Here is a 72089-nt window from a genome sequence, read left to right as displayed (position 1 = left end):
AAAAAAAAAATTCTCGAAATTTTATTTTGAAAGCACCTACAAGTGTATATGGTCTTTTTATACCAAATAACTTGGAATTATGAACTGTCAAATAAGTCTTATCTTCTCTGATGATAAAATCGCTGACTTTATTTGAAACTATGAAATGAAAAATGAGGTAATAATAAGAAATTCTTAAGAAAAGGAGTGGAAAAAACAAAATTATAAGAGTTATGTTAAAAAATATTTTGAAACAAACATAAAATCCCCATTACTGGTACAGAGCTTTTAAAACCTTATTTTGGTTTTAAGTTTTAATAAATATTTATATGTTTACATAATTACTGTCATAAGGAAGACACAATTTTAGGTCAGCTTTCTTCATTCTTTCGTTATTAAGCATTATTCTATTTTGCTCCATCATCTTGTGATTATAATATAGTAACTGTGTAATTTTCTACTAAGTGGATATAATTTCCTAAACTGTTTTCCTACTGTTAACAATTAAAGGTGTTTCTAATTTTTTGTTATTGCAAATGACATGACAATGAGCATCTTTATATAATAATTTTCTGGATTATAAATTATTTATTGGCATAAGCTTCCAGAATTAGAATTAATGTATAAAAAGCTATTAACATTTTTATCTTGCTAGACATTGCCAAATTACTGTCAAAAGATGGAACCAAATTATATTGCAAAAATCTTTGCCAACAGAAGACATTATATATAATTTTTGATTTTGCTAAATTAATAAGTTGGAAACCTATGGTCCATTTCTTTGAATTATTTGATAACAGAGTGCTGCTGGAGGCTGGGAGGGCAGCCATGTCCGTGAAGGCTCCCCAGAGTTGGAGCGGGGAAGTGGAAAAAGGTAAAAAAAATACTAATTGTATTTTCCCTCCATTGTTATCTCTCACTTTTTTCTGCCTCTGTGTAACTTATATCCAGGTAGCTGGAGAAAAATCATGTGGTAGGGCAAATTGGTATTCCAATAAATTAATAATCACCAACTTCAAATGGATTTTCAAGACTGGAAATATTGCTCTGGCTTACAGTAAGTTCTTTCTAATTCTCCTTAAGGACTATTTTCTGAGAAGCTTTACCTGCCCTCCTCAAACTTTCCTCCATCCTCTCTCTACTTCCTTCACTCTGAGCTGGTGAGGTGCTTCATAACTCATTAAGAACACAGAAGTCAGTAAATAGTCCACTGCCAAATCCATTAATTCATTAGCATTTGCGTTGATCTTTGTATTCCCTTTTACTACAGGAGTTAAAGTTAAAAGGCCATGTGCACTACAGATAGCATTTCATTTTCTCTCATCTTCTCAAGTACTTCACAGCACTGCATTTTCTACAACCCATCTACTCCTTATGAATGATACTTGCCAAAATTCAACCTCATTCTAGACTAGTAACTCCAACTTAAAATGTTACAAACTATACATGTAACATGAAAGCCTTCCTCCTCCCCTAATCCCTGCATATCTTCTTTAGCCAATTCATGTCTGAACTTTTCAAAATTGTTATCTTCATATATTGTTTCCATTTCCTCACGTCCCATTTACTCTATAATTTACATCCATCTGACTTCTCTCACAGTAATCTCTTTGCCCACTGTCCTGAAATTTTACTTATGAAGGTCACCAGTGATCCCCATGTCAGTATAGCCAATGAATAGTTTTTGTCCTATTTCTAGGCTCTTTCCTTCTTTAAAAAAGAAAAAGAATAAGAAAAACAAAAACCGTTCTTTTTCTTCTATGCTTTTACACTCTCATCATCTTCTGTCTTGGTATATTTTACTGGCTTTCTGTGTTTAATCTGATTTCTAATATTCTATTAGTTTCCTTTATCTTCAGTGGAATAAACCAGTATATGAAGGATTATTCTCAACAGTTATTTCTCATAATAACAGTACTAGTAGCAGCAGTCAATACTCTATAATGCTTATCATGTGCCAGACCCTATTCTAAGACACTGTTTAAATACATATTATATACACACATATATATATATGAGGTTTTCCTCCTCATAGGCCTATGAAATAAGCCTATTATTATACCCATGTTACAAATGAGAAAACTGAGGCAATGAGAGGCCAAGGTCACATGATCAGTACTTGGTGAAGCCCCGCCTGAGTTAATGCTGGACAAGTTAAATAATGTCTCACAGATTGGCCTTAAAAGTGAGCAACATTTAATTAACGACTTGTGAAGTATCAGAAAAAAATGGAACATTTTAAATTGAATGGGAACTACTAAGTCATGTATCAGTAACTAAGAATAACTCTTATTGAATGAAATTATTTTTCATTATTCTTTTGAAAGAAAAATATTCTTGTGTTAGTGTTTCACAGTTTTTTTTTCATTCACATATTTATTCATTTATTAGACACACATTTCCTACACACCTTCTATGTGCCAGTGTCTGCTGCAAGCCTTGGAAGATTCAGTGGTGAGCAAAAAATTACAAAGTCCTTGCTCTTAAGCAAATGTCCAGTGGTGGAGGAAGACAGAGTAAACATGTAAATAAATTTTGTACAGCGACAGAAATATGACTGGACAATGGGATGGAGAGGCAGTGAGGAGGCAGGTCTCTTTGGTCAAGATAGTAGTGGTGGCGTTTGAACCGAGACCTTAGTGATCAGAGGGAAATTGGTCTGGGTAGAAGGATTAGCCAATCTAAAGCTGGGAGAGCAAGAAGTAGAGCTTGTTGCATCTGAGGGACTGAAAAAGACAACTGTGCCTCAAACCCCATGAAGGTCAGGGAAAGATGTAGTAAGGGACCAGTGCACATGGTCCCTGTGAGCCTGGCTAAGTAGTTGAAAATTTAATCTCTTTACAATAGATAGCCTTTAGAAGTTAGAAGCAGTGCAATAATAGCATCTGATTTGTGCTTTTTAAAAGCCTACTTTGACTGTGGAGTGTCCTACAAAAGCAAAATACCTGTGTCTCTATGAAGTGCAGATAGTAAACTTTAAAAAGCCCAATGAGCTCATAAGCAGTTGGTTTACTAAGTGTAATCATTTATCTTAACTAGACTTCATTAATATAAGCTTGGTGACCTTGGGGTCATGGGACATATTAGATTAGGGAAACCCAACTATTTTCAAATAGTGTGATTTGAAAAATTCTCAAAATTGTTGGGGTTCAGGAAGATTATTTTATTGCTGGGGCTGGATGGGAAGTTTAGAATAAGAAAAGAAAGTATGATGGCTGGCTTCCATCTATTCTCCCTTTCTGTGGGAGAAATGATGGTGGGGTGACTACTTTGCTGTTGACCCAATGCTTAAATTTCACAGCTAGTTCAATCCAGTAAATATTTGCTGAACAACTATTATATGTTAGGCACCTAGCTGAAACTGGGAATATAAAGAGAGTAATTAATAATAAAAGCAGATATTACTAACAAGAGACAGGCACTGTGCTAATGCTTAACATGCACCATCTCAAGTTACATTAATTTACACACTAACCATATGGGGTAGATGCATTTATTATACCATTTTCTGGGTGAGAAATCTAATCCCTTTAAGGGGATTAAGTTACTTCTCCAAGGTTACACAGCTAGTTAGGGGCATAGGCAGTATTTGAACTCAGGTCTGGTATCAGCACCAATTCTCTTAGCCATTATGCTCTAAAGGACCTTACTTGAGAAGTTCAGGTTTATACATATATGGGTACAACCAACCCTAAGACCATCTGGCAAAACTGGCTGCTTGAGAAGTCCTGGATTTATGTAAGATGCTCTTGGAATGGAGAAGATCGTGAAGGAGGGTCCCCAAAACACACTCTCTATACTAAGGGGCAACAGAAGAGAAAAAGAATTAGCCTACAGCAGTATGATATTGAGGACCAAGAAACAGTGTTTCTCTCTTTTGTGAATAGTTATTAAATTATTTCTACTTCAAAATATCAGAAAGAAATCACAGTACTATGGACAGTTTGCGGAGCCACCCTATCTTGGCGTGAATCCTGGCAGGTGTAGAGTTCATAGTATGACCCTGGCACCTAAGTGTAGTTAAGTAAGCTTTCATTTTTCTTTAGCCTTAAAGCAAAGTAGCTTTCTGATAGGTATAATTTAGGAAAGTCTTCAAAGAAAATATTTAAAGTCCACTATCTCAGAGAAAAGCAATTTTGCAAAAGATCTATCAGCAAAAGCAAGGCCAAACACACCAATTATTTAGTGAGACTTGTATTGTTATATCATTGCTCATGTTGTTTCATTATGCATTTACCTGGAAGAAGGCTTTTTTTTTTTTTTTTTTTTTTTTTGTGGTACGCGGGCCTCTCACTGTTGTGGCCTCTCCCGTTGCGGAGCACAGGCTCCGGACGCGCAGGCTCAGCGGCCATGGCTCACGGGCCTAGCCGCTCCGCGGCATGTGGGATCTTCCCGGACCGGGGCACGAACCCGTATCCCCTGCATCGGCAGGCGGACTCCCAACCACTGCGCCATCAGGGAAGCCCTGGAAGAAGGCTTTTAATGTTCAACAATTCTCAAACAGATAAAGACCCACACTGATGTGTCAGAAAGAGCTTTGCCCTGGAATTAGATCGGTTTAGGTTTGGCTACTTACTAGAATTAGGTAACATTCTTAATCTTTCTGAGCCTGTTTCCTATCTGCAAATAGGGATAACACTATCTATTACAGAGGGATGTGGTTAAATTAAATGACACATGTAAATGAAATATATCCTTCCAGACTGAGAACATACCTAGTAAAAGTTAAGTGATCTGCAAATATTCTGCTTTCTTGAAATGGATGAAACCTGTTATCATGTTCTTAACCAATGGTCTAAATACCAAGACAATATTTAGTTAAAAGTTATATTTGTTCTTTCACCGTCCATCTGCATTTTAACATATTCTAACATATTCTCCTTGATCAATTGTGTCAATATTAGTAACATTTGTCATTTAAGCTATTATTGTTCATATGTTTAAAATATTTCAGTGTGATAAAAGTCATTACTCAAAGGGATGCCTAGCTGGCTTTGTCAAAGATTTATTTTAAGTAAAAATAAAAGACACATTTTTCATTTTCACCAAGTTTTATTGAACAGTGTATTCATTAACTGTATGAACTTTCTGGCCAACCCAATACAGTAGCCAAGACATGGAAAAAACCTCAGTGATTTTTGTGGATGAATGGATGAAGAAAATGGGGTGCATACAACCTACTATTATTCAGCCATGATAAAGAAGGAAATCTGGCTATTTGTGACCACATGGGTGGATTTGGGGGGCATTATGCTAAATGAAATGTCAGACAGAGAAAGATAAATACTTTAGGATCTCATATGTGAAATCTAAAATACTGAACTCATGATAGAAAGAATGGAATGATGGTTGCCAGAGCTGGGGGTTGGAGGTGAGGAAAATGAGAGAAGATGATCAAAAGATAAAAACTTCTAGTTATAAGTGAGTAATGGTGATGTCATGTACAGCTTGGTCACTACAGTTAACAATACCGTATTTTATGTTTGAAAGTTGCTAAGAGAGTAGATCTTGAAAGTTCTCATCACATAAATAAAATTTGTAATTATGTGAATTAAGGTTAACTAAACTTATTGTGGTAATCATTTCACACTATATATATATATATATATATATCAATCATCACATTGTACACCTTGGACAGATACAATATTATATATCAATTAAATCTCAATAAAACTGGAAAAATTTCATTTATATTTTAGCATAAATATATCAAATTGGGTTTCTTGACAGGATTAATAATAACTATAGATAAAAGGAAATAAGATATTGTTGTTGCTGTTGTTTGCTTTTCCAGAGTGCAAAACACTAAAAAGGAGGGAGGTGAGTATGGGCTTGCAAATGCTGCTCCATGGGCCCTAATGCTGTGATACAGACATTTAGTCCAGATCTGAAAGAGAACTTGAGTCATTTCAACAAATCTGCAAAACAGTCGTGTTCAAACGTGAAGAGATGAATAGATATCAGTAAATTCTTTTTCACACTGCAAGAAATCTGCCTTCAGCTTTCAGCAAAACCTCAGTTTTCGGGTTATGAGGGTAACAGTTCTTAAGCAAGCAGTACAATGCTTCCACCAGTGCTTTCTCCCTACGATGAGTAAGTTTTCAGTCTCCCCACCAGTGTTCATCCCTTCTCCCCTTAATGTCTTGGCCAAAATTCAACCATCAGCCCAGAAAACTCTTTTCCAGTTTCATTGCCTGTACATGACCACGTTATTTCAATCACCTTGGCACATTTATATTACCTACTTCCTAAGTTAGGTATTATATATATGAGATTTTATATAAAAGAATGCCTGTAAAGTACTTAATGCTCAACTCCTAGCACAATATGAATATTCCGTAACTGCTGACTAGCATTATTATTATATCATTTACATTAAAACTAATCTGTACTTTCTTTCATCCACCCATGTTCTTTGTCCCCAACTGGGGTAAAGGAAATAAATGAACATTTATTGATTATCTACAGTGAGAGTATAGAATGCAGTGTAGGCTATAGAATTAGTGGTGTTTGTAAGGTCGGATCTTAACAAAGGGCATCGCGAAACAGAGGAAAGCTTCAAATGAGCTTTATTAGGGGGTGCTCCCGGGCGAGGTTCAGCGGTCCGAGAGAAAGGGGCCAGAGAAGTCGCACCCGGGCGAGGGTTGGGCAAGATTTCATAGGGGAAGAAGGGAAAGCGGTGTGGTGAACCTGGGAGGGCGCAGGGTATTCCTTATTTGGTGGTCTCTTCGGGTATCGTGGCAATATCTGGTGCCGGTTACATCAGTCTTGGGACCGCCAGTCCCGCCCCTCGAAAGGCAGGAAGGCTGGGCCGGGTGGAAAGCCCCCTGGTCAGTTCCTGGAACTGGGTGGTCTGGAATGTCTCCAGGTCAGTTTCTGGAACTGGGTGGTCCGGAGAGTTTCGGTCTGATGCAACCTGTGAATCTGATTGCGTTCCCCTGCCTCGGGCCAGTTGGCCTTACAGTGTTCAAGACTGAAACTGACCTGGATTTGAATTCCAGACTTCTCACTTAACTTAGACTTTACTACGCCTCAGTTCCCTTACTAATAATTAGAGATAATAGACATTTCAGGGACCACAGTAAGGATTAAAAATATTATAATGTTTGGATCCAGAAAGGGCATTCATTACCTCATTTAATGTAAACTCTTAGATAATCTGATTGAGTTTTGAGTATCTGATAACGGCTCTGCATCCTTTTGCTAAAAATAATTAGATAGGTAGATAACTATTCATAGCATTTTGCATAGACTTCCAGGGCTTTGCTAATATGAAAATCAATCAAAGGCTTTAGTTGGCACAAAGAACTCAAAGAAATTGTTATGGGGCGAGAATTAGAATTCTTCTTGAAATACAGACTATCATCCTGGAGAAGAAAGAACAACATTTTAATGTGGTCAAATGTGGGTCAAAACTATGCACTTCCATAATGGTGTTTCTACCAGGTCTTGATTTGACTGAGATTGAAATTTCTGACATTACTGTCCCCATCACAGACTTGAAAACCTGGCAGACAATCAAGTGCAACCTACAGTTAAAGGTCGCTCATCTAAAAAAATGGGTATGTTACTACCATTCTGACAAGAGCGTTATGAAGATTAAGAAAAAGCACAAATAAACTCTCCTAACACCTGACAGCCAAGTAATACATCTTTCAGCTCTTTCAATTCTTTTTCCTTCTTACCTTACTTATTTCCTTCCCTGCTCTGAGTTCTCACTGTGTTTCATGTCCCACAATGCTGAAGTCATTGTAATGCTTTTACTCAGAAATCTCATTTAACATTTAGCATAGTAAATAAGAAAGCCTAAGAAGTGACTGAGGTAAACTGCCATTATTGCATCATTCTGATAACCTGATTTGTCCAGAAATGTAACTATGTGATTCTCCTTTACTTCTAGTTGCTCACCATTCATGGGCACAAATTGAGTGAATATCAGATATATTAAATTCCTGGAAAATTATCTGTGGTATGATTTGGGGTTCTATTTGTGTACTACAGCTTTCCTAAAACCAAACTATTATCATTTCTACCCCTCTTCTGTCTGAAAATCCTCAAAACATAATTTTTAACTAATAGTTATACTAATTGGCATTATAATCATTCTTTTTTGCTTTTTCTCTGATTATAAGTATCTTCTGACTCCTAAGTCAATCAAATGGGTTCTCTACATATGAGGAAGTTCAAAGGGGAAAATAGGATGAGTAGGGTAAGAAGACATTCACACATAGAATTAGTGGAAGACTTACCAGTAACAAAACTAGTGAAATTAGAGCTAATTAATTAGCAGTCAGGAAAATTTCATCATGTGTTGTCATTAATTGGTCAACTAGGGTAATTAGGCTTACAAACAATAGAAAGCAAAGAGTGGAAAATCTATTGTTTCTGCCAGCTTCTCCTGCTTGTTATCAGCACAATTTTCTCCTAGTTTATGAAACCATAGCAGTTTGGTATTAGGATTTAAATGCCATCAATATAAGATATGGAGATATGTGAAGCCTACTACACTTTCTTCATAAACTAGTACTATAGCATCATAAATGATGCTACAGTAGAATGATTCAGTTGAAAGATAAAATTCATGCAGAGTACACTATTTGTTTAAACTTCAAAAAAATCAAAAAGGATTGCTATATCTTGGCACACTCTTCTTTGTAGAATGTTAGAGCCAGCCTTTTTTTGATTAAGAGCTACTGTTCTGTAGAGAACACTTTTTTCTTATTCATAATCATCAGGTAAATCAAGGATCTGACTTCCTTAGAATCAGTGTTTTTTTCCTCACTTCTTAACAAAGAACAGAACAGCTGATAAGAAAACTAAAATACCTCTTTTTTATTGATGTATAGATGATTTATGATATTATATTAGTTTCAGGTGTACAACATAGTGAGTCAATATTTTTATAGATTATACTACATTTAATTATTATAAAATGATGGCTATATTTCCCTGTGCTGAACAATAAATCCCTCTTTTATTAAAAAAATAGCAAATGATGGAATGTTAGAAAATTAATTTATTTCCCATGAATAATGATCAATAACTATGGGACACTGGCCCATGTAAGTTAAGAAGCTTCTTTTTCCATGTGATTCTGAATACAAAATATATCCATATTCACGAATCGTTTTCAAAGTGAATTTTTTTTGGTACCTTAATAATCATAATGGGTAGTAAGATCAATTTGTTTTAACACTTATGTAGATAAGTGTTAAATATAAAATGATAAAATGTAGGGTCTTTTCACTTTTTAATTTTAAATCTGTATATGAGACAGAGAAAACTAACTGCTTTCTATCACACTGTAGTTTTTGCTCAACTCCTACGACCAAAATTCTTGAAAGAGAGAATTACCTGTTTGTGTCCTTTCAGAACAAACCCCTTGCATACCAGGGCCATAAAAAAATCAATAGCCTTGAGAGACCTTTCAAGGAAATCATTGTTATTGATTCATCCCTCAAATAGGACCCAATTTAGCAACAAAATGATGCTGAAGTTTATCGTTTTTTCTCAGTGAATTAATAACTCTGGAAGATTTAAACGTCTTTTCCTAGATGACAGAGGTGGCTTCTATACACATACACGATGGACACATACACACAAATAACATCCTGATATCCATTTTACATCTATAATTCCACTCTGAATTCTCCCTGCCATTAACCAACTCAAATGCCACATTATTCAACTCCTTTCCCTTGCTGGTTGGATTGGGTTCAGGAAACAGGGAGCAATTTTAATGTCCTCTTTAGTAAACCTACACCCTAGTTATGAACTAAGAAGAAATAGTTTTGGTTTCTATTTTCTGATATCTTGAGCCTTTCATATGATTGCATCTCTCCAACTATGTAGCTTGCAGAATTAGTATTATGACTAGAGATGCAGAAAAGTTTTGATGCCTAAAAATGTCTTCTCATCTACTAACTGATGGTTGGCACTCAACTCTCATCCCTTTATCTCGGAATCTCATCCCTTTAGCTTAAATCTTTTTTTCCCATTAAAATTCAAATACTGGTTGTGCTTTAAGGTCGTAGTCATTTTTACCTCAGCCTGAATGATCCAAAAGCAAGTTTTGATGATGTGCAAGAGGGAAGAGAACTTGAGGGCATAAGTGTTCTGCAGAGGGTATTAGGGAATAGAGAAGACAGAGCAATAAATTGACTCACAGGGGAAACTCAGAAAATGGAGCTTGATGAAACAAGCAAACACCACGGTTTTGCTAAGGTCTGTTCTAATTAGTTGTTATTCGTGTGTAAAAATTTGCCTAAAAAGCATAACCTATGAGTGATTTGTGCCCCTGCATATTACGGATGTATAATTCAAACAGTGCAAGGAACACACAGATTACCACATGGCCTCAGCCATGCTCCATTTTGTAGTCTGCCCACTTTGAGCAACAGAAAATGGATTGTAGAAATCTGGTTCATCTTATTTTAAACTTCTCATTCCCCAAATTTGAAATAGTATTTATTTAAAAACTAGGCTCTTTATAAAGATCGCAAAAACACTATAAAGTATTCATTGAAAAGAACCTAACATTTACTACTGTAGTACATTATGTACAATTTATTGACTATTTCTACTGAATATACATTTATGTATTACATAATCTAACATTTATATTAAGTATAACTATAATATGATTCTTGTGTCAACCTTGACAAAGCTGGTGAAATCCTTTGCTACAAAAATATGTCTCTGCCTTATATTTTTGTTTCAGTGTTAGTTTCCACATTTGCCAGCAAGATACTTTTCATCCTTCTAAACTAATAGGCCACTTAGTTGAATACTGGATAAAATACAAATTGCAGAGAATTCTCCATTTCTGTTTATAATTTTAAAAATTTCAACTAAAAGTGCAAAGCTTTTATCAATTTCTGTAGCTTGCTCTCTTCCTAAACCTACTTGCTTCTTCCATCAATATTTAAGTTTCTGGTTTTAAATAACTGTGACTCTCCTTTAATGTGTTCTCTGTTAAAGGCTTTCTCTCCCTTTAGAATTGTTAGTAGGAGAAGTGGTATTTTTGTGGGAAGAAAACTGCATCTTCTCTACTACTCAGCTGTCAGGACTATAGAGCTACATCCTCAGTTGTATAATCAAAAACCTGGCCTGGCATCAACTAGTGGGATTAAAAACCACTTTTTCAATTCCTTGCAATTAAAATATTTACATCAACTTCTCTTTGTTTTGACAATAGCATATAGAACCCAGTGTGGGTGTGGCTCATGATTCTGCTTCTCTGACTCATGATCTTAGACTTCTTGCTTCCAACTTCCTAATGAATGTGCCCTTTAGCAATTGCTGGGGGCCAGGTTTGTTCACTGCTACTCCTTTCCAACAGTTCAAGGCCATGAGGCATCTCTTGAATGTATTTCTTTGCTACAAAGTATTTCTCTCCCCTGCCCTCACCCCACTCTCAGGTTCTGTTGCTTATTTAAGATTTGCATCTGTAAAGAGTCCTTTCGGTTTGTTTCCTTGGTGGACTGGCTGTCTTCCAAGATTTTGTTGTTAATCTTGTCTGACATTTTAAAGATGACCTTTTGGTGTTGTTATAAAACTTCTCAAGAAAAGGAAAACAGAAGTGCTCATCTAACCCTCTTCTAAAGACTGCAAAAAAGCCAGTTGTTTTAAAACATTATGGCTGGTGATATAAATGGCTGCAGCATATTATATCTACACCTGCATGTTTTTAACTTCCAGAAACTAAAAATCAGCTCTGCGACATGCAATCAGCCGTGAAGAAAGAAAGAAAGAAACAAAAACCCAGCATTGAAAATTTTCTGCCTGATACGTGAATGTATTGGCAACAAGCCTGCTACTTCTAGTATTTACATAAAGACAGTAGTCAAATAACCACTGCACTAAAACAAACAATTCTTCTGTGAGAAAAAAGAATGATGCTACTTAGAGTTGATGGACATGAACTTTAGGAATTTTAGAGCTGAAAATAATCTTGGAGGCCTCCTTTTATAGATGAGGAATATGAGGTCTATGGCGGTTAAGTGAATTGTCCAAGCCAGAGATGGGACTAGGGTCAAAGTTGAGATCTTCTGCCAGGATGTTGAGCTTACTCTTTGAACTTGCTGGGTGTTTACATATTGCATCAACAGAGCCCATATGTACTGGATTTTCTTCCATTTACTAATAGAAGCAAGTTAGTGCCTTTACAGGTATTGTAGTATAAAATCAGCCCATTCAGTCAAACTAGTCAAAAATTAGTCAATCTAGGAGTCCCAAAGAGACAATGCTTTGCAGGCTTTTTCTTTTCTTTTCCACTGGAAATGGGAATTAGATAGATAATGCATGTTTGTGTGTATGTATGTATACATATATATATATATATATATATATATACTTATATCTTGTTCAATTTTAAAAGAATACAATTTTTTATAGTCTAATTATGTATGACATAAAAATAGAACATCATTAATCAAATACATTTGCAGTATTTATTTTTATAAGTAACTTCCTTTCTTTATATATCTATACAGTTTTAAAGATAATGGGACGACACAGAAATATTATTCATTTTCAAGCTAACGCTGATAAATAATGTTTTGTAAGTGCCCTAAATTATGTAAAGACTAAAAGTTCCATTGTTCTATCTATTCTATGGAAAGTGGTTGATGTTTAGCTATGAAATAATGTATCAATCTCAGGAAACAATTCTTAGGTTAAAAAACTCATTTTCCCCGTGATGTCTTTTCACAAAGATTTAATTCAAAGAATTTGCCTTTGTAAGATCTCCATCACTTTTCACCATTGTTCCCATGCATGTTCCTGTTAAGAGTGCTTGATTCTGTTGCTAAGCAACCTTGCAGTCTCGTTGGGTCATGATGATGAACTAATGATTATTTAAAATGTGTCTGTTTGGATAGGGTCTTTTAAAGAATATCGTGATACTTTTGTGTAAGAGGCTGGGTAAGAGGGTTCTTCATTTCAACTTACAGTTCTACAGGAATATAAGTGATAGAATGATGTTTTCCAGAAGAGTTGGAAGAATGCCAAGAGTACACTAAAAAGCACTAGGTCTTACTTCCTCCCGGTATGCTTTTTTTCTAGAAAAGGGTAAAAGTCAGATGACAAGTCAAGAAATTTACCAAAGGATTTCAAAGAAATATGAGGAACATCAATATTCCTTTTATTGACTAGATTAAATTATTATGTTTTTCCTTATCATCCCAAATTCTTAAGAAAAATTGTCAAGCCATATTATGTTGAAAAATAAGTCCCGGGCTTCCCTGGTGGCGCAGTGGTTGGGAGTCCGCCTGCCGATGCAGGGGACGCGGGTTCGTGTCCCGGTCCAGGAGGATCCCACATGCCGCAGAGCGGCTGGGCCCGTGGGCCATGGCCGTTGGGCCTGTGCGTCTGGAGCCTGTGCTCCGCAACGGGAGAGGCCACAGCAGTGAGAGGCCCGCGTGCCGGAAAAAAAAAAAAAAAAAAGAAAGAAAAATAAGTCCCATGTAAGCGAGACATGGGTATTTGAATTTTATCAGGCTTCCAGATAAAACTAAATTGTTGATTAAATCCTCTCCATCCTGCTTGCTCTTGTCCCAGACATCCCTCTCCAGTTCAGGAATATCCTCCTTTAAATAGCTTATTTAACCATATGGGACTATACCAGTAGCCTTAATATTTTCTGTACGGTATACTGGGATAGATAAGAGGACTACCATCGTATCTCTAGCATGTAGTGAGAGTTAGTAAATAGCCTTCCCAGTGTGTATCTGGAAAAACAAAAAGGTTGTTCCTTTAAACAATCTTTTTTGGTGATAAAGCAAAGAATCAAAGGTATTTCATTACTAAAGAATCAGAGAATGTCTTAACTCTAAGAGAAGAGCACTTCTAATGTCATCTCAATATCCATCCAATCCAGAAGCAGAGCTGATGGTGCTACCAAGAGACAGAGTTTCCTTGTGGTGACACCACCTTCAAAAGTTTTGGGAGGTACCCCCAAACATCACCAGTTTTCTTTACAACCTTGCTTGTCTCTAGTATTTAAAGATACATCTGATACTTATTGATTCTATTTATATTTTGAGGGTGATCCCTTCTTAGGGATATCATCTCATATGCAAAGTTAAAAGTATTGATCATTTTTCTCTCCTAAACTTAAACTATTATAATTTATGTTTAAGGCAGCCAAGTTTAATAGCTTTATGACTTGGGGCCATAAAGGTGAGTGTTTAAATCTTGGTTCACTGTTCTGTAGGTGGTATATGGCCACTCCAGGTATCAGTTTTCTTACTTATAAAATAGGGTTTGCAGTGCTTTCTTCACAGATAAAGGATTAATATTGATATGCTAACATAGTGTCTACCATATAGTGTACATTAAATGTGAGCCCTCTTTCCTATCTCCACTGGGTGTGGCCAACTTCTAGTTTTCTAGGATTTACTAGAAAATTTCATACCTTCTAGGAATATATGGCTTCTGATCATATTCCCTTACCATCTTCATTTTACTAAACTAAAGGCTCTTAATTTTTTTGTAATTCCCACATTCTTATTTCCTATCTCAGCTACTTTTCTGTTAATTTTTTAGAATTCAGTTTATTTTAGCAGGCATTAATTGAGGTAAGGGGAATTACAGTAGGTCCTGTGGTTACAAATGTAAACAGGATCCCTGTTCTCAGGTACCTTACAGTCTAGTGTCAAGAGTAGTAAACAGACAAAAAATTGCAATTTGACCTGATAAATTCTGTGATATTGGTAAGCCTGTGACAACACAAGTGAATTATCTAAATCAGATTAGGGAGGATGGGAGATTAAAGGTAAAGGAGCTTGCCGTACTTGTAGGCTTTTCTCTAGAGTTGGCAAACATCTGTACCTGTGTTCAAGGTTTAGATTGACCAAGACAGCCTTAACATTCCTTTCAACTTACTAAAACTTTAGACAGGTTTCTTCCTGACTTATAGGCCCTTGACCTCCCCTTATTTAGAACATTTACTCTAAAAAACATGCAAATTCTTTTTTCACCCCTTTGACACGTAAATCTTCTTCTAGTAATCTTGCCAGATTTACAACCCAGGAATGTCTTTCTCAAGGACATGGGAGCCATTTTTCGAAACGTAATCATCAAGAAAGATAGCACCACATTCTCTGTGGGAGAGCAAGAGTCTAACTTCAATAGGTGCTGATTAGCAAACACAGATGGCCTAATCACATTAACCAGTCTCCTCCTAATGTCCTCCAGTACCAGTCCACTAGCTCACTCCAGAATTGATAAACTGTCCCACCTTTTGTTTCAGCAGAGTTTAGTCTAATCTCTCTCTCCAATTGCAAGTTTTCAATAAACTTTCCCTTGCCTGTTTAAGTCTGTCCTTAGACAGGATGCATCCAGGTTTTGTACAAGGGGAAAAAACGGATTTTTGCCCAATAATCTACTCACTGATGCCTGGCACTTGGTCAACTTTTGTAATTGCTGATTAAAATAAGTCCATCATGTCAATGTCTAGGGGGAAATGTTTTCAATGGCTCTAAACACTTTGAGCAGTGATAAATGAAATCTCTGAGTTCACCATCTTCTAACTGGAACTAGAATTATTTTTCCAAAAATATATTTCTTTACACTTATGCACAAAATGAGCCTCTGCCTCAAAGAGACTCTGAGTAGGCTCAAGTATCCACTCGTCCTAATAGCTTTATACTCATTCTTTTGGTATTTCAATTATCTCAAGTGTTCAGAATCATGAATACAGTTGGGAGCAATTCATGATGATGTTAATCAATTATAAATTACTCAACAAGGGCTCCCCTTATTATACTCTCCCTGAAGCTCTCTAGAGGATCAGCTCAGGTACTGGCCTCATGCACAGTCTAGATTGAGAGAGGATTTCAAATAATTGATGGTTTTTGCCAAAATTTTGAATTCTAAAAATGGATGGAAATTTGGAAATTCTAAATCAATCATAGCAAATTACAAATTGTCATCAAGAAAGACTGCATAATAAAAATTTCTAAAGGTTACTGTAGAAATTAAGCTTAAATTCAAATTTAATTCTAAGGTAAATAAAAATATGTATTCCATTTTCTTTTTTTTTATTATAAAATTTATAAAACCAGAATTTTCCTTCTAATGTGCGCATTTGGTGTACTTGCTTTTTATTTCCAAAAAACATTTCACTAACTTAAGGACATATACAACATATGGCACCTTAGAATTAAGGAAATATGGGAGAATGATTTTGATTACCTCCTCATGCTACATGAAAATTCATTACTTCAAACTTTCTTGAACAGTTTTTTAAACGATGCCAGTTATCTAACTCATACAAACACCCATATACATATGTACATCTTTCTTGTTGGGGAACAGACTAATATTAGTGTAAATAAGTGGTCATTAAAGTTAATGTGTTCATTTTATATAGTCATAATTTAAGATATAGTAGAAATTGGTTTGAACATGATATATACCTTTTTAAAATATATTAGAGACTTATAGAACCACCTCACAGTGACTATATTTGTCCATTATGAGGTTTAGAATATACTTTACTACTTAAATGAGTTGAGTATGATATTTTATCGTTATACCTTTGCTTTTATCGTATAGTGTGGATGTAGAGTCTTTGGTCAGAAACATAACCTCTATATTATAAAAACATCATTATTGAAAAATGCAGTATTCTTTTAATATATAATTTAACATGAAACTAGGACAGATTTTCAGCAAAAGAAGGGAGCTGCATATATTTGGCTTTTACTGGCAGGCCTGTTTCTGCCCAGTAATTACCAGTCTTTACATACATGTTACAGTTCAGTGCTTTTAAGGAAATCCAGCTTTCTTTGCTCTCTGATCTTTTCTTCTCACAAAATACTTAGCAAACACATAGCTATTAGCTCCATAGGAAGTGGTTGTATACATCAGGTATTTTTCACAAGCCCACTTAACCAAGGTACCAAGTAATCTGACTAGAATCCAAACCAAATCAGTTGAAGAGCTAAGTGTGCAAAAAATCCTGTAACACACTAGATTCCAATGAGCCACAGTTTTATTAACACTGCATCACTTAGCAAACTCAGATGGGGTCTTTGGGTCTTTATGTTGAGTTTCTTTAATTGGCAAATGCTTAAGAGCACACTTTATTTATTGATTGATTTATTTATTAAAGAATCATCTTTTTTAAAATTTATTTATTTTTGGCTGTGTTGGGTCTTCGTTGCTGCACGCGGACTTTCTCTAGTTGCAGGGAGTGGGGGCTACTCTTCGTTGAGGTGCGCGGGCTTCTCATTGCGATGCCTTCTCTTGTTGCAGAGCACGGGCTCTAGGCACGTGGGCTTCAGTAGTTGTGGCACACGGGCTTAGTAGTTGTGGTGCATGGGCTTAGTTGCTCCGTGGCATGTGGGATCCTCCCGGACCAGGGCTTGAACCTGGGTCCCCCGCATTGGCAGGCGGATTCTTAACCACTGCGCCACCAGGGAAGTCCCTAAGAGCCCACTTTAAATGCAGTTACACAATGACATCATGATAAGAAATGCTATAGGGGGGCCTCCCTGGGGGCCTCCCTGGGGGCGCAGTGGTTGAGAGTCCGCCTGCCGATGCAGGGGATACGGGTTCGTGCCCCGGTCCGGAAGGATCCCATATGCCGTGGAGCGGCTGGGCCCGTGAGCCATGGCCGCTGAGCCTGCGCATCCGGAGCCTGTGCTCTGCAACGGGAGAGGCCACAACAGTGAGAGGCCCGTGTACCGCAAAAAAAAAAAAAAAAAAAAAAAAAAAAAAAAGAAATGCTATAGGAATATAGGCATAGAAAAAAAAAAATTATCATCACTCACATATGCCCTGAGCATTTTCTGCTGGAGAATCTGAACTCCATAATGAGGGTACTAATATATTACATGCTTCTGATAGTAAGCTCTTATCACTTGAGAAATATCATTAAACGTTATATCTCTGCAGCTTAATCCTTCTTAACCTGAAATATACCTTTAGAAATAATATTTTAACAGTTTGAGAAAATTCAGCTATTACATAGCTATTTACCTAAATATTTACGTGAGATAATTATGAAAGCATTCTATTAATAATTTTTTGAAGACATTGTTATTTTAAGACTAATAACAATTTGGTCTTAGAATTTTAGAAAAAAAATAAACCAATAGGGGCTTCCCTGTTGGCGCAGTGGTTGAGAGTCCGCCTGCTGATGCAGGGGACACGGGTTCGTGCCCCGGTCCAGGAAGATCCCGCATGCCGCGGAGCGGCTAGGCCCGTGAGCCATGGCCACTGGGCCTGCACATCCGGAGTCTGAGGCCCGCGTACCGCAAAAATAAATAAATAAATAAATAAATAAATAAACCAATAAAGGTACTTCTTCTGGTTCAAACTGTACAAATGAAAATTCTGAAGCTAAGTAAATTGGGCAAAGTATGTTGCTGTTTCATAAGTTAATGAAAGTAAATTTATTTATTAAATTTTTATTTATTTATATTTTCATGGGTTTATAACACATAAGGTTCATGTGTATATTTTGACATTTATATAAACTACAGTGTGCTCACCACCAAAAGGTTAGTTGTCAACTGTCATCATATTGTTGACCCCCTTTACCCATCTTGCCCTCCCTGCACCCCCTTCTCCTCTGCTAACCACTACTCTGTTCTCTGTATCTATTTGTTTCAGTTTGGTTTCTTCATTCATTTTGTTTTGCTTGTTTTTATATGCCACATATGAGTTAAATCATATGGTATTGGTCTTTCTCCATCTGGTTTATTTCACTTAACATAATACCCACAAGGTCCATCCATGTTGTCCCAAATGCCAAGATTTCATCTTTTTATGGCTATTATTCCACTGTAAGTGTGTGTGTATCTTCTTTATCCATTCATCCATCAGTGGACACTTCGGTTGTCTCCACATCTTGTCTGTTCTAAATAATGCTGTGATGAACACAGGGGTGCATATATCTTTTCAGATTAGTCTTTTTGTATTCCTTGGATAAACACCCACAAGTGGAATAGCTACATCATATGATAGTTCTATTCTTAATTTTCTGAGGAATCTCCATGTGATTTACCATAGTGGCTGCACTAATTTACATTCCCACCAAAAGTGCACAAGGGTTCCCTTTTCTTCACTTCCTCTCCAGCACTTATTTCTTGTCTTTTTGATAATAGCCATTCTAATGGGTGTGAAGTGATAGCTCCCTGTGGTTTTGATTTACATTTCCCTGATAATTAGTGATGTTGAACATTTTTCACATGCTTGTTGGCCATCTATATACCTTCTTTGGAAAAATATCTATTCAGTTTCTCTGCTCATTTTTTAATTGGATTGTTAGCTTTTTTGTTGTTGAGTTGCATAAATTCTTTATCTATTTTGGATATTAGATACATGATTTGCAAATATCTTCTCCCATTTGGTAGGTTTTCATTTTGTTGATGTTTCCTTTGTTGTACAGAAGCTTTTTAGTTTGATAATAGTCCCATTTGTTTAGTTACGCTTTTGTCTCCTTGCCTGAGGAGGCATATGCAGAAAGATATTGCTAAAACCAAAGTCAAAGTGAATACTGCCTATGTTTTCTTCTAGGAGTTTTATTGTTTCAGATCTTACATTGGAGTCTCTAATCCATTTTGAGTTGATATCTATGTATGGTATAAGATAGTGGTCTAGTCTCATTCTTTTGCATGTGGCTATCCAGAAAAACTAAATTTAGATGCTCTCCATCCTTTCATCAAATTTTAAACCCATTCAGATTAATCTGCAAAACTTCATCAAGAGGTTTGAAGGTAGAGAACTTTTTACTGTCTAGCTGATTTTTAAGAGTGATTAGGGCAGAGTTATATATCAAATTACTGCAAAAAACGTTCTGGCTAGTCCATGTCAGTCACTTTCCTAAATTTCAAGGTTATTGATTGCTCAACTTATCTTATGACTTTAAATTTGAAAGCCTCAAATTAGCAACAAGTTTTCATAGGATTCAAAGCAGTAGGGGTTTTACAGAATGATTCTGTTAAATTAATCTTTTCCTCATTTGAAACATAGATGATTAAGATACATATTAACTTATTCAGAAAAGTCATACATTTTTTCAATGGAAAAAGTCTTCCCTTCTGTGCTCCCTAGGGCTATTTGTGTGCAAAATTTAACAAATATTGGTTCAACTTTTTTTTTTTTTTCTGATTCAAAACTTCAGCATGAGTGATGATTAGTTGGATGGCTAACGAGACAGTAATCTCCTCAAACATCTTTTAACCCACTTGTACATTCTACATGAAGCAGCAGCTCAGTAAATGTTGAATGAACGAGTGGACAGATCCCACTTACCCAGAAGACTGAATTCTTCTTTAAGAATCTGAGGTTTAATTTTGTGGTCAAATGTTTAGAAATGGAAATAGAACTCAAAGTTCCACTTGACTTATAACGTGACTTCTGTCCTCAGCAGATGGTTAAAAAGTTTAGTTCTACCAGTGGCTTCAGAAAACATACAAAAGGTGTTAGCAGAAACATGATATTTACGGTATATATTTGATTGTTTCAAGAACTGAGTGAACAGGTATTACTTGTAAGGGCAATCAGGTGCCAGTTTCAGTGGTAAGGCCTGAACTGCAGGGGTTTCACACTCAGCCCTGCTACTTGTTAATTCTGGCTTAACTCATTATGCTTCCTGATGCTGCCACACAGCTCCTTATTTTGAGGTAATAGGTGATTTGACTATGCTTTTTTGTTTGTTTGTTTGTTTAACGTTACACAGAAAGCTAGAGTCAAAAATTTGTGTGTAGGGGGTTCCGGGTAAGATGGCGGAAGAGTAAGACGCGGAGAAAACCTTCCTCCCCATGGATACACCAGAAATACAGCTACACGTGGAACAACTCCTACAGAACACATACTGAACGCTGGCAGAAGACCCCAGACCTCCCAAAAGGCAAGAAACTCCCCACATACCTGGGTAGGGCAAAGCGGAGACATTCCCGCACAGAGGAGCGGTGCCGAGCGGCACTCACCAGCCCGAGAGGCTTGTCTGCTCGCCCGCCGCGGCGGGCGGCGCTGGAAGCTGAGGCTCAGGCTTCGGTCAGAGCGCAGGGAGAGGACTGGGGCTGGCGGCGAGAACTCAGCCTGAAGGGGGCTAATGCGCCACAGCTAGCCGGGAGGGAGTCCGGGAAAACCCTGGAGCTGCCGAAGAGGCAAGAGACTTTTTCTTCCCTCTTGGTTTCCTGGTGCGCGAGGAGAGGGGATTAAGAGCGCTGCTTAAAGGGGCTCCACAGACGGGAGCGAGTCGCGGCTGAAAGCGCGGAGCCCAGAGACGGGCGTGGGACGCTGGGGCTGCTGCTGCCGCCGCCAAGAAGCCTGTGTGCGAGCGCAAGTCACTGTCCACACCGCCCTTCCGGGAGCCTGTTCAGCCTGCCACTGCCGGGGTCCCGAGATCCAGGGGCGGCTTCCCTGGGAGAACGCACGGCGCGCCTCGGGCTAATGCAACGTCACGCTGACATCTGCCACTGCAGGCTCGCCCCGCACTCCGTGCCCCTCCGTCCCGCCCGGCCTGAGTGAGCCAGAGTCCCCGAAGAGGCTGCTCCTTTAACCCTGTCCTGTCTGAGCGAAGAACAGACGCCCTCCGGCGACCTACACGCAGAGGCGGGGCCAAATCCAAAGCTGAGACCCAGGAGCTGTGAGAACAAAGAAGAGAAAGGGAAACCTCTCCCAGCAGCCTCAGAAGCAGCGGATTAAAGCTCCACAATCAACTTGATGTACTCTGCATCTGTGGAATACATGAATAGACAACAAATCATCCCAAATTGAGGAGCCAGGAGTCAGTGCTGTGCCTCTGAGGTGGGAGAGCCAACTTCAGGACACTGGTCCACAAGAGACCTCCCAGCTCCACATAATATCGAACGGCGAAAATCTTCCAGAGATCTCAACACCAGCACCCAGCTTCACTCAACGACCAGCAAGCTACAGTGCTGGACACCCTATGCCAAACAACTAGCAAGACAGGAACACAACGCCACCCATTAGCAGAAAGGTGGCCTAAAATCATAAAAAGTCTGCAGACACCCTAAAACACACCACCAGACGTGGACCTGCCCACCAGAAAGACAAGATCCAGCCTCATCCACCAGAACACAGGCACTAGTCCCCACCACCAGGAAGCCTACACAACCCACTAAACCAACCTTAGCCACTGGGGACAGACACCAAAAACAATGGGAACTACGAACCTGCAGCCTGCAAAAAGGAGACCGCAAACACAGTAACATAAGCAAAATGAGAAGACAGAAAAACACACAGCAGGAGAAGGAGCAAGATAAAAACCCACCAGACCTAACAAATGAAGAGGTAATAGGCAGTCTACCTGAAAAAGAATTCAGAATAATGATGGTAAAGATGATGCAAGATTCTATTTCCCAGATCCAAAATCTTGGAAATAGAATAGACAAAATGCAAGAAACAGTTAACAAGGACCTAGAAGAACTAAAGATGAATCAAGCATCGATTAAAAACACAATAAATGAAATGAAAAATACTCTAGATGGGATCAATAGCAGAATAACTGAGGCAGAAGAACGGATAAGTGAGGTGGAAGATAAAATAGTGGAAATAACTAATGCAGAGCAAAATAAAGAAAAAAGAATGAAAAGAATTGAGGACAGTCTCAGAGACCTCTGGGACAACATTAAACGCACCAACATTCGAATCATAGGGGTTCCAGAAGAAGAAGAGAAAAAGAAAGGGACTGAGAAAATATTTGAAGAGATTATAGTTGAAAACTTCCCTAATATGGGAAAGGAAATAGTTAATCAAGTCCAGGAGGCACAGAGAGTCCCATACAGAATAAATCCAAGGAGAAATACGCCAAGACATATATTAATCAAACTGTCAAAAATTAAAAACAAAGAAATCATATTAAAAGCAGCAAGGGAAAAACAACAAATAACACACAAGGGAATCCCCATCAGGATAACAGCTGATCTCTCAGCAGAAACTCTAAAAGCCAGAAGGGAGTGGCAGGACATAATTAAAGTGATGAAGGAGAAAAACCTGCAACCAAGATTACTCTACCCAGCAAGGATCTCATTCAGATTTGATGGAGAAATTAAAACGTTTACAGACAAGCAAAAGCTGAGAGAGTTCAGCACCACCAAACCAGCTTTACAACAAATGCTAAAGGAACTTCTCTAGGCAAGAAACACAACAGAAGGAAAAGACCTACAATAACGAACCCAAAACAATTAAGAAAATGGGAATAGGAACATACATATCGATAATTACCTTAAATGTAAATGGATTAAATGCTCCCACCAAAAGACACAGATTGGCTGAATGGATACAAAAACAAGACCCATATATATGCTGTCTACAAGAGACCCACTTCAGACCTAGAGACACATACAGACTGAAAGTAAGGGGATGGAAAAAGATATTCCATGCAAATGGAAACCAAAAGAAAGCTGGAGTAGCAATTCTCATATCAGACAAAATAGACTTTAAAATAAAGACTACTAGAAGAGACAAAGAAGGACACTACATAATGATCAAGGGATCGATCCAAGAAGAAGATATAACAATTGTAAATATTTATGCACCAAACGTAGGAGCACCTCAATACATAAGGCAAATACTAACAGCCATAAAAGGAGAAATCGACAGTAACACAATCATAGTAGGGGACTTTAACACCCCACTTTCACCAATGGACAGATCATTCAAAATGAAAATAAATAAGGAAACACAAGCTTTAAATGATACATTAAACAAGATGGACTTAATTGATATTTATAGGACATTCCATCCAAAAACAACAGAATACACATTTTTCTCAAGTGCTCATGGAACATTCTCCAGGATAGATCATATCTTGGGTCACAAATCAAGCCTTGGTAAATTTAAGAAAATTGAAATTGTATCAAGTATCTTTTCTGACCACAATGCTATGAGACTAGATATCAATTACAGGAAAAGAGCTGTAAAAAATACAAACACATGGAGGCTAAACAATACACTACTTAATAACGAAGTGATCACTGAAGAAACCAAAGAGGAAATTAAAAAATACCTAGAAACAAATGACAATGGAGACACGACGACCCAAAACCTATGGGATGCAGCAAAAGCAGTTCTAAGAGGGAAGTTTATAGCAATACAATCCCACCTTAAGAAACAGGAAACATCTCGAATAAACAACCTAACCTTGCACCTAAAGCAATTAGAGAAAGAAGAACAAAAACATCCCAAAGTTAGCAGAAGGAAAGAAATCATAAAAATCAGATCAGAAATAAATGAAAAAGAAATGAAGGAAACGATAGCAAAGATCCATAAAACTAAAAGTTGGTTCTTTGAGAAGATAAACAAAATTGATAAACCATTAGCCAGACTCATCAAGAAAAAAAGGGAGAAGACTCAAATCAATAGAATTAGAAATGAAAAAGGAGAAGTAACAACTGACACTGCAGAAATACAAAAGATCATGAGAGATTATTACAAGCAACTCTATGCCAATAAAATGGACAACCTGGAAGAAATGGACAAATTCTTAGAAATGCACAACCTGCCAAGACTGAATCAGGAAGAAATAGAAAATATGAACAGACCAATCACAAGCAATGAAATTGAAACTGTGATTTAAAATCCTCCAACAAACAAAAGCCCAGGACCAGATGGCTTCACAGGAGAATTCTATCAAGCATTTAGAGGAGAGCTAACACCTATCCTTCTCAAACTCTTCCAAAATATAGCAGAGGGAGGAACACTCCCAAACTCATTCTACGAGGCCACCATCACCCTGATACCAAAACCAGACAAGGATGTCACAAAGAAAGAAAACTACAGGCCAATATCACTGATGAACATAGATGCAAAAATCCTCAACAAAATACTAGCAAACAGAATCCAACAGCACATTAAAAGGATCATACACCATGATCAAGTGGGGTTCATTCCAGGAATGCAGGGATTCTTCAATATACACAAATCAATCAACGTGATACACCATATTAACAAATTGAAGGAGAAAAACCATATGATCATCTCAATAGATGCAGAGAAAGCTTTCGACAAAATTCAACACCCATTTATGATAAAAACCCTGCAGAAAGTAGTCATAGAGGGAACTTTCCGCAACATAATAAAGGCCATATATGACAAACCCACAGCCAGCATCATGCTCAATGGTGAAAAACTGAAACCATTTCCACTGAAATCAGGAACAAGACAAGGTTGCCCACTCTCACCACTCTTATTCTACATAATTTTGGAAGTTTTAGCCACAGCAATCAGAGAAGAAAAGGAAATAAAAGGAATCCAAATCGGAAAAGAAGAAGTATAGCTGTCACTGTTTGCAGATGACATGATACTATACATAGAGAATCCTAAAGATGCTACCAGAAAACTACTAGAGCTAATCAATGAATTTGGTAAAGTGGCAGGATACAAAATTAATGCACAGAAATCTCTGGCATTCCTATATACTAATGATGAAAAATCTGAAAGTGAAATCAAGGAAACACTCCCATTTACCATTGCAACAAAAAGAATAAAATATCTAGGAATAAACCTACCTAAGGAGACAAAAGACCTGTATGCAGAAAATTATAAGACACTGATGAAAGAAATTAAAGATGATACAAATAGATGGAGAGATGTACCATGTTCTTGGATTGGAAGAATCAACATTGTGAAAATGACTCTACTACCCAAAGCAATCTACAGATTCAATGCAATCCCTATCAAACTACCACTGGCATTTTTCACAGAACTAGAACAAAAAATTTCACAATTTGTATGGAAACACAAAAGACCCCGAATAGCCAAAGCAATCTTGAGAATGAAAAATGGAGCTGGAGGAATCAGGCTCCCTGACTTCAGACTATACTACAAAGCTACAGTAATCAAGACAGTATGGTACTGGCACAAAAAGAGAAAGATAGATCAATGGAACAGGATAGAAAGCCCAGAGGTAAACCCACGGACATATGGTCACCTTATCTTTGGTAAAGGAGGCAGGAATGTACAGTGGAGAAAGGACAGTCTCTTCAATAAGTGGTGCTGGGAAAACTGGATAGGGACATGTAAAAGTATGAGATTAGATCACTCCCTAACACCATACACAAAAATAAGCTCAAAATGGATTAAAGACCTAAATGTAAGGCCAGAAACTATCAAACTCTTAGAGGAAAACATAGGCAGAACACTCTATGACATAAATCACAGCAAGATCCTTTCTGACCCACCTCCTAGAGAAATGGAAATAAAGACAAAAATAAACACATGGGACCTAATGAAACTTAAAAGCTTTTGCACAGCAAAGGAAACCATAAACAAGACCAAAAGACAACCCTCAGAATGGGAGAAAATATTTGCAAATGGAGCAACTGACAAAGGATTAATCTCCAAAATTTATAAGCAGCTCATGCAGCTCAATAACAAAAAAACAAACAACCCAATCCAAAAATGGGCAGAAGACCTAAATAGACATTTCTCCACAGAAGATATACAGACTGCCAACAAACACATGAAAGGATGCTCAACATCTTTACTCATTAGAGAAATGCAAATCAAAACTACAATGAGATATCATCTTACAACAGTCAGAATGGCCATCATCAAAAAATCTAGAAACAATAAATGCTGGAGAGGGTGTGGAAAAAAGGGAACCCTCTTGCACTGCTGGTGGGAATGTGAATTGGTACAGCCACTATGGAGAACGGTATGGAGGTTCCTTAAAAAACTAAAAATAGAACTACCATATGACCCAGCAATCCCACTACTGGGCATATACCCTGAGAAAACCTTAATTCAAAAAGAGACATGTACCAAAATGTTCATAGCAGCCCTGTTTACAATAGCCCGGAGATGGAAACAACCTAAGTGTCCATCATCGGATGAATCGGTAAAGAAGATGTGGCACATATATACAATGGAATATTACTCAGCCATAAAAAGGAATGAAATTGAGCTATTTGTAATGAGGTGGATGGACCTAGAGTCTGTCATACAGAGTGAAGTAAGTCAGAAAGAGAAAGACAAATACCGTATGCTGACACATATATATGGAATTTAAGAAAAAAAATGTCATGAAGAACATAGGGGTAAGACAGAAATAAAGACACAGACCTACTTGAGAATGTACTTGAGGATATGGGGAGGGGGAAGGGTAAGCTGTGACAAAGCGAAAGAGAGGCATGGATATATATACACTACCAAACGTAAGGTAGATAGATAGTGGGAAGCAGCCACAGAGCACAGGGAGATCAGCTGGGTGCTTTGTGACTGCCTGGAGGGGTGGGATGGGGAGGGTGGGAGGGAGGGAGATGCATGAGGGAAAGGATGTGGGAACAGATGTATATGTATGACTGATTCACTTTGTTATAAAGCAGAAACTAATTTAAAAAAATAATAATAATAATGGGGAAGATTGGTAGGGAAAATAAAAAAAAAAAAAAAGAAACTTGTACTCAAGGAGCACTAAACTAATCAAGTGTATATTCAGGCAAGTGTAATCAGTTATGTAGTTAATTATGTATATAAATTTCTTTTTGAATCCATAAAAAAAAAAATTTGTGTGTAGTCTGAGAATGATACTTTGGATATATTGCTATTTATGATAAGCCCAGACTTACATGTTTACCTCGAACTGGAAAAAAATTGCTAACTAGAATTTCCCCCATAAAAGTAATTACTGACAATGTCTTCCTCCTTAACCACATGGACCTATATCAAGGCTGCTTATCTGTGCAATATACCAAAGTTGTTACCACAGGACTATGCTATCAAAAGCAGATTTTCTGCCAGTGGGCTGGGCCAGCTTCTGCAAACTACAGGAAACTTGGGTTCATAAAATAACCTAAGGGACACTCCTGATCTAAACTCAAACAGAATGGGGTTAATACATAAATCCTTGCAGGAAGTTTGGACACTGAAATGATCTGTCACTGAGAATGGCGATTCAGCTTAACAAATGAGGCAATGAGACTGATGGAATACGCCCTTTCCAAGGAAGAAGTTACAAAGATTTCCGTTGATACTATCAGTATTTCCACAGTCCTGTTTCCAGGAGGTTATATATAGTATCACAGAAGAACCCTGAGAACAGATAATCAAGCCTTTATAAAGAATCAGAGAAATATATGAAATGTCTCTTAACAAGGAGAATTGAACTTTGTTTACTTATAATAACCATTATTATCATTATAGAATTATTATATTGATCTTAATATTTTATTATTAAATGAATAATTATTATCTGCAGGGAAGGCAGATTGGCATCACATAAGTGTTACATCACTGAAAACTAATCAATACACACACACAAAAATGTGCTAAGGCTACACTAGGGAGTCTCACTTCTGATCTCAAGGCTATGCCAGTTTATCCCAATTTCTCAACAAAACTCTTTATCAAACTTATTGTATCTTATCCCTCACTATAGCGGAACTGTTTCAAAAGGGATCTTGTTAGTCATTTTCCTTAAAAAAAAAAAAGAGAAATCCAAGTCATGCCTTTTCTATGAAATCTTTGGAGGTTGCTATGACAATGTTATTTGTAGCTCAGCCCACAATTCATATTCTTCAGCTTTTACCCAAAGTAACCTGGTTCTGCTTGCTAGGTATCATCTTCTAAGACTCCAAGACATATTGCCAAAGTTTTCTCCAGAGACTGGGATTGGAAAAATGACGGCATTAGTAAATGCTGAACTTTACAAAAATCATTTCTATTTTGAGCACCCTAACATAGTTATCTTCATTTTGCATAATCCTTTTTTTTTTAAAACAAAGATGTACATTTTTACATGGTTGCAATTACAGCAAACACAGGGTTTTGTGTTATTCCTTCACTATTTCCAATAACGAAAGCATTTTTCATATATTACATTTGGGGGATTATTTTAATGTTAAAGAATACATGATATTTAATGGATACAATCTATTTAATTTAATCAGATTCCTATTACTAGCTATTTGTCTTCATTTTTTCCTTATTACAGATAGACTCACAAATAACATTATGAATATTTTTTTCCTCTACAGAATTGTTTCTTTGAATGAGACAGCGGTTATGGTTTGGCTGGCTTGTATCGACAGTATTTATAAAAGTGTAAATCTGAATGTGTTTAGGTGAGGCAAGTACAGTAACCTGTATTCCCATTGCCTTCCCCCAGGCCAACACTGCACATTTAGATTACTTCCTTGACCCTGAAAGCATTTGAATTTTTGACTCCTGGATTAGTGGGTCAAAGCCCTAAGTATCTTTATGACTTTCAATAATAATGATCATTTAACTCTTCTAAACCAGTTATACATGTATTTCAATGTCACCAACTTTCATTTATTTGAGTACTTTCCAAACGTTAGGTGCTGTATAGGCATTGGGGACACAATAAGCAAGTAAGACAATGAACAGGGAGTTACAATGCAGTGTGAATTAATAGAACTTAGAATCAGGTATTAAGGGAACCCATAAGAGGGGCAGAAACAAGTCTTCTCCAAATCGGGTCATTACATGGGGAAGTGGTGGCAAGTAGAAGAACGGAGGAAGGAGAGAACTCCAGGCAAAGAGAGCACCACATGCAATGGCCTGGAAAATAAAAGCAAGCATATTTTAAGTATTATGAGAATGGAGAGGCTGAGGTTAGTGTTGAAAGACATGAATATATATGAAAAGGCATATATATATATATGATTTTATAATGTAGTCATCATCATTTAATAATTTTTTGTCAAATTTATTAACTATATAAGCATGTTATACATGTAGATTTAATAAGCATCGCATCTAAGAAAATCCAATTCCTGACATAATCAGCAGAATGATAAGTGACACAGAGATTAGAAAACTCCCCAGCACTTGAGAGAGGTTTGTGCAGTTTGATGGCAGCACAGGCCCATGTGTAGGAGAAGGGGAGGTGATGGAGCAGCAGGGATAGGTTAGAACAGTTGGAGTGCCTGGAGGGCCAGGCCAAGGAGTTCACTTTGTATTAACTCAATGGTCAATGAAATTACGTAGCAATTTTAGAGGAAACAAAATTATAATTAAAACTGTAGAGGAAACACTAATTCCTTTCACTAAAGCAAATTCAGAACATCCTGGTGTCAGCACTGGAAAACAATCTCCAGGTAATTGAAGCAGGAAAACCACATCCATTTAGGGGTTCTCTCATTTTCATTATGACTGCTACCACCATAGCAGCCTCTAGGCTTCCATTCTAACACTTTTGTCCAGGTATGGAGCAATCAAAAACATCTTGCTTTGTTTCACTTTAGTACAAATGATATAGAAAAGACATCAAAAGAATTTATTAAGTGATAAGAGAGAATAACTGGGAAACAGAGTGTGTATGAAATATATAAACAGTCTAGTTTACAAAGAACTACTTTATTCTTTATAGAACATTGTTAGCCCATAGTCCATGTTACTCTACATTGGACACAAAGTATCTGTTAACCCTATGAAATAATATGTAAGACATTATGTGCATTTATATAGTCTTTGTATAAAGGATGTGATGGAAGAGGACCTCTACCAATAGATAGAAAAGAAATTCTTGCAATTGTCTGTTATGCAAGCCAAAAGCGGATGGGGTAATTTGCCAGAAATAATACTATAAGGGATATAAGTAATTTGGTCCAAGTACACCACTCTCTGGGTTGCATTATTCAAGAGTAAATTTTAGAATGTCTGGAAGCAGAGGTCTTACCCAGTGTTCGAGACATATGAGGTCTCTGAGAATTTCTCTGAAGTCACACTGAACATCTTGTGTACATGTATGTGTGTGTGTATATCTCCTGGGAAGTCTTTAAAAGGCTCATAAGCTCTTTTATGGCACTTCTTCATTTCACTTCTGTGCTGGGCCTCCCCATTTATGAAAGCAGAAGTTTCAGCCTCTGAGACTTTGGGCACAAGTCAGCAGGTGGTGACAGCTTTCTCTTCCAACACTGCATCTTTTAAGCATTCTTAAGAAAGCAAGCAGCCATCAGTTATGAACATCATTCAGGTGACGTTCTGTATGTATGAACTGCATTTGAGATTAAAAGACGGGGAAGAGATGGGAAGTGAGTAGACATGAGACTATTATAGGGCTCAGGAGAAAAGTGGCAGAATCTAATTACGATGGAATGAGTGGGAATACAGAAATGAGGATGGGCAGAGGATGCACATCTTGGTATTTGGTATATACCACAGGGTTTTTTTCACCAAGTTGTCATTCTGTGTTTGGAAAACAAAATGGGGGGAAAAATGAAATCAAAGAGTAAGTCAGTGCTTGGCATATAATAGGAATGTAATAAATTTTGGAAAGACTCACACTACCATGGTGAAACTTTTAGTATTAAACATATATTTAGTATTAAACATATATTCATTTGTAGAACAGACAGTAGTTGGACTTTTATATTACTAATGCTTACAATACTTCAACTTCTGGTCATCTTATACAAGTTCATTAGACCACTGATCATTGTTGCAATAGAGTTCTGAAAGTTTAATTTTGACATGTGAATGAGAAATGAGGTCATGGCATAGATGAAGACAGGCAATGAAACTATAAAATTGGTAAGCTTGGTCTATGAGAACCTATATGAGCAAAGAATCTGAAGAAGAATAGATATATGTATATGTATAACTGAATCACTTTGCTGTACACCTAAAACTAACACACTGTAAATCAACTATACTTCAATAAAATTAATTTTTTTAATTAATTAATTAAAATTAAAAAATGGGAAGCTTGGTGAAGTGTAGTTGACCTTGTTCAGGAAAGTAGAAGTGGGCACTGGTTCTGGAGGATACAGGAGTGGTTTGAATAGAGAGAGGGCCAACTTTACTTCCTGACAGTAAGTTAAAATTAGGGGAATACAGAGATTATAGAATAATAATCAAAAAGTGGTATAAATGTAAGAAGCAGGCTGGCTCTTCTTATACTAGAGAAAGAGAAAGCTAAATTTGTGGTGGAGATGGTAGGGGAATCATTTGAAACAATCCAGGTTTCAATTGAAGTGAAGAGGTCAGAAAATATTAAGGATAAATAAAGCTTGGTTTATTCATTACGAATATGGAAATTAGGAACATGGAAGTTAGAGTTAGTAAAAACCAGTCTCAAAACAATAATTCTCTAATTTGATAATTCTGAACTAATCAGAAAAAAATATGAACTATAGTGCACATTAAGTCAATGTTGAGGAAAATGCTGTATTTATTTGAGTACAATTCAGTTGTTATTTTACAATGCTTTAACAAAAGTACACATTAAATACATAGAGGGGCTTCCCTGGTGGCGCAGTGGTTGAGAGTCCGCCTGCCGATGCAGGGGACACCGGTTCGTGCCCCGGTCTGGGAAGATCCCACATGCCGCGGAGCGGCTGGGCCTGTGAGCCATGGCCGCTGAGCCTGCGCGTCCGGAGCCTGTGCTCCGCAACGGGAGAGGCCACAACAGTGGGAGGCCCGTGTACTGCAAAAGGGAAAAAAAAATTAAATAAATAAATACATAGAATTTTATATATACTATATGATAAGTATACTTTTTAGCATAGAAAATTACAAAATTATCTAATCACTTAAAAGAAAATAGCATTTATCCTTCTCACAAAGTTCTGAAATTAAAGAAAAAAATTATGAAGATATAAACTATTCACTGAAGTTTCTGAAATAATCAGAAAGCTTGAATCAAAGAGAGATTACATTTAAGGAGGATGTGTTATTGTTTAATTCAATGGTTAAAGAAATAGAAAAATTAAATGGGAACACTTTTCTGTTAAACCTTCCCCTCTGGCGGCTGGTATAAATAAGGGAGCTAGTATGGACCCTCCATTTCCCTTGATCAGGTGTTAACTTCTTCCTGTTTAGAGGGTTTAACTTCATGGTTAAGAGCATGGCCTCTGGGCTCAAATCTTTTGTGCCTGAACCCTAGACATGTCACTTGTTAAGTGTGCAACTTTTGGCAAGTTTCTTTATTTCTCTAAGCCTCAATATTTAACTGTGTAATGTGGATAATATTTGTGAGGGTTAAATGCCACTGACGAACGGTAATTGGTATACATTTGAGCACTCAATAAATTTGTCTATCAGGAGGAGTTTGGACATAGAGGGAGACGGTAGATAGATTCAGAAGGGAAATGTGAGAATTCGTTTAGAATGAACAGTTTCGAGGAAGATAACAACTGAAAGGGGGGTCCTCCTTCCCATTCAGCTGCTAGAAAAAGAGGTGTGTTTAACAGGACAGAGAAAACAGGTTGAAAACTGGTGGCCCTGTGGGCATTGGAGTAGGGGAAGCATGTTAGAAGTGTTTCACACACAGACCGAAGAAGCTAAATACTACACATCCAACAGAGCTGCGGGTATCTATTTAAGTATGTCTGTGGGTCTATCTGTACAATGTTTCTCTTGAAAAGTCAGCAAGCGCTGTGAAGACAGAGCTCCAATCCTCTCTGACACTTGTTTAGGGGAGGGGCAGCAGCAGAGAAATCTCAGAGTGGAAGACAATCTACAAATACCTGCAGGGACATACATGACTACTTTCCACTTTCCTCCTGGTATCAGAGCTCTCAAAGTAGTTTATCCCCTTTCATTGCCTTATTCATTCCCTTCATGCATCTTCCACAATCAGGCATCTATTTCACATTTTTTACTTCATTTTCCTCTGTAATGTTGTCATTGCAAAAATGAAGTGAACTTGCCTCAATCCTCTTCCTTCTTGTCCTCAATAAACTATGAACTGGTAAATATGTATCTTCTCTTTCTCTTATCTAGAAATCCACGCTTTAGGGTGTGAAATCCTACAAAGTGTAAGACAAATAAACCTTCGCATTCATTATATACATTTATTATATTCAGTTGTTATTCATAATATATTTATTATATTCATATATATATATAATGAATGTGAATATCAACTTTATCCCCTTAAATTTAAGCCCTCCAGGTAATAAATATTTTTGTCTTTATGAGCTACATAGGTCTGTAACACATATTCTTTCTTTTTTTCCTTTTTTCTTTTTCTTTTCTTACAATCTTTTCAAAATGTAATAACCATTCTTAGCTCAAGAATAGATTTCACCTGTAGGCCATAGTTTGCTTACTGATGCTTTAAAATAAATAACTCTGAATTTGAGAAAAATACAATATAACTCAATAATCAGTTATTGATGTTGGCTATGGTCCACTTTAATGCAAGTGAGCGACAACAAGTACTATGGTGAGAATATGCTTATCAGTTCCCAACACATCTGAGGAGTGAAGGTAAGTTGTGTGAAAGGAAAACAGAAATGGTCATTACTGGTGGGGAGAGCTCTCTCACATGGAGCCTCTGAGGAAGCCACTGAGGAAGTGTGACTTAGGCACATCTCAGCCGAGATGGAGTCTGAACTTTGACTACCTATTGCTTTGACACAGGCATCCAGAGCATCTGCCCACGTTCCAGAAACTCAAGATACTTATCGGACACTTAACCTAAAATAACTTGTGATGGAGAATCCCTTAAGGACAAATATTTCCTTTCCTGCGTCAGAGTCAATCATAATTCCTGACAGACAGCTTTAACAACCTTGTACCTTTTATCTTTGTAAGTCCCTGGCTCTTTCTCTTCCACAGAGTATCTTTGGGTTTTACCTGAATCTGTGTCTCCAGGACTGCAATTATTAAGACCTCAAATAAAACTTTGTTCTCTGCAGCCTCGATACTGATTATTGTTCGACAGTTGGGCCCCATAGTCTATGAATAAGTGAGACAAGGTCTTATCTCTTGGTTCATGCCTCTGATCTCCTTTTTCTTGTTCAATTTAAATGTTATTTCCTAAAAATGACTGCCTCCTTATATTGAGATAAAGTTCTAATTTTCACCTTACATCTAGTCATGTGACAAAGGAATTATTTTATTCCTTTGTCACATGACAAAGGAATGAGAAAATATACTCATTTTCTCAATCTCTTATGAATTGCTTTCACTTTGATACAGCAAAAATGTTACTGTTGAGAAAATTGTTTCTTTTGCCTGTTAATTTGATCCCCTCAACCTTTTCTTGTACATTTTCTATGCTACATTTAATCAATTTAAATTACTGACAGTTGATTTCCAGGCCTACCAATATACCACTTCTGCCTTTCAATACTCACTCATCTTGTTTCTTTGCACTTCTCTTTTCTGTCATTTTTGCTCCAAATTGCTCATATTTAAAAAGTCCTCTTGCAATATCATGCATAATTCACAGATGTGAGGAGGAACAGCCTTCTGCCAAGGCATACACTCATTCACAATGCCCAGTGGTTTCTCAGTTGTGTGTAGGATTTTTCTGCTGGGATGGGTCTTTTATCATCTTCAAACATGCATGACTCAGCCACACATACTAGCTTCACAGAGTCTTCCCAGCTATAAAGTTTAGAACAAGCTTCGACTCCCAAGTATCTGCTATGGTCTGAATGTTTTATACATTGAATTCCTATGTTGTAATTCCTATGTTGAAACCCTAATGCCCAATGTGATAGTATTAGTAGGTGGACCTTTGGGAAGTGCTTGAGTCGTAACAGTGAAACCATCATGAATGAAATTAATGCCTTATAAGAGGCTTCAGAGAGATCCCCTGCCCTTTCTACCATGTGAGGACACAGGGAGTTGGTGTCAGCTTATGAACCAGGAAGAAGGTCCTCACCAGAAGGCAAACATGCTAGCAACTCAGTCTTGGACTTCCCAGCCTCCAAAACTGTGAGCAATAATTGCTGTTGTTATAATCTACCCAGTTGGTGGTATTTTGTTATAGCAACACGATTGGAGTAAGATAGCATCTTTCTACCCTAGAGGAATAATTCCTAGACTAATTACCTAGTAAAATTTGTGCATTATCTCAACATACACCAAGTGATGCTGGATGAGGTAAAATCCAGAAACAAGGTTGCTGAAGAGTTTTGTCATGATCTACTCTCACATACTATCACATACCTCAGAGATACTACATATTTACTCGTGTTAGGAGCTTCACATGGCAGTGGTTTTCTTCATGGCAATGTGAACACCAGCATCACTGCTACTTGCTACTCCTAAAGGAACTTGAATGCCTCACTCCTCTTCCTTGTTTGAGAGCTATTCCAGTTTTCACTTGGCTGATCTTCAAGCTACTTATCATAAGTGTCCATTCTCTTGATTTTCAGGAACACTCATTACTATTATATCCCTCAGGGCAATTTTAGAAGTTTAAAGCAATGAAGAGTAGCTTCTTATGATAAGAAGAAAGAATAAGGTGGACTGTTGTTGATTTATTGATCATTTATGAGTAGCTGTCATATGCCAGGCATTGGGGCTTGTGCTTTTGATGTCAGAAGCAGTTCCTGCTTTCAAGTGGTCTCTGGTAAAGCTGGGAGGAGTTTCAACTGGACAGAATAGTATAACATAATGAGTAGATAAGTGCCAGGACAGGGTGCCAGCGTGGGAAGGAAGACACAGAGAAAGAACAAGTTTATCATGAAATATTTTTGAAGAACAGGATACCTGATTTGTGTTTTGAAGGAAATGTAGAAGTGTGAAAGACAACAAAAAAGTTTCAGAAATGAACATCCTAGGCAGAGGCTACAGCAAGATTTAAAACGCAAGAGGGCACAAACCACAGAGCTGATCTCCCTGTGCTATGTGGCTGCTTCCCACTAGCTATCTATTTCACATCTGGTAGTGAGTGTATGTATGTCCTGTGACCACCTAGAGGGGTGGGATAGGGAGGGTGGGAGGGAGACGCAAGAGGGACGAGATATGGGGATATATGTATAACTGATTCACTTTGTTATAAAGCAGAAACTAACGCACCATTGTAAAGCAATTATACTCCAATAAAAATGTTAAAAAAAATAAAATTAAATTTGAAAAAAGACACGAGGGCATAAAGAGCAATGGTGGCTCTAAAGAACTGCCAATAGGTATGTATGACTGGAGTGTAAGATCATTTGAGCAAGTAATGTAAAGGATACCAAAATGTGCAGTGGATAATCTAAGGTAAGGATATATCACCTTTCTTTTTTTCACTCTAGAAATATTTACTGAGTGACTCTTATGTGCCAATGATTGTTGTAGGTTCTGCAGTGAAAAAACCATGACTCTACCTGCACGGAATTTGCATTCTACCTAGGGAAGAGACAGAAAATAAACCAATACCAAAATATTGATATATTGTTTGGCAGATGGGAACAAACATACGGAGAAAAATATATCAGAGATGGAATAGAACATGTGTAGGTTAATGTGTGTACCTGCATGGGGATGCACAACAGCTGTTTTTTATAGGATGATCAAGGTCTCCCTGATGTGGTGACATTTGACCAGAGACTTGAAGGTAGTCATATCCTATCTATTATCATAACCTCTATTATCATATTCTATTTATATGTGTATGGATTACTTTTGTAGAACATTTCCAGAAGATGAAATCATAAGCGCAAGGGCCTTTGGATGGGAGAACGTTGAGTGTTGAAAGTATAAGCTAAGAGGCTGGTGCTCCTGGTGTGGAAAGAGTGAGAAGAGCAGTGGATAAACTGGAGAGCTGGTGGTGGCGAAGGGGGTGCAGAAAAGATAGGGCTTTTTAGAGTCTCTTTAAGTACTTGTTCCCTTGTGGCTCCCCACCTCTTAGACAGAATCAAGGAAATGTCTAGCCCCAGGCAGTGGAGAATAGGCATTTGGTAGTTTTTGCTAAAGAGTTAAGCTTAAAAGCCTAAAATCTTTATCGACAGAGAGAAATTTTTCTAAATTTCTTCTTTACTACATCAGAGTAATAGATGGATAAATCCAAATAACTTTCCACAAAGGGAAAGCACCATCAGGATTTGCGTATTTTTTGTTTTGTCTTGGTTTTTAACAAGAGGGAAGGGAAATTACCGTTACTATTTTGAATCTGAGAAAGACTGGGGTAAAGAGAGGTTAAATGGCTCATTCACTGCAAACCTGGGCTTAAGAGTAGGACAGTCAAGACTGTTCTACATGATGCCCTCAGCCAATCACTTACTCAGAGGAGGGCCAATTACTTTTTTAAAAAAATAAATTAAATTAATTAATTAATTTATACAGCAAATTCTTATTAGTTATCTATTTTATACATATTAGTATATACATGTCAATGCCAATCTCCCAATTCATCCCACCACCGCCACCCTTGCCCCGCTTTCCCCCCATGGTGTCCATACATTTCTTCTCTACATCTATGTCTCTATTTCTGCCTTGCAAACCAGTTCATCTGTACCATTTTTCTAGGTTCTACATATATGTGTTAATATACAATATTTGTTTTTCTCTTTCTGACTTATTCACTCTGTATGACAGTCTCTAGGTCCATCCACGTCTCTACAAATGACCCAAGTTCATTCCATTTTATGTATGTACCACGTCTTTTTTATCCATCCGTCAATGGGCATTTAGGTTGCTTCCATGACCTGGCTATTGTAAATAGTGCTGCAATGAACATTGGGGTGCATGTGTCTTTTTGAATTATGGTTTTCTCTGGGTATGTGCCAGTAGTGGGATTGCTGGGTCATATGGTAATTCTATTTTTAGTTTTCTAAGGAACCTCCATACTGTTCTCCATAGTGGTTGTATCAATTTACATTCCCACCAACAGTGAAAGAGGGTTCTCTTTTCTCCACACCCTCTCCAGCATTTGTTGCTTGTAGATTTTCTGATGATGCCCATTCTAATCGGTGTGACTTTCAATACGCTTCCCTGGGGCAGTAGTGATTATCTTCCCAATAGCTTGGGCAGCTTGGTGAAGAAGATCAGAAGCTGACTTCAGCTTTTCATAGCTCTAGATCTTTCTACTTCCTAAATTCCCATTCCTTTTACTTGAGCAGTGGTTCATCAAATATGTAACAGCGGCAGAAGTTTCTCCTAGGAACTTGTTAGAAATGCAAATTCCCAGCTGAGGCTCCGGAAATCATTGTTTTGACAAGCCTTCTGATTCTCGCTAAAGCTTGAGACCCATTGCTCTCCTTCTGATCTGAGAGAGAGGGAGAGGGGGAAAGAGAGAGAAAGCCCAGGAAAGAATGCTGGAAAGTAAATTCAGATAGCTTTTTATATGGGGTTTTTACTGTGGTAACTTACAAATGGTTGGAAAAAACCCACAAATTGAAACATGTAGCTACTTTAAGCACTCTTTAAAGAAATCAATCTTATTCCCGATCTGTTACTTAATAGGTCATTTCCTCATAGGGATGACTAACAGCAATTCAACAGACAATGCTTTTTATATTTAAATAACACTTTCTGTTCCAAGATGTCAAAATGTTTGACAAGTGGTCAAAATGCAGCTCACTAATATTCTCAACCCCATGGTAGTAAATAACCCACATCTACCATCACTGCTGTTTACTGGTGATTTCTTGTCCAGGCAAGTTGAAGCACCTTCCCTACCTCTGTAGAAAGTCAATGACTAAAGGAGAAAACGTGCTTCATCTTGGTTTCCATAGGAAACCAAATTGATAAATTACTCACTGACTTCTATTATTGCATCTCAAGGATAGTTAACAATGCTCATCATGGAAAACTCCCAAAGAACACTCTTGCTCTATCTCTGATTAAACCTGATTTTGGAAAATCATCTGGCTCAATCTACATTTAATTACAATATGAATGCTACTTAATTCCCTATTACTTCTGATTACACAGGATCAATGCCACTTGAAGAGTAAGAAGCAAAGGTTCACTACATTGGGGTCTCCTTGACAGCCAAGCCTGTGCCTTAGTCATTTTGACTCCCTACTGACCAGCCTGGTGTCTGGAACAGTATATGCGATCAGTAATTATTTCTTGAATGTATGATGTATGAATGAGTCAAGATATTTTTAGAGTTGGAGTCATGGGTCAAGAGGAGAAAATGTGGTTTAAAAAAAACTACTACAGGGTTTCCCTGGTGGTGCAGTGGTTGAGAGTCCGCCTGTCGATACAGGGGACGCAGGTTCGTGCCCCAGTATGGGAGGATCCCACGTGCCCCGGAGCGGCTGGGCCCGTGAGCCATGGCCGCTGGGCCTGCGCATCCGGAGCCTGTGCTCCGCAACGGGAGGGGCCACAACAGTGAGAGGCTCGCCTACCGCAAAAAAAAAAAAAAAAATACCTAATACATTCTCAGAAGCCGGTGCTGCAATGAATGCTAATAACAACTTGACAATGTCCTCTGCCATTGCAAATAATGTGATACCAACATCTACTAATCAATCAAAATAAGACTTTCAGAATTCAAGTTTGGATAGGATTTTGAGCTGGGGATTCCTCTCACCCACCTTTTCTTATGATAAAACTTGGAACTGTAGTGTCAACAGATAATATGCCAGTTTTTCACTTAAAATTGGAAAATTTAATGTAATTTCGGAGGCATGAAATAAAAGTGATGGGCAAATATTAGAATTTCCATCAATGAAAAAGCTTAATTTTTAAAATGCTGAAGGTTAGTTTATCAAAAGACTGAAATTGCCTCATATCATAAGTCAAAGCACCCTCTCTTTACTAAATAAGGAGCTATAAAGTTGCACAATTACTGTCAATAATTTTTTTACTTGGTTTGAAAAAAAGTTGCTTGTTTTAAATAAAACAAAGTTCAACTGAAGTGACTATAATATCATCAGTCTTGTAAAACTCCTTGTGTTAGATTTCTTCTATCCCCAAGATGCCAACTATGCATATTAAACTGACTCTTGTTTTTTGCGTATGATTTCTGTACATCTTTCCTATTTCAATTTTCATGTTAAGTACCCTTTCTTAGAGTGTGGATTGTAACCACTTTGTTTAACACTCTATCACCAGTACCTAGAACAGTGCCTGCCACATAAGAAACACTTAATAAAATTTCTAAATTATCTTGATTAAAATCCATACTCATCCTAGCTTTAAGCACATGAAGACAGAAATAGGTTCCAACTGCATAAGAACACGTGAATAATCCAGAGTAAATGTTAACTATAAGTACAAATTATCTGTTGATTAAAATACAGAACATGTCTGAGATTTGGAATTACTTCCTAATAACCCTGAGTCAGAGCTGTGGTAAAGGCTTACTGGGGGCATGTTACCATTTTCTGAGTACATACTCAGAAAAGGAAGAAGTTGATGAGACAGCAAGCAAGATTTTCCAGGCTCAAAATGGAACTTGACTCATCTGCATGGAAACATCCAGCCAGACACAGAAGAGCTCACTCTTCTGCTGGATTAAGCTCACCCTGGTGAATGGAATGGAACAGAAACAAGAGACTGAGGTCTAGGTTTTGAGGATCTTCACTCCACTTACCTGCTTTCACAGGACCAGGCAACGGGCAAGAAGAAATGTGGAACTGTTGCTGTGTACCTCTAAACAAATACAGTCACCCTATGTAATAGAATGTGTCATAAATCTGACCAATCAGAATAATTCCTCCTTTCTTGGTGGAGTAGCTCTGATAGAAATGGACAGAGCTGGGCTCGGGGTGGGAAGGGGGTGGTTTCCTTCTGTTACAAGCTCTAAACTTTCTTCAATTTTCCTATGATTTAAGCCTAACTAAAATTTATGGACTTTTGAAAAAGAGTAGGTACTAAAATTAAATAAGCTGAGAGTGTTGAGGGTGAAAAAAATGATAACAAATTTAAGAAAAGGTAGAATTATTACTATGAGAATTATCAGAACTGTGTTTGTTCCAAATATGAGCCTGCTATAGCATTTTAATTATGAATAGAATTAAACAGAAATTCACTTGCTGTCTCCCATCTGATAATATTACCAGAGACTTCCCTTAAAGAAATTTAAAATTATTTATTCTACGTAAATCTCTACAAGTCCTTAATTTCAACCTTATTATAAGAAATAACACACAGTATCAACAAGCTGGCAGAATTTTGACAATTCTCCTGCCTCCCTCCATTCCGCCTTCTTTTCCTCTTTCCCTCCCTCCCTTTCCCTCCTCTTCCCTCACTCCCTTTCTTTCCACAAAGCAAGTAAATGGGTATATAGCAAATAGTAGGGATCACACGCTTTCATTACAGGGGTTGGGAATGTGGACTCTCACAAAAACAGACTTGATTTTAAGTACTGTATCTGTGCTTTACTAGCTGTGTGACCATGAATAATTTAATCATTCTGTGCCTCAGTTTGTCAGGCTGTAAAATAGGTGCAAAGAGTACCTACCTCTTAGGATTGTTGTGAGGGGGGATTCCAATTGGTTTTAAAACAGTATTTAGCACAGAGGAAGCATAATAATTATTATTTTTCACTTCTCTGAATATATAAAACATTTAGTATTGGGATTCATAGTCTCAAAATCTAACACTCACTGATGTGAATATCTGATTAGCTAAATGGAGAAAAACATTGTTATAGTAATTATTTCTTTAGTTTCTCATTTTGTTTTTTTAACTGAAAACCAGAATCACAATTTCTTGGCATTATCTGTTATCAATGAACAGTATAAGACTATAATATTATTTTTGACAAGGCACTGAACATTTGAACTGAAGAAAACTAAGAAATAGTAGTAAATAAAACTTTTCTTTTACTAATCCCAAGTGAAAGATGAAATTAATGATGATATATATGTGAAAACTCTGGAGAAGTCATACAGAAAGAACCTCAAGTACTTGAGGCACACTTGAAATTCAAATGACACTAAATAACTAATTCTTAAATCAAGAACCCTTCACTAAAATTAAAAACACAAATGCTTTCTTTTTCTTGATTTCTTGTAGGAAGTGAAAGAGTACTCGGTAGGTGTCAGACTATTTTAAATAGCAGGTTATAGAGATGATATTTCAGGAGCGTAAAAATACTAAGGCGGATCTCATAAATGATTGGTATATTATTTAATTCAGGTTAGCATCAGAATTGTCAATGTTTGTTTATTAAGCAATGCAGTCCTTTAGGTAGGAAGCATGGTTCTTTGGAGAAGTTGATAGACACAAGATACACAAACTGGAATATGGTGAAAAAACAGACAGTATAGGTTTTTAAAAATTTAACCTAGGAATTATTTAACATGGCCATTTCTTTGGTTTGAAGAAAGAAATTCATACAGATTTTCCTGGTTCAGGCTCCAGTGAGGTCTATAGGCAAATTTGTAACTAGAGCAAGATTCAGACCTATTTCCATTTTTGTGCTTACCTCTTAAATATGTCCAGTTCCTAGAGCATAGAGGAAAGCACTAGATTGGCCATGGCATGAAACAGGTTAGAATTCTGGCCCTGCCACTTAATAACTGTGTACAGCTTAAATGGGCAATTTGCTAAACTTCATGAATTTCAGTTCCCACCCTCTAACCTCCACCCTGGGCAAAATGAGTATAATCCTTTTTCTACCAACTCTAGAGAGTTAGGATGGTCTGAGGAGAAAATGTATATAAAAATGCTTTGAAAATTATTTAATGCTTTAAAAATATTATTTATCATCATTATTTCAAGATGAGGGAAAACTCCCCCTCCTCTAATATATTCAGTTTTTTATGGCCAGCTAGATCTTCCAGAAAGCTACATAAAAACTGAACATTTTAACAACACTCGGCAATGTTTAGATGTTAAAAAAAAATTATCCAAACTGGCACATTTCTTCTTAAACAGTTCTAAAAGTAATACATACATAGTGCAATGAATTTGGAAATACAGAATGAGAACGGGAGGAAGTAAAGGTCACTCTGACTCTCTTATTTCTTGAGTTAACCATTGATAAATAATTTTTAAATTTTCTTTGGGTCTTTTTTCTCTATGTGTGTGATATTCAAAACCAAGTTGTGAATATGCTGTATTTATTATTTAACATTCTTCTCTTCTCACTTGACATTTTACAAAAAACAAATTTAATTTGTTAGTTTCTGTATTGTTTCCGATTCTAAGCATCATAAAATACTTAATAGTGAAGGTTACCTATGAGCTATTATGTAAAAAAAGTTCAGCATATATAACCTAAATAAATATATTAGAAATTCATATGCTTTAAAGCAGTGATCCCCAACTGTTTTGGAGCTAGGGACCGGTTTCGTGGAAGGCAATTTTTCCACCAACAGGGTGGGCGGGGGAGGATAGTTGGTTCAGGCTCTAATGTGAGCGATGGCGAGCCATGGGGAGCAGCGGATGAAACTTCGCTTGCCCGCCCGCCGCCCACCTCCTGCTGTGCGGCCCAGTTCCTAACACAGCCAAGGGGTTGGGGACCCCTGCTTTAAAGGATATCCCTATGTTTTTATGTGTTTGACCATTTCAAAAGTTTCATAGACAATTCCAATATTTATATTTAATTAAAGACCATGAAACTTTTTTTAGTATTTTTAAATAAAAGATAGTTAAAGATTACTTCATTTAAAAGCTGATAACAAACCTCTAGAACACTTCCTTCTACTTAAGTGAGGTGTTCGATAAAATAAGCACTATAGAAATATAGATTATACTTGAGTTTAAATAAAAATCTGAATAAATACTATAGAATTGTTGTCTCCCCTTTATTCTATTAATAATTGCTAATAGGAATATTATGGAGAATGATTGAAGCTTAATAGTCATATGTCAATTACCAAGATCACATTTTTGTGGTACAATGAATTTGCAAAGGTAGACTATCAAATATATTTTATCGTCAAAGGTGGTCTGCCAACCGGCAAGTCATTTCATAAGTTATGCTCTAAAATATATCATTTATTGATATCCAAGAGACACCTCGATATGTCATTAATAGTGCAGAAACTCGAAGCCAGGGATATTTTTGTCTTTATAATTAATTTGAGACAGCAGCTAATAAAAACCAGAATAATAACCTTCAAATTAATTTTGACCCTAAGCTATAGCAATTTCAACAGAAGTTAGTATATTTACATACCAAATTAAAATTCTTAAACTAGTATTACAATAGATGCAGTGTTTTTATGAAATACTACCTGTATAATATTTCATTAAAATAATAAAATGAGAACAATATAGAAATGTCATAAATATTTGTGTCCTAGAAAGGATTTAGAGAGAATTTCTGGTAGTATAAATTAATACATGATTAATCATATTATTTTTATTTATAAAGCATCCAAACATACACATCTGTAATCTTATATGTCTTTACCATCAAGAGAAATATATTCCAGAAGTAATTTTAAAAACACTGCTTTTGGGCTTCCCTGGTGGCGCAGTGGTTGAGAGTCCGCCTGCCGATGCAGGGGACACGGGTTCGTGCCCCAGTCCGGGAAGATCCCACATGCCGCGGAGTGGCTGGGCCCGTGAGCCATGGCCGCTGAGCCTGTGCGTCCGGAGCCTGTTCTCCGCAACGGGAGAGGCCACAACAGTGAGAGGCTCACATACCGCAAAAACAAAACAAAACAAAACAAAACAAAAACCACTGCTTTTACTGTGCTCATGTTTTCTAGTTGAGAAGTCTGGACTTTAAGCATTTTTATATTATAGAACTCATCAGAAAGCAGGAGGAAACCAACAATACAACGGATGGCATTTGTTAATATAAACCTTTGTGGGGCTTCCCTGGTGGCGCAGTGGTTGAGAGTCCGCCTGCCGGTGCAGGGGACACGGGTTCGTGCCCCGGTCCGGGAAGATCCCACATGCCGCAAAGCGGGTGGGCCCATGAGCCATGGCCGCTAAGCCTGCGCGTCCGGAGCCTGTGCTCCGCAACGGGAGAGGCCACAGCAGTGAGAGGCCCGCGTACCGCAAAAAAAATAAATAAATAAATAAAATAAACCTTTGTGTAAAAATGTTATGAAACTAACAATGGAAAAAGAATAGAATTATTAAGCAACAAATGGCTATTTTAAAAAATCTAGTTAATAGTATACTACCTGGGTTATTCTCTTACTTGAAAAAATTACAGTATATTAGGTTGTCCTAATTTGGAACTATGTAACTGCCACTCTCATGTTTCTAGTTTTACTAGAAGAGTGCATTTTTTTGGTATAAGCGTAAGAAAAAAAAAAAAACTGGAAAGTTCCATAGTGCGGTTTCCTTCCTCCCTTTCCCCAACAGAAAAAATAAGAAATACTGTACCTAACCAACAGATCTGATGATTCCAAAAGGGACAAGTCTCTATTCTGAAACACTATTCAAGTCAGAACATTCCAAATTAGGATTTTGTGAGACACCAGAAAATTATGGCATGAAAAATAGAAGAATATTTCTAATGCACTATAAAATGTATTCCTCAAAGCAAAAGAGCTAATGGAAGGCCAGAGCACTTAATGGATAAAATATAATCAAATGAAACAGAAGCATGTTCCAAGCTGAAAGGCAACAATATCACTATTCTCACATAATTGGATAGTAGTCATAACCCAGTAAGATCAGGTTTTAAAACATTTAAATATATATAAATACACATATGTATAAATAACATATATAGCACCTGAAGTAAATACATATTCATATTCATATATTAAAGAATCACTGTGAAATTTTAAAAATATTTTTTAACTATTGAAAAATAAACAGCCAGTGAAAAAATAAGTTTTCTTTGCAAAACTTGACTCTGGAAACAAAGATTCTTCAAATGCTTCTCCAAGAACTTGTCTGTTTATTTTAAATATAATCAAATAAAAAAATAAAATAAATAAATAAATAAATATAGTCAAATATTTGAAATAGAAGGCAAATGTTCATGAAAACAGACATATATACATGCATGTATATGCATATATATTTTTATACACATAATTGGCTAAATATAATTAACATATATAATACACATAAAATACAGATCTTCCTTAACTTACTATGGCATTGCATCCTGATAAACCCATCATCAATTGAAAATATCATAAATTGTAAATGCTTATACTACACCCAATCTACCAACCGTCATAGTTTAGCCTAGTCTACCTTAAATGTGCTCAGAACACTCACATTAGCCTAAAGTTGGGCAAAATCATCTAACACAAAGCCTATTTTATAATAATCTGTTGAATATCTCATTTGTTTTATTGAATACTGTACTGAAGGTGAAAACCAGAACGGTTGTAAGTGTGTCAGTTGTGATCGAGTCGCTGAGTGGGAGGAGTGGCTTGCTGCTGCTGCCCAGCATCACAAGAGAGCATCATGCTGCATATCAGTAGTCTGGGAAAAGTATAGTTTCTACTCTAAATTCAAAGTATACTTTGAAAAAATTCAAACTATAGTTTCTACTAAACGAGTATCACTTTCGCACCATGGTAAAGTTGAAAAATCACTAAGTCGAACCATTGTAATTCGGGGAATGTCTGTATATAAATTTTTGTATAATATATGTGTATACGTGTATGCACATGTATATTCCAAACAGGAATTTAGACTGTTTGCTACATCTCATCTTAGAAGCAGACTATGCCCAAAATCTATGCCTCAAGCCTTTGGTGAATGGCTAATGAATTCAGTATTCAAATAGGGATTAAAAATATTGATTTGGAAATTCAGGACAAACTTACTACTAAAAATGTTTCACACTTTTTACTTAAAAGAACATAGTTAGGTACACATGATTAGACTCTACCAACTGAAATAAATTATTGACGATTTGGCTAGAGTTGTTGATCACCACAAAATTCTCTCTTGTGGACAACCATGGCTTACATATTAAATGGAAGGCTTTAGGCAGTTTTTGTACTTGTTTCCTTAGACCTAAATGGTCCACATAATGATAAAAAGTCAAATAAGAAAAAAATGTAAAATTATGTGCTTTTTAAGCCCAACAAAATTGTTATCATACTAAAGCTCACCTGTGTACTAACAGTGCAGTTTTTATAGGCAGGTGTTTCTGGTACTAAAGTTTTCACGTTAATTGAGGCTCTATTTTTGATTTCAGTTTAAAGGTGTTGCTAGTGATTGAATCTACTCAGTAGTGCACTTTTATGAATAAGACTCTGAATATTAAAATTCTTCCATGTACTCTCTAAATTCATTGAGATTCAGTCAAATAGAAAGATATCATATACCAAGAAGATTCCTTTGTATATGATGTACAATGGAGTAACAGATTAATTTTCCTTTTTGGACGACTTAATGATATTGATTAACATTAAAAAACTTCAACAGTTACATATTAAAAAAAAAGATTGGGGTACAAGGCAGATAATTAGTAGTATTACCTTTAACGGCTTTTGTTAGAGGAAGTGAATGTTAACAACTCTTTATAAATTAAAGTTGTCCTCTCCCAGGAACTTCAATACTGTATCAGAAAAAAATAAAATAAAATTGTCAACTATTGCTTTTAAGAAAGGGAACAATTCCCATTTTCTATAACATTACTTCTGAAATCAACACCCTTATTCAACAACCTTGATATCATTTCTGATAATGAGTCAGTGAAAAGAGTGATTAGACAAATGGTACAATTCAGAAAGAAAATAAGATGCAGAAAGAAATTCAGGAAGAAAATAAGATGCCAACTGAGTTTTCCCAGGTCATCCAATCAACTCCTTGCAGAGTTAAAAATAGAAGCTAAGACTAATTCCCACAGCTACTGCCAGATCAGAGCCTGACAACTTTGCATTGTGGTAGCTTCAACCTCTCCTGCTACTGGGATTACCTGCATTGAGACAATTTCCTATGAGGTTCAGTCATTTCAAGGTTTGCTTTAAAATGGAGAGGGGTAGGAAAAGGTTCATAATTTTAGGGAAAATCTCATAAATTGTAAATGTGGTAATGAGATCTCATTGTAAACTGCTCACGAGAATTTGAAAGCTAAAAACTGGAAATATTTACTAACCCTTACTATGTCTCAAACACTGCAATAAGTTCCCTTTTATGTTATCTTCTTTAATCTTCGCAACAACCCTGTGATTTTCCTGTTTTAAATATCAAGAAACAATTCACAGTGGTTAAGTAACTTACCCTAAGTCATAGAGATAGAAAACAATAGAGGTAGGATTCAAACTAGGTGAGGTTCAAAGTTCAAATTCACTTCCTGAAAAACATGATTAGAACATAAATGGTAGACAAAACTCCCCAAAATAAATTAAAAGATTAAAAGAAAGAGAGAAAGGAGGGGAGGAGGGCCTAGTGATCTGCATACCTTAAAAATAATGTTTAGAACTTTTTGATTCATCTTAAAAATGACCAAAAGCTAGCTGCATGAGAGCTCTAAGAATAAAATTATTAACAAACTAAACAAAAAACATTGATTTTTATACTCACTTTGAGATCAACCCAATTGCTTTCCTTTCATAACACTGTACTTTCATTTTATTTCATTTCTATTATATTTATTAAGGGATATTTTAAAGACAAGTATTTTGCCTAACAGGTTAATGATTTTTTTTTTCTTCTAAACAATAACCAAGATGCCAATCCTCGTCCCCTTATTCAATGGACTAATTTGTGTCAGATCATTTTAGTGTCATATTTAATTTTTGTGGTGAAATAGTGATTTCACAAACCCTGTGAAGATGTTACACATCCATTATAAAATGCATGCAGGTGGAAAAAATTTTCAACTGATGTAGATTTTGCTTTCTCTATGATTGTATTCTTCACAATCAATGAGATAGAAAAAGACATAGAGATAAGAGAATTGTTGACTAATATTTTCTTATTAAAATCTGTATCTTGGGCTTCCCTGGTGGCGCAGTGGTTAAGAATCTACCTGCCAATGCAGGAGACACGGGTTCGAACCCTGGTCTGGGAAGATCCCACATGCCGCAAAGCAACTAAGCCCATGCGCCACAACTACTGACCCTGTGCTCTAGAGCCCGCAAGCCACAACTACTGAGCCCGTGCGTCGCAACTACTGAAGCTGGTGTGCCCTAGAGCCCGTGCTCTGCAACAAGAGTAGCCACTGCAATGTGAAGCCCGCGTGCCACAACGAAGAGTAGCCCCCACTCCCCGCAACTAGACAAAGCCCATGAAGAGCAACGAAGAACCAACACCACCAGAAATAAATAAATAAATAAATTACTTAAAAAAAAAAAATCTGTATCTTGCATTTTCAATTTTCTAAAAGTTCAAATCCATTGTGGTTGAAAAAAGAAGAGTAATGTCATATGTTTTCTTGTCCTGGGAAAATGGACTGTGCTTGGTTGAGTGTGTTTATTTATTTATTTTTTTATTGCCAAAATTTCTTTTTTATTATTTTTATATCTACTAGTACTTATTTGAATTCTACTCACTGTTTTTTTTTTATCTTTGTTGGAATACAATTGCTTTACAATGGTGTGTCAGTTTCTGCTTTATAACAAAATGAATCAGTTATACATATGTTCCCATATCTCTTCCCTCTTGCATCTCCCTCCCTCCCACCCTCGTTTTCCCACCCCTCTAGGTGGTCACAAAGCACTGAGCTGTTCTCCCTGTGCTATGCGGCTGCTTCCCACTAGCTATCTACTTTAAGTTTGGTAGTGTATATATGTCCATGCCACTCTCTCACTTTGTCACAGCTTACCCTTCTCCCTCTCCATATCCTCAAGGCCATTCTCTAGTACGTCTGTGTCTTTATTCCCGTCTTACCCCTAAGTTCTTCATGACATTTTTTTTTTCTTAGATTCCATATATATGTGTTAGCATACGGTATTTGTCTTTCTCTTTCTGACTTACTGGTTGAGTGTCTTGAACTGCTCAAACTTTAAGGTCCATCACCTCTAAATTGCACCTTACCAAAACCTCAGACAAGAAACAGGAGAAAGGGTAGTGCCATCCATAATTCATTCCCACCACACCTACAAAAATAATCACAAGTAACTTGTGTAGAATACCAATTCTTTTGTATTAAGAAGGCAGTTTTCAAAATTAACTGGTATTGGTTCATTTGGTTGTTTAATAAATATCTTGAAAACGCTTATAATAAAGCCAAATACCAAACTGACCATTTAAGTTGCAGAAATTTTTACGTTCTTGATATTTTACTATTTTTCCCCCTTTTTTTAATTAGTTTCTGATTTATAACAAAGTGAATCAGTCATACATATACATCTGTTCCCACATCCCTTCATTCATGCATCTCCCTCCCTCCCACCCTCCCCAATATTTTACTATTTTAAAGTCACAGTTTACATTTGAGTGCTTACCATAATATATAATACCAATGAGCTCCCTAGAAATCTAAACATTTATAAAATACACCAAATGCTACTGTCTCATGCCTTGCTTTGCAATCCTGGATTGCTTTCTCCTATGGAGATGATGCAAGAAATATAATCTAGATATCTCTTCTACAGGATCACCAGCCATGTCGCAACTAACTTTTATCAGTGGAGACTCTCAGTACATACATATTTATTTATTATAAAACTCTTCGGTACTGATCATTAGGTAATTCTGGTAAATGTGGGCACGTAATAATAGTTAAGAATGTCAGCCCCATTTCATTTCAGCTTGATCCACTGCAGGAAAGCACAAATTAGATGAAAGCAATTTCCCCAAGAACAACTCACTTCCTTGAGATGAGACATAAACTTGGGCGAACAATGATTTGTCACAATTTATTTTTGAGGGTAGTGGTTTAAAAAAAGTGCTAATGTAATCTTTTCAGAATGAATCCTTTTAAAAATGCATTAATTCTCCAGTGAATATAGCTTATAATTAAAAAGCTAAACATATAATTTTACATTTCTAAATTTTTACATATGACCATATATAATAAATATTGAAATCTTAAAATCTTCATTATATTTAAAATTTGATGGCCTTTAAATCTGAATTTGGATTTGGTGAGTCTGACGGATTATTCTTAGTGACTCTATTGGGTACCACCAATTCAGATTCAACATTATTTCTGCAAGTCTCAGAAGCATTAAGTTTTGTGAATGGATAGAGGGTATTAGCATCCTGGTTGTTTTTCACTACATTGAGATTACCAGAGAACCTGAGTGTGAAAGATCATGGAGAGGAGTGTAAGAAATGGCACTAAAGGTATCACTGACTTCTCTATATATACTCAGATTCTGCAGTATACAACAGAAGGAACAAAGCAGGTTGTGTTGCTGCTACTGTTGCAATGACCAAGCATCCTCAGTCTCATAGCAATTGCAGTCCATTGTTTAAGATGTGAGTTTGTTGTTGCTTATTCAGGCAAAAGTCAGAATGCTTATTTGTTTTATGTCTGTTTTTTAATGAGGGTTTGATTAGATAGCAATCAAGACAAAAGTAAATAGGAGAAATGTTTATTAATAGGTCCCTCCATCCCTATCAACCAAAGAAAAGGCATACCTTAAAATATTGTTGTGAAATGTCGAGGGTGTGTCTGTCTGTGTTCTTGCAACCCTTCACCTTTAAGTAGCTTTTCAAAAATATGTTATAAACATGTTGCTTCATCCTTGCCCTTTTAGCCTGTTAATGTCTAATTTAAGTAACGCAGGATGCAATCCCCAGCAAGTTATCTGTTTCTCCTTTCTTGGACCATGTAAATCAAAACAGTCTTCTTCTAAGGAGGGTAGTGAAAAGTTTTGCCAATTGTGTTCATACTTCAGCTATTCCAACATTCTTTAGTTTAGCTTAAATGAGACATTCTCATCTTTGGGCTTTAATTATTCTGTTTAAAAATAAATTTTAAAAGATACTCTAAAGAGAAACTAAGGAAAAAAAACAAGATAAAAGATTTACCATAATGCAGGTACATAAATATGAACTAAAAATAGTTTTAGATTAAAAATTAATCTTTTTTTATTTTAAAAATTAATCTAATTAAAAGTTCAGATAAGGCTGGATAGAAATGATCCATTGCTGAAGCTTAAAAAAAAAATAGCTATAAATGTTACTAGTTTTCTACACTATTGTTACAAGACTTGACTGACATCCGTGATGTACTCTGTAATATTTTTGAAATGATGAAATGTGTGATCCAGAGACTTGAAATATTTCAATACTTGTGTATAGGAATTTTCTTCCATGAACTAGAAATGAAAAAAGTGAGAATGTTTCCTTGCTCAAATCACATTAAGTGCATTCCCTTATATTACTTGCATTCATTTTTAAGATAGTCATAAATGGTTATATAAAATACAGGAATATTATCTGTTGAAGAAGTTGATGGTTTTTATAGTCAATGTATGTATTCAAATGATAAATGTTTCTGCATAATCTCTGACCTAACAATACCATTCCATGCCACTCCAAGAATTCTTCCATCAAAAGTAAAAGCTCCAGGGCCTCCCTGGTGGCGCAGTGGTTGAGAGTCCGCCTGCCGATGCAGGGGATACGGGTTCGTGCCCCGGTCTGGGAGGATCCCATATGCCGCGGAGCGGCTGGGCCCGTGAGCCATGGCTGCTGAGCCTGCGCATCCGGAGCCTGTGCTCCACAACGGGAGAGGCCACAACAGTGAGAGGCCCGCGTACCACCAAAAAAAAAAAAAAAAAAAAAAAAAAAAAAATAAAAGCTCCAGCACATAAAGACATGAACCTCTATGTCCATTACCACATTTCTTGAAATCATAAAACTGTTTGGAACTTAATAAATGTTTATCAATGGGTTTTGACTGAATGAAATTATGGCTCACTCATAGTACACATTACTGGGCATCTACTAAAGGTAATATGGTAGTGATATATGCTAGATATCATTAATATAATAGAAACACAATGTACTAAAAGTGTTTTGCAACTAAAAATCACTATACATTGTATGGCTTTAAAAAGGAATGAAATGCTGCTACATGCTATAACATGGATACACTTTGAAAACACTATGTTAAGTGAAAGAAGCCAGATACAAAAGTACAACTATTGTATGATTCCACTTATATGAGGTAGTTAGAATAGGCAAATTATAAACCCAGAAAACAGAATAGAGTTAACCAGAGGCTAAGGGGAGGGGAGAAATAAGGGGTTATTGTTTAGTGAGTACAGTTTCTGTTGGGGATAATAAGAAAGGTCTTAAAATGGATAATGGTAATGGTTGCTCAACATTGTGAATGTACTTAATACCAATAAATGATACACTTAAAAATGGTTAAAATGGTAAATTTTACATTATGGGACATTTTACCAAAATAAAAAATAAAAATATACTATAAAATAAAGTAAAAATTTACCTCATACTAGGCATACTAGGAAGTTTGCATAAAATTGCACTTATTTTGGGAGCTTATATGGTTATTATCATATTTGGGGACATGTAAAGAAAGCAACAGCTTAAGTAGTCCTCTTGAGTTCTTTCTCTCCATCTTTCCAACCCGGTTTCTTCCAGATTAATGGTTTTGTCACGCCTCTCTTTGAATACTAGCATCAGTAGGAATGCTAGCTAGTACTGGTTTCCTTAAGTATCAGCGAAAATTTTTAATGTATTTTTATGCTGGTAATTGTTTTAGAACCTGGGAGGGATGTCATTGTTTTCTTAACTTGGCAAAAGCAAATATATTACTGTAGACAGCATTACTAGAAAGAAATAGTAACTTTGAAGTAGACATATGTCCATCCTAAGAAAACTGAATATATTTCAAAGCAGACCACACCACTCAACTGCTGGCAATGTTCTTCCACATACTTGGCAGTATACTACTCTAAGTCTGAGAACTGTTTCTTTTTTGTAAAAATGATTTCGATTGGAAAACCCTGAATAAATCCTTTGGAATGTGTAACGTTTGGAGCTCCTTCTGGGATTCCTTTTCCATGAATCAAGGTTCTTTGATTCACTATCCTCCTTGGCACTTGCTTCCTAGTCATCTCAGCAGCCTTTGTGCCAGTGCTAAGGAAGAGCTCCCATTTTAGGTCCTAAAGCAGGGAGAACAATAAAAGGAGAACCTCATTTCAAGTACCAGAAATGTCTGGGCTATAAAGGACACACATATTGTCAAAGTAAGCCCAGAGTGGGGTGACATCACCAAGGTCATTCCTGGCTCCGCGTCCCCGCCCCCCCCAGGAGGAACAACTAACAATTATTTGGAAACAGGACACTATTTGAGAGAATCCTAGAACATGGAGGTGAGGCTGAAGCACCCCCGTGCACCACAGAGACCAAGACAGACTGCATTAGAAGGGTGAGAGAAGGAGCTACACATTGACCACACTGCCCCTCCCCCAGGCCAGTGGAGCACCATGGGTGAGGTCTCCCCTGAACCTCTGGTTCCTCCAGTAGGAGAAGAGAACTGGGGGACAGCAAGCACCACCACTAGCATTGGGGTTGCTTTGTGGGAGCCACTGCTCTAATCTGCTCCACTGGGATTGCAGGGGAATCTGCAGGGTTTGACCACTAAAAGTTGGACTGTGATGAAGGGGGAAGGGGCATGCAACAGCCAGCACATGGATTGTGACAGATGGAATTCATACCTGCAGTGCCCAAGTAGTGATCACAACTGGCATCTTTGCTTATCTACAGAGCCAGGTTGGCGGGGCACTATAACCAGGGAACTCAGGGTACAGATCCACCTGATATGCATCTGGCCCTTGAACCTGGTTTGCCCATACCCAGGGAAAGAGCAGAGTCACAGCCCACCCACTGTGGACAGTGTCTTCTGGCCATCTGACCAAAAGGGCTGGCAATAAATCCTGGAAGCTATTTGGCCCAGTCGTGCTCCAGCCAAGAGGCAGGCAGCCAGAGCTCATCACTGGCTCTGGTACAAAGCAGAGCCAGTATCAGGTGTGGAGGGATCCGGTACCATGCACAGGTAGGGAGATTAACTCATATCCAAGGCTGAGAGGAGCTCCCAGCTCCTCCCAACTGGGGAGCCTGTTTGAGAAATTAAGAGTAGCCTGGAGTGGCCCCTCCTCATCCCAGCCAGGCAAAGGAACTGGGACTAGCCCCATCCCATCTGCTGTGGAGAGTGTCTTCCTGGCCCATCTGACTAGAAGGATTGGTGACAACTCCTAGAAACTGTGTGGCCCAGCAGTGCTCAAGCCTAGAGAAGGGTAGGCAGAGCTGATAGTCTGCAAAGCCAAGCCAGTGGCCTTGGTCAGCCACAGAACGTGGAGTGTGGATCAGCTTGAGTTAAGACAACAAAGAGCTTTACTGGCTTTAGAGCTGCTTCTCCTGCTGCACCCAGGCAGGAAATCTAATTCATAGCCCTACTCATCACTGAATACAGCCTTCAGCATGTCCAACTGGGGAGCCTAACCAGAGAACATGGGAAGCTGTACAGCCCATTAAACAGCCCTAGATACAGTGGCACTTGAACAGACAGCACAGCCTGTGGCCTCCACCATCTGCAGGGCAAAACCAGTGCCCTCACCTGACCAGGGAATTAAGTGCACACTCTGGCCTGATTTGGGTTCCCAAACAATGAACTATACAGGCTCTGGGTCCTGTCCAGAGCTAGGTCCTATACAAGCTCTGATTCTCTGCCAGGAAACTAATTCATAGCCCCATCTACTACTACTACTGAATATAATACCCAGTAAAGTCTGGAGGAAGAGCCCAATTACTCAGATATGCAGATACCAATGTAAGGAATCAAGGATCACAAAAATTAGGCAAATATGACACCACCAAAGGAAACTAATAAAACTCCAATAACTGACCTTAAAAACATAAAGATCTGGGCTTCCCTGGTGGTGCAGTGGTTGAGAGTCTGCCTGCCGATGCAGGGGACACGGGTTCGTGCCCCGGTCCGGGAGGATCCCACATGCCACAGAGCGGGCTGGGCCCGTGAGCCATGGCCGCTGAGCCTGCACGTCCGGAGCCTGTGCTCCGCAACGGGAGAGGCCACAACAGTGAGAGGCCCACACACCGCAAAAAAAAAAAAAAAAAAAAAGAATATCTATGAACTGTCAAAGAATTCAGAATAATCCTCCTAAGGAAGTTTAGTGAACTACAAGAAAGCACAGACAGCTAAGTGAAATTAGGAAAACAATGCATGAACAAGACAAGAAGTTTGACAAGGAAATAGCAACATCAAAAAAACAGGAACACTAGATTTTAAAAATACAATAACTGAACTGAAGAATTCAATAGAAAGTTTCAAAGGTAGATTCGACCATGCAGAAGAAAGAATCAGCTGGAGGATAGGACTGGAGGATAGGACTTTAGAAATTACCCGGTGGAAGGAACAAAAAGGAAAAGAATAAAAAGAGTGAAGAAGGCCTATGGAAATTATGGGACACAATAAAGTAAACAATGTTCATGTTATGGGAATTCCAGAAGAAGAAAAGAGAGAGAGAAAGGGAAAAAAAGTATATTTAAAGCAATAATGGATGAAATCTCCCCAAACCTAGGATGAGAAATGGACATCCAGATCCATGAAGCCCAAACAAGCCCAAATAGGTTGAACTCAAATAGGGCTACTCTGAGACACACTGCAATTAAATCATCAAAAGTCAAAAACAAAGAAAGAATTTTAAGACCAGCAAGAGAAAAGAGAGAAGTTACATACAAGGGAACCCTGGGATAATTGGATATTCACATGTAAAAGAATGAAATTGGACCAATATCTTATACCACTCACAAAACTAACTTGAATTGGATTAAAGACTCAAATATAAGACCTGAAACTATGCAACTGCCAGAAGAAAACATAGGAATAAAGCTCATTACATGGGTTTGGTAATGACTTTTTGGATATGACACTGAAAACACAAACGACAAAATAAAAAATAAACAAATGGAACTACATCAAACTAAAAAGCTTCTGCACAGCAAACAAAAACAAAAACAAAAACAAATCAACAAAGTGATTGAAAAGACAACATATAGAATGGGAAAAAAATATTTGTAAACCATATATCTGATAAGGGTTAATATCCAAAATAAATTAAAAATTCATACAAATCAATAGCAAAAAAAAATTACCCAATTAAAACATGAGCAAAGGAACTGAACAGACATTCCTCCAAAGAAGACACACGAAAAGCCAACAGGTACATGAAAAGATGCTCAATACCACTAGTCATTAGGGAAATGCACATTAAAACCACACTGAGATATTACCTCACACCTGTTAGAACAGTCATCCTCAAAAAGTCAAGAGATAACAAATGCTCGTGAGGATGTGGAGAAAAGGGAACCCTTGTGCTGTTGGTGGGATTGTACATTGGTAAAGCCAGTATGGAAAACAGTAGGGAGGATCCTCAAAAATTAAGACTAGAACTACATATATCTAGCAACTCCACTTCTGGGAATATATCCAAAGAAAATGAAAACACTAACTCAAAAAGATATCTGCACCCCCATGTTCATAGCAGCATTATTTATAATAGGCAAGACATGGAAACAACATAAGTGCCCATTGATGGACAAATGGGTAAAGAGGTTGTTTCATATATTTATAGATATATACATATTATATGTATATACACACACACACACACACACTGAAATATTATTCATCTATAAGAAAACAAAGAAATGCTACCATTTGAGACAACAGAAATGGACCTTGAAGGCTTTATGCTAAGTTAAATAAGTCAGAGAAAGAAAGGCAAACACTATATGATCTCACTTATAAGTGGAACCTAAAAAAAAAGAAAACAATCATAGAAAAAGAGATCAGACCTGTGGTTACAGGAGACAGAGGGTCAGGGGAGGGGAAATTGGAGGAAGATGGCCAAAGGTACAAGCTTTCAATTGTAAGATAAATACATACTATGGACATAATGTACAACATGATGACTATAGCTAACACTGACGTGTGATATATAGAAAAATCGCTAAGAATAAATTCTAAGCATTCTCTTCACAGAAAAGTATTATTTGATCTCATTTATATAAATGTGTGTGTTTGTGTGAGAGAGAAGGACAGAATACAAAAATGCAAAAAGAAAAGTTGTAAAGTACGAAGCTGCTTAGGTTTATATCTCAATCTATAACAGATAACAATTTGTTTAATTTTAATAGGTACAAAAATAAATATTAAGCATAGAACAAGCAAAAAGAAAAACTGAGCCCAGCGTAGATGTCCTTAAAGCATTTGCAAAGGAGGGCTTTATTAGGTCGCAAACACCTGCAATTACAGGCACATTTCTATGTGTGTGTGTTGTGTATGTACTTGGGGAGTGGATGCATAGCTTTTATTGAATTATTAAAGGAGATGTTAAGACCCAAAAGTTTAAAAAGCACTGGAAAGCCTGATCACAAAACCATTTTAAACTACTCTGATTATGTTTTTATAGTTTTCCTTCACTCGTTAACACTTCAAAGAACAGCACATTAATGTGGAAAGAATCTCTGCCATTTAGGTAAGATCTCTGAGTCTCAGTGTAAAATTAGCATATAGTAGAAGGATGAAATTATACACCATAGATGAAAGTACCTAGCAGAGCGCTTTAAGACTAGTACTTATTTATGCAAGACATCTTCCCCTGCTTACTTGTTTTCAGTAGAATGAAAGCATACTGAAAGCTGGTACAATGTCTTCTTTAAAGTTTTCTTTTGTAATGCTTACTATGCTTTTTGATACGGATGAGCCAATATCCACTTAAGGGCATGTAAGCTCACAATAACTTTTGTTGAATATAACTGTTTGAATGTACTTTCACTATATTATTATATAGGGATTTTAAACTAAAATTTACTTGCACACATTATTTAGAGCCTAACTTGGATATTAGAGTAGGTGGATATACACCCCTGGAAAATAATAGCTAATTTCTTCACTAAAATCAAATTGCTGAACATCTACTTTGCCCTAGCTAGGCACTGTATCACGAGTTGCAGGTAGTAAAAAGTTGTTAGTCAAAGACTTTGCTCTCTAGGGTTATTTTAGAACAGCAAATCATGTTCAAACTAAAGGATAGACCAAAATAGAAAGTGCCATAGGAATTTAGACAAGGGAGAAACACATCTGAAATGAGAAGGAAGGTGGGTACGGGGAAAGGTTCATGGAAGAGGCAGTGTATGCTGTGAGCAAGGTTTCAACGTGTAGCAGGGTGAGTGAAAGGAACAAATGAAGACATATAGTCGTGATATCATGAGGCACAAACTAGAAATAAACAGCACTTGTTCTAGGCTGGTCATGAGGTAATTTAAGGGGATTAGTGAGAAACTAGATAAAGAGATATCTCTTTATATATTACTTATTAATAATACTTTTGAACACAAGTATTTAATTTAGAAAAAAGAACAATATAGGGATAGGAGATTAGGAGGTACAAACTATTATTATAAAATGAGCTATAAGGATATATTGCATAGCACAGAAAATATAGCCAATATTTTATAATAACTATAAATGGAGTATAACCTTTAAAAATTGTGAGTCACTATATTTTACACCTGTAACTTATATAATATTACACATCAACTATACTTCAATTAAAAATGCTATTTTAGTGAACAAAACACTAAGCAGTAAAATTTTAAAAAAAGAACTTAGAAGAGAACTCAAAAATAAAGACGTAAAGAACAGGTTGAAACAGCACAGAAATCTGGCAATTAAGAGGCCATTGATAACTTTCAAAATAGCACTTTTTCTACCCATTCTCAGTGGAGGCAAAGCCTTATTAATCCTACTATTTCTTTTTCTGTTTTTCAAAATCTCAGGATAAGTCTATTTCAATTGTAGCTAATGGCAGTAATGCAGCACCAGAAAATGCCTTTTGTAAGGAGAGGTAACTTTGAATCCTAAATCGGTACTCAAGTCTTAAATTACTGATAACACTGACCACCCACCAGACTAAATTTTTTTTTACGTGATTGGGAAGCAACAGATTGATTTCAATTCTATCTTGTCAAATCTACAAAAAAGTTCCTACAGTTCATTTAGCAACTAATAGGTACATCCTTCTATTTGGTATTACTCCTCCTTAACACCGGGCAATTAATTTTTCCTTTCTCTGGGAAACGTTTTTAACAAAGGAAATAGAGTCATAAATCAGTTTCGGTTAGGAAATCATACAACTATTTCTACCTAGGGCTTTGAATTTAGAAACTTTCCTCAGAAATTGTTTAAATATAACGAAGTCCAAATTCAGAAATACCTTAAATTTAATTATCTTAGTTGCACTAAAATAACAAATTCTATTTTCTATGTTGTTTCCTTTCTTCCCCAGAAGGTTTCTCCAACCCTAATCCATAACTTAGTGCATTCATCTCACCTATAAAATCACTGGCAGGTATGATGCCGGCTTTGGCCGCTCCAGTCCCCTAATCCTGACCCATTTCTTGCCAAAGAATTCAGTTTCTTCAGAAACCAAGTAACAGACATTTCAATTTCTAACCATCATTAGCATATTTTCATGTACTAATAGTCAACATAAAAACACCTTTTAAAATTACAGAAATTTTTACTGTACTTAAGATCAATTGCACTAACCTGTATTTCATAAACCTTGGGCTACTTTCTTAAAAATGAATTATTATTTTAATATGTCTTTCACTTATTATTCAGAATAATTATTCATATAATTAAATATTTTACAATTAGGTAAGAAAGGTGGAAAATAGTTTTGCTATTCTTGTTCTTTGTTCTCTCTTCTACTTGGTGTGCCTGAGTCAAAATTTTAGAATATTGAAAATTTAATTTTTCAAACCCAAACCACATTTAAAGATAATAATAACAACCAGCCAAAACAATTTCGGTCCAGAGTTTTGCATGGTCCAGGGAACAGTTCTTTGAGTGGGCCATTTGGAATGGGATTTGCCCACCCCCTTCCACTCCTTCTGCCTCATATACTGAAGATAGAAAGACAAAGAAACCAACTCAAATCTTTCCAAAGTGTATTTATAAATAGAGAATTTGTAATCAGAAAAACAATAACGATATATAATAGAAGTAACATGATTTTTCAGAACCAGTATCTTGTTCTAAAGCAATATTTAAAAAAGAAGGTAAGAAGGTTAGCTATAAACCCTGGCCCTCTTTTTCATTGATCTCCTATTTTAATTTGTTAAAATAAAATCCATGGCCTTTTGAGTCAAACTGTCTCTTTAATTTCAGATTTAAAGATAACAAATCTCTTTTTAAATGGAATATTGGCACACAGACACCACACAGTCTGGCTTATTGCAACTGTTCTCTGTTAGTGAAGTGGCACATTTGCAATCCCCACCATAGCAATCTTCACCATTTCACAGAATATCGTTCAGTTGTACATCCCCAGGTGGGCAACAAGAATGGGCACTTGAGCTCAGCAGCAAAGCGTTTGTGGGGAAATCCTAGGTCAGAACCCCTAAAAGGGGAGACTAACTTGAGGATGCCCAAATAACCTGAGGTTTACCTTGGCCACCTCCCCTGGCTTTCTGACTGCCTGTGGGAAAAGCCTCTCTGGAAACTCTTTTGAGGTTATTGGGGGAATCCTAGGACAAACACACTGCTTGCTTTTGCAGGAGGACTTGCCCCATACCCTACCCAGCTAGGTGTCTCACAACCTAGCTGGACTAAAAAACCTTCAAGAAAAACGGGATAGACTGACATTTGCATTTCTACTTCCACCTATTCTTATGCACATGGAGCAAAATATGTAGGTACTGCCCTCTTTCTCACACCCCAACAGATTCTGCTGTCCTCGAAACCCATCTGGTAGCTGCAGTGACTACAATGAAGGGAGTTATCGGAAACCATGTTGGTACTGGGCTTAAAGGATTTTTCATGCCATGCATTTTGAGGAAGGACACAGATAATAGTCCAAACGTGGTATAAGGCAATGCCCTTTCTGGGTCCTTGAAAAATCAGTCACGGAACAGAGGTGGTGGACAGGAGCTGACAAGAGCTGGCTTGTTAATGGGCACAGCATACCCGGGGTGTGGGGGGGAAATCAATGAAATGAATGACAAGAGAAGATGGTAAATGAAGGGAGAAGTGGGGACAAGTGCTGCTCAACCCAAGCTGAACTCCAGGAGGTAAGTTTCTCCTCTAATTTGAGATTCTTTCTAAAGGTTCAGTATTGAAGTGCGTGTTTGACGTTGAAATGTGCAGACCCATTATGATAACTGGAAAGGGAGAAGACTGAGGAAGGCAAAAGGAAAGGGAAGATTTCCGATTACTTCTCTAGGCTGCTGACAAGAACCTGCTGCTCGCAAACCAGAAATTAACCAAGCGAAGGTTGAAGGTAGCAACGTAAAAGTGCAACTCAAATTATTTTACATTCTGAATCCTCTTCAATATCTAAGCGAGTGTGGCACAGCAATGGTTCATTATCTTAAGATTACAGAGGCTGGCCGCCTTCTTTGTTTGCCCAGTAACACCGCTCCTCCAATAACCTCAAGCACTTGGCTGATTAACATTTCAATTTCAGTTGTTGCTCCTTTTCCCATTGCAGAAGGCGGCAGGGATATTCCCCTTCTTCCCTCTGTATTACAAACCCCATTACTAACCAAGCAGAAAGCACCGCGCAGTGTGGCCGAGGCTAATAATAGCCGGGCTGCTTACCTTCTCCGGAGGGATCGAATCAGCGCATGTCCCCGGGGCCGGCTGCCCCGGGGCCGCAGTGCCGCCGCGTCGGGTCTGTGCTCGTTCAGCTCGGCCGGCCCCCACCCGACCTGCCAGCTGCAGCAGCTGCTCCCGCCGCCGAGCTCCGGCCGCAGGAAGTCATCCCCCGCGCCGGGCCGGATCGCCACATTCCGCGCCAGCCGCGGGGGGAGAGGGGCCTCTCCGGGCTGCGGGGACCGGCTCCTGGAAACTGCGCTCAACGATCGCTACCCTTCCCGGTTGTAGGGTTATTTTCTAGGAATGCTTTTATAGAAGAAGCGTCGCCGGCTGGTGGACCGAGAGAGAAGAGCCAGAGTGACTTTCCCTGCAGAGCGCCTTTCCTCTGAGCGCTCCCCTGTCACTCCCGCGGCATGGACAGCTCCATTCCGCTGTGTGGGTTTTCCACCCTCTTCATCTTCCTTATCTGTATTGTTCATTTCGCTGAATTTGAGAGTGGGATTAGCACTTAAGATATCCTTCAAACACTCCGAAAATATTTTAAATTGGCGACTAGTTTTTCTAAGCCCCTTGTAGCAAGCTCCACTCCCCCCCCCACACACACACAGTTACTCGCACGTACACACCCAGCCAATCCACTCACAATTATGAAAGCTGGGACCTCTCGCCCTCTTGCCTACGTAATGGAACAGGAAACTCCCAAAGGAGTGGGGAAGTAGGACCGGCTAGCGAAAGCACTCGAGGAAAGAGAGAGGGGTTGCCCCAAGATTTTGTTGCTGTTTAGTGGTGTCCTTAGTGGACAGATGTTCCCCCTCTACCCCCTGGCCTCGCCCCAAGCGGAATGGCTGGTCTGGTGACAGCTGTAACATTTGGAAACAAAGAAGCTGAAGCCACATTAACAGGTGGCTGCATCTCTTTCTTTCCCGAAGGATTTATCAGAATTGGCTTTAAGAATAATATTAGCATATACGTATATAATAAGCCCTTTCCTTCTCTCTTTAAATTGGCACCGGCTATTAACAGGTTTCTCTCTGTCTCTCATCTTCCTCCCTCCCTCCCTCTCCTAAGCTGACCAGATCATCAGTTTCCGGACTTAAGGGGGAAAAAAGGCCAAGGATGTGCTCTCTTTACAACTGAACCAGGGTTTATTTTCCCAGTTGAGCCATTCCCAAGTAGAGAGGCTCTTTGACACTAGGGTTCTCTGTGAGTGAACTTCTCACATTCAGCTTGCTTTTGGAATTGCCCATCACTAGATCCAGGCCAGTTTTATCCTTGGATTTGTCCAACAAACTAAACAGTATAATTGCACAAGGCCAAGGCAGTACTTTTAATCTAGGAAGAGTTCCCAAGTCTCTGTTTAGCAGTTCCAAAATTAGCAGGTAGTGTAGCAAACAGTTTCAACAAGGCTCAGTAAGAATTCTTGACCCTAGAATGCGGGCTTTTTAAAAGCTGGAACAACCTAATTCATCTCTCTGAGTTTCACTTTCATAAAATTAGACCTCACCAAAGAGCAGGGGATTCTTAATATGTATCAAAGTGTATGTGGAATCTGGATGGGAATATTACATCTTTAATTTCACTAACCTCTAACTGCAATTTACTATTTAGCATGTCCTTTAAATCGAAATGCAGACAACAAACCACAATAACATTAGGAGTACCTGTGACTATATCCCCAGCAGATATCACAGACAATTTCCTAAGGCAGTTTTTATAGATATCTCAAAGTATCACTACTCTGATGTTACAATCAAATCATCATTACCTTTTTTGTTTTATCTAATAGACTATATCTATTTTAGAATGGTTTTAGATATACAGAAAAATTAAGGGGATAATACAGAGTTCTTATATATCTCATTCCCAATTTCCTCTATTATTGACACCGTACACTAGTGTGGTACCTTTTTTACAATTAATGAGCCAATATTAATAAAATAATATTAACCAGAGTCTGTACTTTATTCAGATTTCCTTGGCTTTTGCCTAGTGTCCTTAATTCCATTTCAGGCTTCCATCCAGGACACCACATTACATTTAGTTATCAAACCCCCTTAGGCTCTTCTGGGCTGTGGTAGTTTCTCAGGCTTTTCTTGTTTTTGATAACCTTGACAGGTTTTTTTTAAATTTATTTATTTAATTTATTTATTTTTGGCTGTGTTGGGTGTTCGTTGCTGCGCGCGGGCTTTCTCTAGTTGCGGAGAGCGGGGGTTACTCTTCGTTGCAGTGCGCCAGCCTCTCATTGCAGTGGCCTCTCTCGTTTTGGAGCACAGGCTGTAGGCGCGTGGGCCTCCGTAGTTGCAGCACATGGGCTCAGTAGTTGTGGCTCACGGGCTTAGTTGCTCCCTGGCATGTGGGATCTTCCCAGGCCAGGGCTCGAACCCGTGTCCCCTGCATTGGCAGGCGGACTCTCAACCACTGCGCCACCAGGGAAGCCCCAATGTTGACAGTTTTGAGGAGCAGTGATCAAGTGTTTTGTAGCATACCTCACTAATGTAAACTGTCCAATGCTTTTCTCATGGTAAGACTGGGATTATGGTTTATTGGGAGGACAACCAGATAAAGTGCCTTTTTAATAACATCTTATCAAGGGTACATTCTATCAACGTGATTTGACTGTTGATGTTGACCTTGATAACCTGGCTGAGGTCGTGTCTCAGATTTCTCCACTGTAAAGTTACTCCTCCACCCCTTCCACACTACACTTTTTGGAAGGAAGTCACTGTGTGAAGTACAAACCCAAAGAGTGGAGAGTTATGATCCACCTCCTTGAGGACAGAGTATGTACATAAAGTATTTGGAATTCTTCCACACAGAGTTGTCTATTTTCCCCTAAATATTAATTTATTCAATTATTGATATTTATTTATATCAGTATAGACTCATGGATATCTATTTTATCCTTTGGGTTATAATCCAATACTACTTTATTTTGTTGTTTGAATTGTTCCAGCTTTGGCCATTGGGAGCTTTTGCTTTTGGCACCTGTGCTCCTTTGACATACTCCCTTTGGGGTGTGTGAGTTTGTGTGTGTCTGTGTATCTGTGTCTATATGTGTTTAGCATGCATGTTTGTGTGTGTGTTTAACACTTCCTGACTTTCTGGTACCACAAGGTGCTCCAGGCTCATTTTGTGTATTTCCTGCCCCAGTCCTAGAATCAGTCATTTCTCTGAGGAGCCCTGATTCCTTGTATTGGAGAGTAGTAATAGAAACCAAGATCTGGGCTCTAGATGTGCTGTTGCTAATGGGGTATTATTTGATTAGGCTCTCTTAACTGAGAGAACAAAGAAATATATATGTATACTAACCCATGTATATACACATATCAGTAAATATTTCTATATATAACTATCTATATCTATATTGAGCTGAGTGTATACTGATGTCTGCAACTATAATCCATTAATGCTGAGATCAGTTTAGCTTTCTCCTCTTGTGTATCTGTAAATTCATACTTCAATATTGAGAAATGTGGCTACCACCATCCACCATCTATTTATTTAATTGTTCAATTTCAGTACACATGTATCAGAATTGTTAACCCATCACCCCAACATTACTATTTTTTTTTTTTTTTTTTTTTGCATTACGTGGGCTTCTCACTGCTGTGGCCTCTCCTGTTGCGGAGCACAGGCTCTGGACGCGCAGGCCCAGCAGCCATGGCTCACGGGCCTAGCCGCTCTGCGGCATGTGGGATCTTCCCAGACCGGGGCACGAACCCGTGTCCCCTGCATCGGCAGGCGCTCTCTCAACCACTGCGCCACCAGGGAAGCCCGACATTACTATTTTTAAGTATAGTAGTTAATAGAGTCTCTGTTATACCTTGTTATTTAATGAGTTTAAATACTCATTCGTTTCTATATCACAAATTTGGTTTTTAAAATATTCTAATGACTGCATTTAAAACATAGTAACTAGTTTCTTTTGAGATTCTATGTATTATATTTTATGAATTTAAAAGTGTTATTTTAAGACTATTTAAATGGGCTACTCCATATTGTCAAAGGATCCACAGTAAAAAGAAGGTTAGGATCTCAACCTCACAAAGATTATTGTCAGTTTATAATGAGATGATGTGAAATTGTCTGGTGCAAATGTTGGGAGCTCATGCTTGATAAGTGTTAGCTTTGTCCACTTGGGCAGGCTTCTTTCTCCTCTAAAGTTCTAAATACCTTGGAAGAGAGAACATGCTAAACCTTATGGTTAATAATTTATAATGTAGTGGAAGGATTTGCTAGGTATCAGTGTTGGAGGTAAAGGTCCATATAAGGTTGACGGAGGATGAGAAGAAGACAAGGATGACCCTGAAGGTCAGGGGATTTGTAGTTGAACAGACTGGGGATTGGATCCTGCCATTCACAGCCTGACTTTGTCTCATTTTTGAAATAAGGAGAACAATGGCTATTACATAGGCTTATCCTTAAGAGTGAAAGTAGATGTTTAATCTTTTCTTTCAATTTGTTTGAGACAGTGGGGATTAAGTGTGGCAATTTGGGACAGTTACATAACATATTGGATTGTTCTTCCTTGTATAGTTTTCACTCTGTGAAGCCAGACTCACTGGAGGTATAGATAGTTTCTCATGATAATTCAGGCTCCTTCATCCATGAAAGTACTCTTGCCAGGTGCTTTTTACTCAAAGAAGACAATCAGTGTTGATGGTGCTTGGGAAAAAACAAAAATTAAAGATATTAAATGGCAGGAATTAACTGCTTCAGATGCTATACCATGGCGAGAGACATAGGGGAAAGAGAAAGAAAAAAATGAAATGAGAAATGTCTTATGTCAACATGTACGGTTTGAATCTATCTGCTTGGAACTTGACATACACCAGTATGCCAGATAATTTAATTTAATGAATAGTGGCTAGGGTGAGGTGAAATAGATCAGTTTTTTAATCTATGACTTTTCATTGAACAACCCTCTTTTAAAAAACAATCTTCGGATCATGACTTTGAGGTCTGCAGTAATTCCTTTCTGATATTCTGGAATTAGAGATCAAATGGCCTCATGATATCATGGGTCTCCGCAAAGGATAATATGAAAACCTGAGCCGGAGGCCCTGGGTGCCTGAAGCTGTCAGCATTAGAACCACTCCTTTAGGTTAAGGAGTCCTTCCAGAAAGGGCTCATTTAAATGCAAATATACTATCAAGAGGGGTAACCATGCATCCAGTATCTGATTAGCAGCCATTAACAATTTAGCAGAGACTAGCTTCTCAGATTTATTATGGAGAGGAGTTGTCAGGGTGATTTGGCCCAGGCATCTGTCATCCACTGACTGCCAGGTCTCCTGCCCTCTTCACTACATAGGGGTCTGCCTAAAGCTGGGAACTTAGTTTACTAGGAAAGAATTGGGCACTCACTGCATGACAATCAATATTGTTTTACATAATTTTGACTTATGAGAAAGGGTAGGATGAGAATTTCTATAATAATAATAATACCTTTGTGTGTGTGTGTGTGTGTGTGTGTGTGTGTGTGTGGTAGCTGCTCAGCTTAGGTTGATTAATCATACTCTACAGAAATCTTAAAATTTTATGATAAACATCTACCCTTTCAATGAGGCCAGAAATTATATCATGTAAAATATGCACAAATGTAGTCTAGGGAATGGCAAAGCTATAGTAATAGAAGTAGAATTGCGTTCAAGTAATTATAGCTGGACTAAAAATTTCCTGCATTAATATGAAAGCACGGATACAAAAGTACAAGAAAATGATCATTCATATGAAGATTGATATCTCACATTGAATATCTGTAACAGAAATAGGAAAATGGAAGAAGGGAAATGACTACAAACAGAACAGTAACTGTTTCTTTAGATATCGCTAAGAATTCACCTTGTTTTTACTGGTAAGGAGTTCACATATAATACCAGATCTATATAATACAGGTAGTATTCTATAATTGGAAGCCTAGATTTAATTGCAAAATGTATGTGTACTTAAGTGAGATGCTTGGTAAATGGCATATGATACATTCAATAGTGTGGTGTAAGTAATTCTCAAATAAACCCTTTTTAAAATAAATCATCATGTAGAAGTCATGAAATAAAACAATGTACTTAGGCATTGCTCTTTAAATTTTTTAACCTTAAGTTTTTAAAGAATCTAAGAAAACCAAAAAATCCCTTCTGGAGAAAGGTATACTTTGAATAAAACTTCTGCATTGTAATGAATAGATTATTAAATAGTATTTATAAAGAATTATGTCTCTATAATTATTCATTTTTTATAAAAATGAATATTCAACTTTTGAAATCAAATTTAAGCTAATAAGAAGAGGAAATTGAAATTTGATTAAAAAGTAAGTTTCAATGAACTGTGTTTGGTCATCAGGCAAGTTGATGTTCATCCATTTAGCAGATATTGATGGAGTGTCTAATATGTGCTGCTGTTCTAGGCACTAGAGCACTAGGCTCTAGGAGTGAACAAATAAATCTCTTCTTTATGGATCTTATGTTCCAGTGGAAGGAGACCACCATAAATACATAAATATAGCATGTTAGTTAGTGGAAGGACCATGAAGGAGCAGCGTAATGATGCAAGGTTTAGGGCAAGTATATAGGGTGGTCAGGGAACATCTGAGCAGAGATTTGAAAGAAGTATGGGAGCAAACCGTATGAATACACTGAGAAAGAGGCTTGGTGTATGCAGGTGGGTGGACTTATACTTTATGTGTTCCAGAGACTAGGAGGTTTGTCGGTTTGTAGTGAAATGATCAAAGGGGAAGTTGTTAGAAGATAAGGTTAGAAAGCTAGGTTAGCGAAAAATCACTTAGGGTCTTTTAGGCGATGGTCAAGAGAGAACTTTAGAGGATTAAGAATTTGTTTTTGGGGCTTCCCTGCTGGCGTAGTGGTTGAGAGTCCGCCTGCCGATGCAGGGGACACGGGTTCATGCCCCGGTCCGGGAAGATCCCACATGCTGCGGAGCAGCTGAGCCCGTGAGCCATGGCCGCTGAGCCTGCACGTCCGGAGCCTGTGCTCCACAACGGGAGAGGCCACAACAATGAGAGGCCCGCATACCGCCAAAAAAAAAAAAAAGAATTTGTTTTTGGACATACTAAATTTGTGATGGCATGTGTGGACATGTGAAGTAGACAACTGGATATACTAGTCTGAATTTCAGCAGCAAGAGATTATCATGGCTGTAGATGAAAATCGGTAAATCATCATGGTATTTAAAGTCTTTAGATTTAAAGATGAAATCACTTTATAAGTAGGTGTAGGCAGAGAATACATGACGTTGAAGGACTGAGCCAGGAGACACTCCATCATCTAGAGGATTCGGCAAAGGATATAAGAAGTGAGCAGGGAGACAAGAGGAATTGTCTCATGAGCCAAGTGGTAGGTGTTAGAAGGAAGAGGGATTTATTATTAATCCTACTGGTAGATTAAGATGAGAACTGATCATTTAATATAGGACTTGGCAACATATAATAGATATCACTAATAACCTTAAGAAGAATAGTTTCTATGTAGTGGAGAGGACAAAAATAGGTAAGTGGGAGATAAGGAAATGAAACATTAAGTAGAGCTATATGTTTCGAGTAGTTTTGTTCTAAAGAGGAGCAGAGCAATGGGGCAATGATTCGAATTGGATATGGGAAGAAAGAAAGAATTTTTCCCTTTAAGATGGGAGGTATTAGATCTTTGCATGCTAATGAAAGCATCTGGTAGAGAGCAAATAATGGAAGATACAGGGAAGAGGAGACACAGTAGAAGAGAAATCTCTGATTCGGCCAGAAGGGAGGTATCCAGTGCAGAGTAGAGGGTTCGGCCTTAGAACAGAGGACAAACATTCCTTCTGCCAAAGGAAGAAGGAAGGCAGAACATGTGGTTTCAGATAGATCCAGGTAGGATGGTAGACTTGGTGTTTGGAGTCCACGGATATTCGATTTTGATCCCTCCTGTATTCTCAGTGAATTAGGAAGCAGCTCAGAATTTAGAGGAAGACATGTTATAGACGTAAAGAAAGGGGAGTTGTGAAATTGTTCTCTAGGACAGAAGAAAAGAGAATTGATTAAGCAATCAGTTTTCTAGTAAGTACTAAGAGTTCACATGGGGTAAAATGATTATGAATTTAAATGAGCAAATTAGAAAGGTTGCTCGTTTTTTTCTCCAGCCACGTTTAGTTGTTTGGCCCAGATGCTGAATTGGCATAAGTTCTATTTCACTAGGGCTGGCATTTTGCACTGCCAATATGACTGAGAGTGAGGGCCAAGGGACCTCACAGTGTCTCTGCAAAAGAGTGATTCTAATGACAGACCATGGGCTCTAATCAGGGTAAGCAGAGAACTGAGGAATTACGCCTTGAGTGCTACACTTGATTTTAACTGCATGTTGGAACACAAAACTGAAAATCTTGACTGATAATGGTATGGTAAGAGCAAACACAGCTAGAACCTCCACATTTCACTCTGTTACACAGGAATTCTCCATGTTTCTTTCAGCTGAATTCCTGTCCCTAATTTCTTGATCCTTAATTCAGTGACATTATCTGAGGTGAGGTATGCATTTTTGATAAAGTCTTTCAGAAATGCATTTTACAAGACTACTTTTAATTTTAAAGTTGTTAGACTAGAAATAAGTTTAACAGAGCTTGCAATGTTTTCAAGTGCTTTTCTTTTCTCTAAAGAGACATTTGTTTGACTATTACAGCGAGCTGCATCCTTCAGGTGTTCTTCTTCTGGCATTGAAAATAGGAGTAAAATGTAAAAATTAAACAAACATATTATCTTCAAACAGATATGTATCACTGTTTTCTTTCTAATATGGGCCAAATCTTGCTATTGACACCATGTCCATTTTTTCCCAGTGTAACTAGTTTATTACTAGTTTTCCCTTCATTGGTGTGTATGAGACATGTTTGCCCCCTCATGGATGGATCTGGAACTGTCACCATGAATTTTTTCTTGTTTTTATTAGGGAAAAATAGACTGAAAGTATAGATATTGTGGTCAATGGGAATTGTTTTTGAAGGAAATGTTGAGGCTGACCAAAAGAGGTTGAAATCACTAGATGTTTAACCTTCTTCAATTAGTTTCAGAACTTGGGATTATGTTAAGAACCACATTTTAAGTGAATCTGGAAGAT

General features: G+C 37.6%; 1 long non-coding RNA gene across 2 annotated transcripts; it reads right to left on the bottom strand.

Annotated features, from left to right (window-relative positions):
• Nucleotides 1-32086: 32086 nt before the first annotated feature.
• LOC307066741 lies at nucleotides 32087-63145 on the bottom strand. Of its 2 annotated transcripts, XR_013811391.1 has the most exons (4): nucleotides 62996-63145; nucleotides 48664-48736; nucleotides 47919-47998; nucleotides 32087-32359 (listed from the first exon to the last, which is right to left on the bottom strand). It is a non-coding gene; the product is annotated as an uncharacterized lncRNA (long non-coding RNA). The 2 variants fall into 2 exon arrangements; XR_013811392.1 differs by lacking the exon at nucleotides 48664-48736.
• Between the last annotated feature and the right edge of the window lie 8944 nt (nucleotides 63146-72089).

The sequence above is a fragment of the Hyperoodon ampullatus genome (assembly GCF_949752795.1).
Source record: "Hyperoodon ampullatus genome assembly, chromosome: 18".
In the NCBI taxonomy this organism is placed as follows: Eukaryota; Metazoa; Chordata; class Mammalia; order Artiodactyla; family Ziphiidae; genus Hyperoodon; species Hyperoodon ampullatus.
This window is presented reverse-complemented; position numbering and strand designations above follow the sequence as displayed.